This window comes from Triticum aestivum, chromosome 1B (genome assembly GCF_018294505.1).
Source record: "Triticum aestivum cultivar Chinese Spring chromosome 1B, IWGSC CS RefSeq v2.1, whole genome shotgun sequence".
Lineage (NCBI taxonomy): Eukaryota > Viridiplantae > Streptophyta > Magnoliopsida > Poales > Poaceae > Triticum > Triticum aestivum.
Genome location: NC_057795.1, coordinates 498957823 through 499029911, shown reverse-complemented (window position 1 = coordinate 499029911; position 72089 = coordinate 498957823). Strand labels below are relative to the sequence as shown.

The window sequence follows — 72089 nt, the reverse complement described above, 5'->3', positions numbered from 1 at the left end:
ACAAATATCATCCACAAAGCGTAGATGTTCGTCAGGATGCTTTGTTCCATCTCCTGCGAAAGTGTTAGCTAGCAGTTTTTCCATCATACCCGAAGGAATCTAAAAGGAGTTTCATCTTCAATAGATTCAGTAGGTTCAGTGGGTTGAGGAGCAACTCTTGGCTCAACCGGACGGGGTGAAGATACCCCGAACAAGCCCCTCAAACAATTACTTTCCATAGTAACAAGTGACCGAAAATTTCAGCACACTAAATAAATTTTTCCTTACCAAATTCCACCTACCAAAGGTGCTTCACTCCCCGGCAACGGCGCCAGAAAAGAGTCTTGATGACCCACAAGTATAGGGGATCTATCGTAGTCCTTTCGATAAGTAAGAGTGTCGAACCCAACGAGGAGCAGAAGGAAATGATAAGCGGTTTTCAGCAAGGTATTCTCTGCAAGTACTGAAATAAGTGGTAACAGATAGTTTTGTGATAAGATAAATTGTAACGAGCAACAAGTAACAAAAGTAAATAAAGTGCAGCAAGGTGGCCCAATCCTTTTTGTAGCAAAGGACAAGCCTGGACAAACTCTTATAATAGGAAAAGCGCTCCCGAGGACACATGGGAATATCGTCAAGCTAGTTTTCATCACGCTCATATGATTCGCGTTCGGTACTTTGATAATTTGATATGTGGGTGGACCGGTGCTTGGGTACTGCCCTTACTTGGACAAGCATCCCACTTATGATTAACCTCTATTGCAAGCATCCGCAACTACAACAAAAGTATTAAGGTAAACCTAACCATAGCATGAAACATGTGGATCCAAATCAGCCCCTTACGAAGCAACGCATAAACTAGGGTTTAAGCTTCTATCACTCTAGCAACCCATCATCTACTTATTACTTCCCAATGCCTTCCTCTAGGCCCAAATAATGGTGAAGTGTTATGTAGTCGACGTTCACATAACACCACTAGACGTTAGACAACATACATCTTATCAAAATATCGAACGAATACCAAATTCACATGACTACTAATAGCAAGACTTCTCCCTTGTCCTCAGGAACAAACGTAACTACTCACAAAGCATATTCATGTTCATAATCAGAGGGGTAATAGTGTGCATATAGGATCTGAACATATGATCTTCCACCAAATAAACCAACTAGCATCAACTACAAGGAGTAATCAACACTACTAGCAAACTACTAGCACCAATCCCGGACTTTGAGACAAGAATTGGATACAAGAGATGAACTAGGGTTTGGAAATGAGATGGTGCTGGTGAAGATGTTGATGGAGATTGCCCTCTCCCGATGAGAGGAGCGTTGGTGATGACGATGGTGATGATTTCCCCCTCCCGGAGGGAAGTGTCCCCGGCAGAAAAGCTCCACCAAAGCCCTAGATTGGCTCCGCCAAGGTTCCGCCTCGTGGCGGCGGAGTCTCGTCCCGAAAGGTTCTCTCTGATTTTTTTATCATCGAAAGACTTCATATAGGAGAAGATGGGCGTCGGAGAGCCACCAGGGGGCCCATGAGGTAGGGGGCGCGCCCCCCACCCTCGTGAGCAGGGTGTGGGCCCCCTGGCCTTCATCTTTGGCGATGATTTTTCTTTATTTATTTCAAGGTATTCCGTGGAGTTTCAGGATTTTTGGAGTTGCGCAGAATAGTCCTTCAATATTTGCTCCTTTTCCAGCCCATAATTCCAGCTGCCGGCATTCTCCCTCTTCATGTAAACCTTGTAAAATAAGAGAGAATAGCCATAAGTATCGTGACATAATGTGAAATAACAGCCCATAATGCAATAAATATTGACATAAAAGCATGATGCAAAATGGATGTATCAGATAACACGAGCGAGTTTACTCAAAAATTACATCCTTGGAACACTCATCCGCCACAAGGCAGGCATCCTTTAGGACGCCCTCATAATACAACTCGGGCTTGCGATGCTCCTTTCCCTCCGGTGGCCCATCTGTCACCAGCTTCTCGGCATCCATCTTGCTCTAGTGCACTTTAACACGGGCAAGGGCCCTACGGGCGCCTTCGATGCATACGGAGTGCTTGATGATTTCAAGCCATGGACAGGCATCCAACAGCCGCCTCACCACCCCAAAGTAGCTCCCAGGCATGGCCTCCCCAGGCCATAGTCGTCCTATAAGGCCCTTCATGGCCTGTTCGGCTGCCTTATGGAGCTCAACCAGCTGCTTCAGCTGGTCGCTCAAGGGCATCAGGTGTCCGGCCTCAACATACTGGGACCAGAACACCGTCTTCGTCGAGCTCCCTTCCTCGGCTCAGTAGAATGCGGCGGCGTCAGACACACTGCGGGGCAGATCTGCGAATGCTCCTGGAGAGCTCTGGACTTGGGTAAGTAACAAGTAATTCACTTTCACGTGCTTGCTTTGCATAAAGAATGCCTTACCCGCCGCTATCTTTTTCATCATCTCGATTTCCTGGATGGCTTTTTCGGCTTCGGCCTTGGCAGATTTGGCGCTCTCAAGGGCCGAGGCAAGCTCGGACTCTCGAGTCTTTGAGTCAAGCTCCAAACTCTCGTGTTTTTTCACAAGAGCGTGGAGCTCTTGCCGCACCTCCTCCGCCCGCGCCTCCTGATTTTCTCGCTCGGTGCGCTCCACGACCGCATTATCTTTAGCTTGGACAGCGCTTCCTTCAAGGTCGCCACCTCGCTTGTGGCCCCTGCAATACTTACGTTGGTCCTATCATTATTTGCAGCCAGATCTTTTTACATACTTACATAAGGTACTACTTACCTTCCTTGTCCTCGATCTGCTTCTTGGCAAGTCCAAGCTCGTTCTCGAACCGCTCGAGGCTCTGCTTCAATGCATCGACCTCCGCAGTTAGTGCGGCAGAGGTCAGCAGCGCAGCCTGCATTCCCATATTGACATATTTATGTTAGACTCCTGTGTATATCTTTTTAGATCCTCAGTCCGGCTTTTCTTTCCGAACACCAAACTGAGCATCAGGGGCTACTGTCTATGCGGTAATATTTTTACATGTCTTAGATACATACCTCAAAGCCTGTTAGAAGGCTGGCACAGGCTTCTGTCAGCCCGCTCTTGCCGGACTGAACCTTCTGGATCACCGCACTCATAATAGTGCGGTGTTCCTCATCGATGGAGGCGCCGTTAAGTACCTCCAGCAAATTATCTGGTGCCTCCGGTTGGACGGAGGTCACCGGCATCGTAGGCTTGCCCTTCTGACGAGGGGGCCGCTTGCCGTACTCCGGAACCACTGAAGGTTCTGGTGCAGTGTCCGGCCCAGGGCCGGACTTAGAGCCCTTTGGGGTTTTATCCCCTTTGCGCCTGGAGTCCGGAAGGTCGCCTTGCGGTGCCTCCGGGGCTACCTCCTCCTGGCTTGTCCCCTTTTGGGACTCCACCTCGGCATCGTCCATGGGGCGAGGGGAGGTAGCAGTCAGGAGTGAAAGACTATTCACATCCGACGAATCCAGGGATCCACTCGACAAAGCATCGAGGCGGGCCTTGGGCGGACTGCATGATTATGTTCGGTGTTAGAAGATACTGTGCACTAAAGGAACGCCATGAGTTATTCTGGTATCCGGATACTTACGATTTCGCCAGGGGCTTGGCCCTGGATGGCCACTCCTCTCCACCATCGTCGGCGTTGGTGGAGTAGTCCGGGAGAAGGGTCTTTCCCTTCTTGGACCCTCCGGCCCCCTAGTTAGGGTGGCCTTCCTCTTCTTTCCTCCCCCCGTTGGAGGGGGGAGGCCTCTTCTTCCTCCTCCTCGTCTTCGGGGGATGAGTGCGCTTCAGAGTCGTCGGGCGATGAATCCGACACCACCAGGCGCCGGGAACTCTTTCGAGTTCCCGTGGCCTTCTTCTTGGACTTCTTCTCCGGCACCACTTGAGGTGTCGGGACCAGCAGCTTCACCAAGCGGGCATCTGCTGGGCCTTCGGGCAAAGGAGCCGGATAGTCGATCTGTCCGGACATCTTCTTCCAGTCCTGTCAAAGGAGCGGGAGCTTAGATCCCGCATAGAGTCAAACTATGAAAAACAAGTATCTTGTAAAGGGTAAAACGAGCTTACTGCGCTGGCTTGGCGCTTCGCGCAGAATCCTCGATCCTCGGTAACGGGAGGGGGAACCTCGGTGCCCTTGAATAGCACCTTCCAGGCATCTTCGTGCGTTGTGTCAAAGAGCCTGGACAAAGTTTGGTGCTGGGCCGGGTCGAACAACCACAAGTTAAATGCCCATCGTTGACACGGGAGGATCTGGCGGAAGAGCATGACCTGGAGTACGTTGACAAGTTTAACCTTCTTGTCCACCAGGTTTTGAATGCAGGTTTGGAGTCCGGTCACCACTTCTGAATTACCCCACGACAGGCCCGTCTCTTTCCAAGAGGTGAGCCGTGTAGGGATGACAGATTGGAATTCGGGGGCCGCTGCCCATTCAGGGTCACGCGGCTCGGTGATGTAGAACCACCCTGATTGCCACCCTTTGATGGTTTCCACAAAGGAGCCCTCGAGCCATGTGACATTGGGCATCTTGCCCACCATGGTGCCTCCGCACTCTGCTTGCCGACCGCCCACTACCTTCGGCTTGACATTGAAGGTCTTCAGCCATAAGCCGAAGTGGGGCTTGATGCGGAGGAAGACCTCGCACACAATGATAAATGCCGAGATGTTGAGGATGAAGTTCAGGGCCAGATCATGGAAATCCAGGCCGTAGTAGAACATGAGCCCCCGGACAAATGGGTGGAGTGGGAAGCCCAGTCCGCGGTGGAAATGGGGGAGGAACACCACCCTCTCATGGGGCCTGGGGGTGGGGATGAGCTGCCCCTCGTCTGGGAGCCGGTGCGCAATGTCGTTGGACAAGTATCTGGCTTTCCTCAACTTTTTTATGTGCCCCTCCATGATGGAGGAGGCCATCCACCTGCCTCCCGCTCCGGACATGGCTGGAGAAGGTTGAGGTGGGAAGTGCGGACTTAGGCGCTGGAGCTCGAGTGCGCGGAGATGGATAAGCAAAGGAGGAAGAAGGCGTAGATGGAAAAGGTGGATCCTTATCCCCTTATATGGGCGGACAAAACTATGTACCCCCACCAGCCTGGTAAAACTCGCTTATCTCCCAAGTGTCGTGATTAATGGCACGGTTGGGTTACCCATGCCCATATTGATGAGAATCCCGAAATAAGGGGACACGATCTCTGCTTCGACAAGACATGCCAAGGAAACCACCTCGCAAAACGCGCTGAGGTGGGACAGTAAAACAATTCGAATAAAGGCTTGGCCGTGGCATGATGTCACGCTACGGAATACGTCAGCAGATTAGATTTGTACAAATATTATTCTCTCTATGGTGGTATGTGGAACTTATTTTGCAGAGCCGGACACTATCCTTGTGTTCAAAATCTTCTATGAAGTATTCGGAGGAGGAACCCGCCTTGCAATGCCGAAGACAATCTGCGCGCTGGACTCGTTGTCATTGAAGCCTGGTTCAGGGGCTACTGAGGGAGTCCTGGATTAGGGGGTGTCCGGATGACCGAACTATAACCTTTGGCTGGACTCCTGGATTATGAAGATACAAGATTAAAGACTTCGTCCCGTGTCCGGATAGGACTTTCCTTGGTGTGGAAGGCAAGCTTGGTGATACGGATATGTAGATCTCCTCCCTTTGTAACCGACTCTATGTAACCCTAGCCCTCTCCGGTGCCTATATAAACCGGAGGGTTTTAGTCCATAGGACGAACAACAATCATACCATAGGCTAGCTTCTAGGTTTTAGCCTCTCTGATCTCGTGGTAGATCTACTCTTGTACTACCCATATCATCAATATTAATCAAGAAGGAGTAGGGTTTTACCTCCATCGAGAGGGCCCGAACCTGGGTAAAAACATCGTGTCCCTTGTCTCCTGTTACCATCCGCCTAGACGGACAGTTCGAGACCCCCTACCCGAGATCCGCCGGTTTTGACACCGACAGTCCACGTCCCGTAGACCCTAGGGTTTGCAAGGTAATCAGCCACATAGCATTCTCCCTCCGAATCCTGGGATGACACATTGTTCAAGCCTGCGACAGAAATAGCTCAAGGAAAAAATAGAGGATAATTGCGTGATACGGTGGTCAAAACCTTCGGGAGATTATATAATGAATTTTTACCGACCAAAAGAAGTATCGTGCAAGAAAACAGAGTCCGGAGAGCACACGAGGTGCCCATGAGGCAGGGGGCGCACCCAGGGGGTAGGGCGTGCCCTCCACCCTCATGGATGCCTCGTGTCCTTCCCGGACTACTTCTTATTTTCCTATTTTCTTAAATATTCCAAAATGGAGAAAAATTGTTGTTAGAACTGTTTTGGAGTTGGTTTACTTACCGTACCATGTACCTATTCCTTTTCGGAGTCTGGAATGTTCTGGAAAGTGTCCCTTATGTATTCCTCCGGGGTTACGGTTTCAATAACATTAGTTTCAACATTTATTGGGCTACCTGAGATATAATGTGTGATTCTTTGATCGTTCACCACCTTCAGATTTGTGCCTTCGAAGTTGTTGATTTTTATGGCACCCGAACGATAGACTTCCTCGATAACGTAAGGGCCTTCCCATTTAGAGAGAAGGTTTCCTGCAAAAAATCTTAACCGAGAGTTGAAAAGCAACACATAATCACCTACATTAAATTCACGCTTTTGTATCCTTTTGTCATGCCATCTTTTAACTTTTTCCTTAAACAGTTTGGCATTTTCGTAGGCTTGATTCTCCATTCATCAAGTGAGGTAATGTCAAATAACCTCTTCTCACCGGCAAGTTTGAGATCATAATTGAGCTCTTTAATAGCCCAATATGCCTTATGTTCTAGTTGAAGAGGTAAGTGACATGCTTTTCCATAAACCATTTTATATGGAGACATACCCATAGGATTTTTATATGTAGTTCTATAAGCCCATAATGCATCATCAAGTTTCTTGGACCAATTCTTTCTTGATCTATTAACAGTCTTTTGCAAAATTAATTTAAGCTCTCTGTTACTCAGCTCTACTTGGCCACTAGACTGTGGATGATAAGGAGATGCAATTCTATGATTAACATCATACTTAGCAAGTATTTTACGAAAAGCACCATGAATAAAATGTGAACCACCATCAGTCATTAAGTATCTAGGGACTCCAAACCTCGGAGAAATAACTTCTTTAAGCATCTTAATAGAGGTGTTATGATCAGCACTACTAGTTGGAATAGCTTCTACCCACTTAGTAACGTAATCAACAGCAACTAAAATATGTGTATACCCATTAGAGGAAGGAAATGGTCCCATATAATCAAATCCCAAACATCAAATGGTTCAATAACAAGAGAATAGTTCATGGGCATTTCTTGACGTCTACTAATATTACCAATTCTTTAACATTCATCACAAGACAAGAAAAACTTACGGGCGTCTTTGAAGAGAGTAGGCCAATAAAATCCTGATTGCAATACCTTATGTGCAGTTCTATCTCCAGCATGGTGTCCTCCATATGCCTCGGAGTGACACTTGCGTAAGATATGTTCCTGTTCATGCTCAGGTACACAACATCTAATAACACCATCTACTCCTTCTTTATGAAGGTGTGGGTCATCCCAGAAGTAATGTCTTAAATCATAGAAAACCTTTTTCTTTTGCTGGTATGTAAAATTATGTGGTATGAATTTAGCAACAATGTAATTAGCATAATCAGCATACCATGGAGCAGTACGAGAAGCATTTATGACAGCTAATTGTTCATCAGGAAAGCTATCATCAATAGGTAGTGGGTCATCAGGAACATTCTCTAACCTAGACAAGTTGTCTGCAACGGGGTTCTCAGCTCCCTTTCTATCAATAATATGTAAATCAAATTCTTGTAGCAAGAGAACCCATCTAATAAGTCTATGTTTAGCATCTTTCTTTTCCATAAGATATTTAATAGCAGCATGATCAGTGTGAATAGTTACTTTAGAATCAACAAGATAAGGTCTGAACTTATCACAAGCAAATACAACTGCTAGAAATTCTTTTTTAGTAGTAGCATAATTTCTCTGGGCACTGTCTAGAGTTTTAGTAGCATATTTAATAACATTTAGTTTGTTATCAACTCTTTGTCCTAGAACAGCACCTACGGCATAATCGCTAGCATCACACATAATTTCAAAGGGTAAATTCCAATCAGGTGGCTGAACAATAGGTGCAGAAATCAAAGCTTTCTTAAGTATTTCAAATGCTTCTACACAATCATCATCAAAGACAAAAGGAATATCTTTTTGCAATAAATTAGTCAGAGGCCTAGAAATTTTAGAGAAGTCTTTAATGAACCTCCTATAAAAACCGGCATGACCAAGGAAACTTATTATACCTTTAATGTCCTTGGGACACGGCATCTTTTCAATGGCATCAACTTTAGCTTTATCAACTTCAATACCTCTTTCAGAAATTTTGTGCCCCAAGACAATGCCTTCATTAACCATAAAGTGGCACTTCTCCCAATTCAAAACAAAACTAGTGTCTTTGCATCTCTACAAAACTTGATCAAGGTTGCCCAAGCAATCATCAAAAGAAGATCCATAAACGGAGAAATCATCCATGAAAACTTCACAAATCTTTTCACAAAAGTCAGAGAATGTAGCCATCATGCATCTTTCAAAGGTAGCAGGTGCATTACATAAGCCAAAAGGCATACGTCTATAAGCAAAAGTATCGAAAGGACAAGTAAAAGTGGTCTTTTCTTAATCCTCCGCTAACACATGTATTTGAGAGAAACCAGAGTAACCATCTAGAAAGCAAAAATGTGTATGTTTGGATAATCTTTCTAGCATTTGATCAATAAAAGGTACAGGGTAATGATCCTTTTTAGTAGCTTTATTTAATTTGCGGAAATCAATTACCATCCTATAACCTATAACAATTCTTTGTGGGATCAATTCATCTTTATCATGAGGAATGACAGTAATACCTCCCTTCTTAGGGACATAATGGACAGGACTTACCCACTAGCTATCAGCAACGGGGTAAATTATACCTGCCTCTAGGAGCTTTAGTATTTCGTTTCTTACCACATCCTTCATCTTAGTATTTAACTGTCGTTGGTGATCAATAGCTGGTTTGGCGTCTTCCTCCAAATTTATTTTGTGTTGACATAGAGTGGGACTAATGCCCTTAAGATCATCAAGAGTATATCCAATAGCAGCACAGTGCTTCTTCAGAGTTTTCAGTAATCTCTCCTCTTCCTGCTCTGAAAGGTTAGCACTAATAATAACAGGATATGTTTTATTTTCATCAAGATAAGCATATTTAAGAGTATGAGGTAATGGTTTAAGCTCGAACACGGGATCACCCTTGGGTGGTGGAGGATCCCCTAGAATTTCAACCGGCAAGTTGTGTTTCAAAATGGGTCCCTGTTTAAAGAATACTTCATCTATTTGCCTTCTTTCATTCATGAACATATCATTTTCATGGTCTAGCAAATATTGTTCTAAAGGATCATTAGGAGGCACGGCAATAGAAGCAAGACCAATAATTTCATCCATACTAGGCAATTCTTTATCATGGGGTTGTCTACTAAATTTAGCAAAATTAAACTCATGAGTCATATCATCCAAACCAATCGTAACGATATCTTTTTCGCAATCCATCCTAGCATTAACAGTATGCAAGAAGGGTCTACCAAATATAATAGGACAAAAGCTATCTTATGGAGAACCAAGAACAAGAAAATCAGCAGGATATTTAACTTTCGCACACAAGACTTCAACATCTCTAACAATCCCAATTGGTGAAATAGTATCTCTATTGGCAAGCTTGATTCTGACATCTATTTCTTCTATCTCACCAGGTGCAATATCATGCATAATTTCTGTATACAATGAATAAGGTATTGCACTAGCACTAGCACCCATATCACATAAGCTATGATAACAATGATCTCCTATTTTAATAGAAATAATAGGCATGCCTACAACAGGTCTATGTTTGTTCTTAGAATCGGGTCTAGCAATTCTAGTGGCTTCATCACAGAAGTAAATAACATGCCCATCAATATTATCAGCCAAGAGATCTTTAACCACAGCAATACTGTGTTCAACTTTAATTTGCTCAGGTGGTGTAGGTGTTTTAGTATTACTCTTACGAACCATAGTTGATGCTTTAGCATGATCTTTTATCCTAATAGGAAAAGGGGGTTTCTCAATATAAGTAGTAGGGACAATAGGATCATTATAAGTGATAGTCTTTTCTTCAACTCTAATAGGTGCAACTACTTTTACTTCAGTGGGAGGATTATATTTAAACCACTTCTCCTTAGGGAGGTCAACATGAGTAGCAAATGATTCACAGAAAGAAGCTACTATCTCAGAGTCAAGTCCATATTTAGTCCTAAACTCACCGAAGACATTGGTATCCATAAAAGATTTAACACAATCAAACTTAGGTGTCATACCTAACTCCTTACCTTCGTTGAGATCCCAATCTTCAGAGTTGCGTTTAATTCTTTCCAATAAATCCCATTTGAATTCAATAGTCTTCATCATAAAAGACCCAACACAAGAAGTATCGAGCATGGAGCGATTGTTGAGATAAAGCCGAGCATAAAATTTTTGAATAATCATTTCTCTTGAGAGCTCATGATTAGGGCATGAATATAACATTGACTTAAGCCTCCCCCAAGCTTGAGCGATGCTTTCTCCTTCGCGAGGCCAGAAATTATATATGTAATTATGATCACGATGAACAAGATGCATAGGATAAAACTTCTGATAAAATTCCAATTTCAATCGGTTGTAGTTCCATGCTCCCATATCATCACATAGCCTAAACCATGTAAATGCCTCTCCCTTCAAACATAAAGGGAAGACCTTCTTCTTGATAACATCCTCGGGCATACCTGCAAGCTTAAATAATCCACAAAATTCATCCACATAGATTAGGTGCAAGTCGGGATGTAATGTTCCATCTCCTGTAAAAGGATTAGCTAGCAGCTTCTCTACCATACCCGAAGGAATTTCAAAGTAAACATTTTCAGTAGGTTCAGTAGGTTAAGGAGCAACTCTTTGCTCTACTGGTCGGGATGAAGATACCTCGAACAAGCCCCTCAAAGGATTATGTTCCATAGTAAAAGTGATAGTAAATTTCAGCACACTATATAAATTTTTCCTTACCAAGTTCCACTTACCAAAGGCGCTTCACTCCCCGGCAACGGCGCCAGAAAAGAGTCTTGATGACCCACAAGTGTAGGGGATCTATCGTAGTCCTTTTGATAAGTAAGAGTGTCTAACCCAACGAGGAGCAGAAGGAAATGACAAGCATTTTCAGTAAGGTATTCTCTGCAAGCACTGAAATTATCGGTAATAGATAGTTTTGTGATAAGATAATTTGTAACGGGTAACAAGAAATGAAAGTAAATAAGGTGCAGCAAGATGTCCCAATCCTTTTTGTAGCAAAGGACAAGCATGGACAAGTTCTTATATGGGAAAAACACTCCCGAGGACACATGGTAATTATCGTCAAGCTAGTTTTCATCACGCTAACATGATTCACGTTCGTTACTTTGATAATTTGGTATGTGGGTGGACCGGTGCTTGGGTGCTGCCCTTTCTTGGACAAGCATCCCAGTTATGATTAACCCCTATTGCAAGAATCCGCAACTACAGAAGAAGTATTAAGGTAAACCTAACCATAGCATGAAACATATGGATCCAAATCAGCCCCTTACGAAGCAACTCATAAACTAGGGTTTAAGCTTCTGTCACTCTAGCAACCCATCATCTACTTATTATTTCCCAATGCCTTCCTCTAGGCCCAAACAATGGTGAATTGTCATGTAGTCGACGTTCACATAACACCACTAGAGGAGAGACAGCATACATCTCATCAAAATATCAAACGAATACCAAATTCACATGACTACTTATAGCAAGACTTCTCCCATGTCCTCAGGAACAAATGTACTACTCACAAATCATATTCATGTTCATAATTAGAGGGGTATTAATATTCATTAAGGATGTGAACATATGATCTTCCACTAAATAAACCAACTAGCATCAACTACAAGGAGTAATCAACATTACTAGCAACCCACAGGTACCAATCTGAGGTTTTGGTACAAAGATTGGATACAAGAGATGAACTAGGGTTTGAGAGGAGATGGTGCTGGTGAAGATGTTGATGGAGATTGACCCCCTCCCGATGAGAGGATCATTGGTGATGATGATGGTGATGATTTCCCACTCCCGGAGGGAAGTTTCGCCAGCAGAACAGCTCCGCCGGAGCCCTAGATTGGTTCCGCCAAGGTTCCACCTCGTGGCGGCGGAGTTTCATCCCGTAAGGTTGCTTATGATTTTTTTCTAGGGTAAAAGACTTCATATAGCATAAGATGGCAACTGAAGGGCTGTCAGGGGGCCCACGAGGCAAGGGGCGCGCCCCCCACCCTCGTGGACAGGGTGTGGGCCCCCTGACGCTAATTCTTTCGCTAGTATTTTTTATTAATTCCAAAAATGACTTCCATGGAGTTTCAGGACTTCTGGAGCTGTGCATAATAGGTCTCTGTATTTGCTCCTTTTCCACCCCAAAATCCCAGCTGTCGGCTGCTACGTCTTGAGCTAGCGTTTGTTTTCCCCGAAGAGGAGAGGGTGATGCAGCAAGCGTAGCGTAAGTATTTCCCTCAGTTTTTGAGAACCAAGGTATCAATCCAGTAGGAGGCTCCTTAAAAGTCCCACGTGCCTATACAAACAAACTGAGAACTCGCAACCAACGCAATAAAGGGGTTGTCAATCCCTTCACGGCCACTTGCGAAAGTGAGATCTGATAGAGATAGTATGATAAGATAAATATATTTTTGGTATTTTATGATATAGATGCAAAAAAGTAAAGATGCAAATAAAAGTAGATTGAAAGAAAATATGATAAGAGATAGACCCGGGGGGGCATAGGTTTCACTAGAGGCTTCTCTCAAGAGCATAAGTCTTACGGTGGGTGAACAAATTACTGTCGAGCAATTGATAGAAAAGCGAATAATTATGACGTTATCTAGGCATGATCATGTATATAGGCATCACGTCCATAACAAGTAGACCGACTCCTGCCTGCATCTAATACTATTACTCCACACATCGACCGCTATCCAGCATGCATCTAGAGTATTAAGTTCATAAGAACAGAGTAACGCATTAAGCAAGATGACATGATGTAGAGGGATAAACCCATGCAATATGATATAAACCCCATCTTGTTATCCTCGATGGCAACAATACAATACGTGTCTTGCAACCCTTTCTGTCACTGGGTAAGAACACCGCAAGATTGAACCCAAAGCTAAGCACTTCTCCCATGGCAAGAAAGATCAATCTAGTACGCCAAACCAAACCGATAATTCGAAGAGACTTGAAAAGATAACTCAATCATACATAAAATAATTCAGAGAAGATTCAATTAATATCCATAGATAAATCTAATCATAAACCCATAATTCATTGGATCTCGACAAACACACCGCAAAAAGAGATTACATTGAATAGATCTCCACAAGATAGGGGGAGAACATTGTATTGAGATCCAAAAAGAGAGAAGAAGCCATCTAGCTAATAACTATGGACCCGTAGGTCTGTGGTAAACTACTCACAACTCATAGGAGGGGCAAGGATGTTGATGTAGAGGCCCTCCGTGGTCGAGTCCCCCTCCGGCAGAGTGCCGGCGAAGGCTCCAAGATGGGATCTCGCGGATACAGAAGGTTACGGTGGTGGAAATTGTGTTTCGTGGTGCCCCTGGATGTTTTCAGGGTCCGTAGGTATATATAGGAGGAAGAGGTACGTCGGTGGACGCCCGAGGGGCCTATGAGATAGGGGGCGCGCCCTCCTATCTTGTGGAGGCTCGGGTTGTTTCTTGACTTGCACTCCAAGCTCTCCGGATCTTGTTCGTTCCAAAAATCACGTTCCCGAAGGTTTCATTCCGTTTGGACTCCGTTTGATATTCCTTTTCTTCAAAATATTGAAATAGGCAAAAAAACAGCAATATGGGTTGGGCCTCCGGTTAGTAGGTTAGTCCCAAAAATGATAAAGATGTATAAAATAAAGCCCATAAACATCCACAACAGGTAATATAATAGCATGGAACAATCAAAAATTATAGATATGTTGAAGACGTATCAAGCATCCCCAAGCTTAATTCATGCTCGTCCTCGAGTAGGTAAATGATAAAAAGAGAATTTTTGATGTGGAATGCTACCTAGCATAAATCTTAATGTAATTTTCTTTAATGTGGCATGAATGTTCAGATCCAAATAATACAAAATAAAAGTTCACATTGACATAAGAAATAGTAATACTTCAAGCATACTAAGCAAAGTAATCATGTCTTCTCAAAATAACATGGCCAAAGAAAGTTATCCCTACAAAATCATATAGTCTGGTTGTTGCTCTATCTTCATCACACAAAGTATTTAATCATGCACAACCCCGATGATGAGTCAAGAATTGTTTCATACTTTAATAATCTCAAACTCTTTCAACTTTCACGCAATACATGAGCGTGAGCCATGGACATAGCACTATATGTGGAATAGAATGGTGGTTGTGGGGGAGACAAAAAAAGAGAAGATAGTCTCACATCAACTAGGCATATCAACGGGCTATGGAGATGCCCATTAATAGATATCAATGTGAGTGAGTAGGGATTGCCATGCAACGGATGCACTAGAGCTATAAATATATGAAAGCTCAACAAAAGAAAACTAGTGGGTGTGCATCCAACTTGCTTGCTCATGAAGACCTAGGGCATTTTGAGGAGGCCCATCATTGGAATATACAAGCCAAGTTCTATAATGAAGAATTCCCACTAGTATATGAAAATGACAACATATGAGACTCTCTATCATGAAGATCATGGTGCTATTTTGAAGCACAAGTGTGGAAAAAGAAATAGTAGCATTGTCCCTTCTCTCTTTTTCTCTCATTCTTTTTTTTCTTCTTTTTCTCTTTTTTTTCTTTGGCCTTCTTTTTTTATCTTTTTGGCCTTTCTCTTTTTTGTTTTTTGTAAAGTCCGAAGTCTCATCCCGACTTGTGGGGGAATCATAGTCTTCATCATCCCTTCCTCACTAGGACAATGCTCTAATAATGGAGATCATCACACTTTTATGGATTTACAACTCAAAACTAGAACAAGATATGACTCTATGTGAATGCCTCCGGCGGTATACCAGGATATGCAATGAATCAAGAGCGACATGTATGAAGATTATGATGGTGGCTTTGCCACAAATACGATGTCAACTACATGATCATGCAAAGAGCAATATGACAATGATGAAACGTGTCATAATAAACAGAACGGTGGAAAGTTGCATGGCAATATATCTCGGAATGGCTATGGAAATGCCATAATAGGTAGGTATGGTGGCTGTTTTGAGGAAAGTATATGGTGGGTGTATGGTACCGGCGAAAGTTACATGGTACAAGAGAGGCTAGCAATAATGGAAGGGTGAAAGGGTGCGTATAATCCATGGACTCAACATTAGTCAAAAGAACTCATATACTTGTTGTAAAAATTTAGAAGTTATCAAAAACCAAAGCACTACGCGCATGCTCCTAGGGGGATAGATTGGTAGGAAAAGACCATCGCTCGTCCCCGACTGCCACTCATAAGGAAGACATTCAATAAATAAAATTGTGCTCCAACTTCATCACAAAGCGGTTCACCATACGTGCATGCTACGGGAATCACAAACTTCAACACAAGCATTCTTTAAATTCATAATCACCCAACTAGCATGACTTTAATATCACTACCTCCATGTCTCAAAACAATTATCAAGCATCAAATTGATCATAGCATCCAATTCACTTTCTATGATAGTTTTTATTATACCCAACTTGGATACTTATCATTCTAGGACCAAATTTGTAACCATAGCAAATACCATGTTGTACTAAGAGACTCTCAAAATAATATAAGTGAAGCATGAGAGACTAGAAATTTCTATAAAATTAATCCACCACCATGCTCTAAAAGATATAAGTGAAGCACTAGAGCAAAAACTATCAAGCTCAAAAGATATAAGTGAAGCACATAGAGTATTCTAGCAAATTCTAATCAAATAGGCTTCTCCCAAAATGTGTGTTACAACAAGGATGATTGTGGTAAACTAACAAGCAAAGACCAATATAATACACGACGCTCCAAGCAAAACACATATCGTGTAGCGAATAAAAATATAGCTCCAAGTAAAGTTACCAATGAACGAAGACGAAAGAGGGGATGCCTTCCCGGGGCATCCCCAAGCTTAGGCTTTTTGCTATTCTTGAATATCTTGGGGTGCCTTGGGCATCCCCAAGCTTAGGCTCTTGCCACTCTTTATTCCATACTCCATAAGAGCTTTACCCAAAACTTGAAAACTTCACAACACAAAACTCAACATGAAATCTTATAAGCTCCGTTAGTGAAAGAAAACAAAACCACCACATAAGGTACTATAATGAACTCATTCTTTATTTATTTGGGTGTTAAACCTACTGTATTCCAACTTCCTTATGGTTTATAAACTAACTTATTAGCCATAGATGCATTGATATAAGCAAACAACACACGAAAAACAGAATCTGTCAAAAACAGAACAGTTTGTAGCAATCTGTAACTAATGCAAACTTCTGGAACTCTAAAAATCCTACCAAAATAGGACGTACTGTAAAATTTGTTTATTGATCAGCAGCAAAAAGAATCAATGCAAAATCTCGTTTATGTGACTTATTGAATTTTTTTCTCGTGAGCGCAAAATTTCTGTTTTTCAGCAGAATCAAATCAACCATCATCATAGTTTATCCTATAGGTTCTACTTGGCACAAACACTAAACAAAAGATAAAAACACATCTAAACAGAAAGTAGAAACAAAATTTAACACTAAACAGGAACAAAAACAAAGAACATAAAGAAAATTGGGTTGCCTCCCAACTAGCGCTATCGTTTCACGCCCCTAGCTAGGCATAAAAGCGAGGATAGATCTAACGAGTGCCATCTTTGGCACTTGACTCATAAGTAGCACGCATGACAGATTCATAAGGTAATTTAACTTTCTTTCTTGGAAAGTGCTCCATGCCTTTCTTTAAGGGAAATTGTAATCTAATGTTCCCTTCTTTCATATCGATAATCGCACCAATCGTTCTAAGGAAAGGTCTACCAAGAATAATAGGGCAAAAAAGATTGCAATCTATATCAAGAACGATAAAATCTACGGGCACCAAATTTCTTTTTGCAACAATAATAACATCATTGATCCTTCCCATAGGCTTTTTAATGGTAGAATCCGCAAGGTGCAAATTTAAAGAGCAATCTTCAAAATCATGGAAACCTAAATATCACATAAAGTTTTCGGAATCATGGAAATACTAGCACCCAAATCACACAAAGCAAAACACTCATAATCTTTAATTCTAATCTTTATAGTAGGTTCCCACTCATCATTAAGTTTTCTAGGTATAGAAACTTCCAAATTAAGTTTTTCATCATAAGATTGCATCAAGGCATCAACAATATGTTGGGTAAAAGCTTTGTTTTGACAATAAGCATGAGGAGAATTAACAACGGATTGCAACAAGGAAATACAACCTTTTAAAGAGCAATTATCATAGTCAAATTCCTTGAAATCCGAGATAGTAGGTTCAACATTATTAGAAGTTCAGGATTCTCCAATCTCTCTTTTACCAAATTTAGCATTAAGATCTAAAGACTCTGAATTCTTGGGACGCCTTCTAGGCAAAGTTGATTCATCATCAGTCCCATAATCATCAAAATTCATATTGCAAAACATAGATATAATAGGAGACGCATCAATAACTTTAAGATCCTCATCATTATTTTCACGGAAACTAGAAGAACACGCTTTTATAAAGCTATCTTTCTTAGCACGCAATCTAGCGATTCTTTCCTTGCACTCGTCAATGGAAATTCTCATTACTTTGAGAGACTCATTGATATCATGCTTAGGAGGAGAAGGTCTAAGTTTAGGAGAATCAACATCAACGTTCCAAGCCAAATCATCAACTTTGAGCAATTTTTCTTCAAGCAAAGCATTAAAATTCTTTTGAGAAATCATAAATTCTTTCACACTATTCTCAAAATAAGAGGGTATCTTATTAAAATTACCATAAGGATTATTGTAGGAATTTCCATAATTATTAGAGGAATTACTAGGGAACGGTCTAGCATTAAAATTTCCTCTATAAGCGTTGTTTCCAAAACTATTCCTACCAACAAAATTCACATCCATAGATTCATTATTATTCTCAATCAAGGAAGACAAAGGCATATCATTAGGATCAATAGGAGTATTTTTAGTAGCAAACATCTTCATAAGTTCATCCATCTTTCCACTCAAAACATTGATTTCTTCTATAGCATGCACTTTTTTACTAGAAGATCTTTCGGTATGCCATTGAGAATAATTAGGCATAATATTATCAAGAAGTTTTGTAGCATCTCCTACCGTGATTTCCATAAAGGTGCCTTCCGCGGCCGAATCTAAGAGATTTCTAGAAGCAAAGTTCAAACCGGCATAAAAATTTTGTATGATCATCCATAAATTCAAACCATGAGTAGGGCAATTGCGAAGCATCAATTTCATTCTTTCCCAAGATTGGGCAACATGCTCATGATCAAGTTGTTTAAAATTCATAATATCGTTCCTAAGAGTGATGATCTTAGCGGGAGGAAAATACTTAGAGATAAAAGCATCTTTGCACTTGTTCCAAGAATCAATACTATTTTTAGGCAAAGACGAAAACCAAACTTTAGCACGATATCTAAGTGAAAACGGAAATAACTTCAATTTGACAATATTGTTATCCATATCTTTCTTCTTTTGCATATCACACAAATCAACAAAATTGTTTAGATGGGTAGCAGCATCTTCACTACGAAGGCCGGCGAATTGATCTTTCATAACAAGATTCAGCAAAGCAGCATTGATTTCACAAGACTCAACATCATTAAGAGGAGCAATCGGAGTACTAAGGAAATCATTATTATTGGTGTTCGAGAAATCACACAATTTGGTATTATCTTGTGACATGGCAACAAGTAATCCAACACACAAGCAAGCAGAAAAAGGCAAGCGGAAAAGAGAGGAGGAGATTGGGAAAGAAAGGGCGAATAAAACGGCAAGGGTGAAGTGGGGGAGAGGAAAACGAGAGGCAAATGGCGAATAATGTAAATGCAAGGGAGATGGGTTTGTGATAGGTACTTTCTATGTCTTGACTTGAGCGAAGACCTCCCCGGCAACGGCGCCAGAAATCCTTCTTGCTATGTCTTGAGCTAGCATTGGTTTTCCCCGAAGAGGAGAGGGTGATGCAGCAAGTGTAGCGTAAGTATTTCCCTCAGTTTTTGAGAACCAAGGTATCAATCCAGTAGGAGGCTCCTCAAAAGTCCCACGCACCTACACAAACAAACTGAGAACTCGCAACTAACGCAATAAAGGGGTTGTCAATCCCTTCACGGCCACTTGCAAAAGTGAGATCTGGTAGATATAGTATGATAAGATAAATATATTTTTGGTATTTTATGATATAGATGCAAAAAAGTAAAGATGCAAATAAAAGTAGATTGAAAGAAAATATGATAAGAGATAGACACTGGGGCCATAGGTTTCACTAGAGGCTTCTCTCGAGAGCATAAGTATTACGGTGGGTGAACAAATTACTATCGAGCAATTGATAGAAAAGCGAATAATTATGACGATATCTAGGCATGATCATGTATATAGGCATCACGTCCATAACAAGTAGACCGACTACTGCATGCATCTACTACTATTACTCCACACATCGACCGCTATCCAGCATGCATCTAGAGTATCAAGTTCATAAGAATAGAGTAACACATTAAGCAAGATGACATGATGTAGAGGGATAAACTCATGCAATATGATATAAACCCCATCTTGTTATCCTCGATGGCAACAATACAATACATGTCTTACAACCCTTTCTGTCACTGGGTAAGAACACCGCAAGATTGAACCCAAAGCTAAGCACTTCTCCCATGGCAAGAAAGATCAATCTAGTAGGCCAAACCAAACCGATAATTCGAAGAGACTTGCAAAGATAACTCAATCATACATAAAATAATTCAGAGAAGATTCAATTAATATCCATAGATAAATCTGATCATAAACCCACAATTCATCGGATCTCAACAAACACACCGCAAAAAGAGATTACATCAAATAGATCTCCACAAGAGAGGGGGAGAACATTGTATTGAGATCCAAAAAGAGAGAAGAAGCTATCTAGCTAATAACTATGGATCCGTAGGTCTGTGGTAAACTACTCACAACTCATAGGAGGGGCAAGGATGTTGATGTAGAGGCCCTCCATGGTCGATTCCCCCTCCGGCAGAGTGCCGGCGAAGGCTCCAAGATGGGATCTCGCGGATACAGAAGGTTACGGTGGTGGAAATTGTGTTTCGTGGTGCCCCTGGATGTTTTAGGGGTCCATAGGTATATATAGGAGGAAGAGGTACGTCGGTGGACGCCCGAGGGGCCCACGAGACAGGGGGCGCGCCCTCCTATCTCGTGGAGGCTCCAGTTGTTTCTTGACTTGCACTCCAAGCTCTCCGGATCTTGTTCGTTCCAAAAATCACGTTCCCGAAGGTTTCATTCTGTTTGGACTCCGTTTGATATTCCTTTTCTTCGAAATACTGAAATAGGCAAAAAAACAGCAATATGGGTTGGGCCTCCGGTTAGTAGGTTAGTCCCAAAAATGATAAAGATGTATAAAATAAAGCCCATAAACATCCAAAACAGGTAATATAATAGCATGGAACAATCAAAAATTATAGATACGTTGAAGACGTATCACTGGCATTCTCCCTCTTCATGTAAACCTTGTAAAATAAGAGAGAATAGGCATAAGTATTGTGATATATCATGTAATAACAGCCCATAATGCAATAAATTTCAATATGAAAGCATTATGCAAAATGGACGTATCAGTCTTGAGCTTTTCCATTTCAGCCACGCTAAATTGGAATTTTGAGTTGGCCTTCCGGGTCTCAGATTCTTGCTGCTCCAAGCGAGTCTTCACATCAGTCAATTCTGATTGAAGTTGAGCAGTGGTGGCCTGTACATACACTGGTTCAAAGTCAATCTCAGATGTGGATTACAGAAATAATGTCCCAAGCCTTTTCCAAGCAACAACACTTGGCACTTGGGGGCTGACACGTCTCCAACGTATCTATAATTTATGAAGCATTCATGCTATTATATTATCTGTTTTGAATGATTATGGGCTTTATTTTACACTTTTATATTACTTGTGGGACTAACCTATTAACTAGAGGCCAAGCCCATATTGCTATTTTCTTGCCTATTTCAGTGTTTCGAAGAAAAGGAATATCAAATGGAGTCCAAACGGAATGAAACCTTCGGGAAACTTATTTTTGGAACGAACATGACCCAGGAGACTTGGAGTTCACGTCACGGAAGCTTCGAGGAGGCCAAGAGATAGGAGGGCCCCCCCCTACTGGGTGCGCCCCCTGTCTCCTAGGCCCCTCGAGCACCCCCCGACCGACTTCTGTCGCCTATATATTCCCATATACCTAAAAACATCGAGGGAGAAGATAGATCGGGAGTTTCGCCGCCGCAAGCCTTTGTAGCCACCAAAAGTCAATCGGGACCCTGTTCCGCCACCCTGCCGGAGGGGGGGATCCCTCACCGGTGGCCATCTTCATCATCCCGGTGCTCTCCATGACGAGGAGGGAGTAGTTCACCCTCGGGGCTGAGGGTATGTGCCATTAGCTATGTGTTTGATCTCTCTCTCTCTCTCTCTCTCTCTCGTGTTCTTGATTTGGCACGATCTTGATGTATCGCGAGCTTTGCTATTATAGTTGGATCTTATGATGTTTATCCCCCTCTACTCTCTTGTGATGAATTGAGTTTTCCCTTTGAAGTTATCTTATCAGATTGAGTCTTTAAGGATTTTAGAACAATTGATGTATGTCTTGCTGTGCTTATCTGTGGTGACAATGGGTTATTCACGTGATCCACTTGATGTATGTTTTGGTGATCAACTTGCGGGTTCCGCCCATGAACCTATGCATAGGGGTTGGCACACGTTTTTGTCTTGACTCTCCGGTAGAAACTTTGGGGCACTCTTTGAAGTACTTTGTGTTGGTTGAATAGATGAATCTGAGATTGTGTGATGCATATCGTATAATCATGCCCACGGATACTTGAGGTGACAATGGAATATCTAGGTGACATTAGGGTTTTGGTTGATTTGTGTCTTAAGGTGTTACTCTAGTATGAATACTATGATAGATTGAACGGAAAGAATATCTTCATGTTATTTTACTACGGACTCTTGAATAGATAGAACAGAAAGGATAACTTTGAGGTGGTTTCGTACCCTACCATAATCTCTTCGTTTGTTCTCCGCTATTAGTGTCTTTGGAGTGACTCTTTGTTGCATGTTGAGGGATAGTTATATGATCCAGTTATGTTATTATTGTTGACAGAACTTGCACTAGTGAAAGTATGAACCTTAGGCCTTGCTTCCTACCACTGAGGTGACAATGGACTACCTTGCTGTTTTTATAATTTCAGATTACAAATACCTTTATCTACTATCCATATTGCACTTGTATCACCATCTCTTCACCGAGCTAGTGCACCTATACAATTTACCATTGTATTGGGTGTGTTGGGGACACAAGAGACTCTTTGTTATGTGGTTGCAGGGTTGTTTGAAAGAGACCATCTTAATCCTACGCCTCCCATAGATTGATAAACCTTAGGTCATCCACTTGAGGGAAATTTGCCACTGTCCTACAAACCTCTGCACTTGGAGGCCCACCAAAGTCTACAAGAAGAAGGTTGTGTAGTAGACATCAAGCTCTTTTCTGGCGCCGTTGCCGGGGAGGTGAGTGCTTGAAGGTATATCTTTAGATCTTGCAATTGAATCTTTTTGTTTCTTGTTTTATCACTAGTTTAGTCTATAAAAGGAAACTACAAAAAAATGAAATTGAGTTTGTCTCATACGCTTCATCTTTTTAACATCTTTCGTGAGAATGATGGAAAGGAAAATTGTGCTCAAGTGCTAGAATAAGAAATCTATTAAATGTTCTGCACTAAATATGTGAATGATGAGCATGATTGTAATGTTGTTAGTATGAATTCTTTGAATAACCATGATGTTAATGATATGCAAAGCCACAAGCTTGGGGATGCTATGTTTGATGAAGATGATATGTTTAGTCCCCCAAGCTTTGATGAGAATATTTATTATGATGAAAGCATGCCTCCTATTTATGATGATTATTATGATGATACATACACTATAAAGAATAAACATAACCATGAAACTTGTCATCATGATTTTAATTTTCCATTGGATTATGCCTCACATGATAGTTATTTTGTTGAGTTTGCTCCCACTACTATTCATGAGAAGAATTTTGCTTATGTGGAGAGTAGTAAAAATTCTATGCTTGTAGATCATGAAAAGAATGGTTTAGGTGCTGGTTATATGGTTGAATTCATTCATGATGCTACTGAAAATTATTACAAGGGAGGAACATATGCTTGTAGGAACTGCAACAATATCAAGTTTCCTACCTATGTGCTTAAAATCTTGAAGTTATGCTTGTTTTGCCTTCCTATGCTAGTTGATTATTGTTCCCATAAGTTGTTTGCTCACAAAATCCCTATGCATAGGAAGTGGGTTAGACTTAAATGTGCTAGTCATATTCTTCATGATGCTCTCTTTATGTTTCAATTCTTATCTTTTATGTGAGCATCATTGAAATCTTCATGCCTAGTTAGGGGTGTTAAATGATAGCGCTTGTTGGGGGGCAACCCAACTTTATTTTTGTTATTTACTTTTTGATCCTGTTTAGTAATAAATAATTCATCTAGCCTCTGGTTAGATGTGGTTTTATGTTTTAAATAATGTTTGTGCCAAGTAGAACCTTTGGGAAGACTTGGGTGAAGTCTATGTGATCTTGCTGTAAAAACAGAAACTTTTGCGCTCACAAGATTAGATGCCATTTCTTACTGGAGAGTGATTTTAGGTAGATTCTTTTTGCAGATGATTAATAGACAAAGTCCTCAGGTACACCAATTTAATTCTGAATTTTTGGAGTTACAGAAGTATTCGAATGATACAGATTACTACAGACTGTTCTGTTTTTGACAGATTCTGTTTTCTATGTGTTGTTTGCTTATTTTGATGAATCCATGAGTAGTATCGGAGGGTATGAACCATAGAGAAGTTGTAATACAGTAAATATTACACCAATATGAATTTATAATGAGTTAATAACAGTACCTAAGTGGTGATTTATTTTCTTATACTAACGGAGCTTACGAGTTTTGTGTTGTGAAGTTTTCAAGTTTTGGGTAAAGATTCCATGGACTATGGAATAAGGAGTGGTAAGAGACTAAGCTTGGGGATGCCCAAGTCACCCCAAGGTAATATACAAGTACAACCAAGAGCCTAAGCTTGGGGATGCCCCGGAAGGCATCCCCTCTTTCGTGTTCGTTCATCGGTAACTTTACTTGGAGCTATATTTTTATTCACCACATGATATGTGTTTTGCTTGGAGCATCATTTTCTTTCAGTATTTGCTTGATGTTATTTATAATAATGTTTTGCATCTTTATTTTCAATAAAAATGTCAAGGATATCCTTTACCATGCTTATTTTGCAAGTATACATGTTGCTGTTTCAAAACAGAAAGTTTACCGCTGTTGCAAAAATTCCCTAGAAAATTCAGAGAGTGATATAATGTTGAATCTTTTTGCATAATGAGCTCTGATAAATCTTTTACAGCTTAGTATTTTTCTTATAATTTTTGGAGTTAGGGAAGTATGATTAATCTTGCATTCTTTACAGACAATACTGTTTTGGCAGATTGCTGTTATGTTTGCATTGTTTGCATATGTTTTCTTGTTTAATGATTCTATTTGATTATAGGAGTATTAAATATGCAGAGACATTTAGTATGCAATGTTGAATAATAATGTTAGTAATATGTTACAGTAGAAAATGATAAGGTTTTGCATTGTTTTATACTAACTTATCTCATGAGTTCTTGTTGAGTTTGTGTGGATGAAGTTTTTGAGATTTAGGAAAACCATGATATAAAAGGAATTAAGGAGACACAAAAGCTCAAGCTTGGGGATTCCCAAGGCACCCCAAGATAATATTTCAAGAAGTCTCAAGCAGCTAAGCTTCGGGATTCCCCGGTAGGCATCCCACCTTTCTTCTTCAACAATTACCGGTTAGTATCGGTTGAACCTAAGTTTTTGCTTCTTCACATGAGTTGTGCTATCCTTAAATGTCATTTTGTTTTGTTTTGATTGCTGCTTGAATAAAATACCAAGATCTGAAATTCTTAAATGAGAGAGAGTCTTCACATGGCTACATAATTATTTAACTACTCATTGATCTTCACTTATATCTTTTTGGAGTAGTTTGTCATTTACTCGTGTGCTTCACTTATATCCTATGAGTAAATGGTTAAATGAGTTGAATGTCATAGATCTGAAATTATATATGTCTCATTTGCTTATCCCATGGGGAGTAATGACTTCACATGTAAGAAGTAGAGGTGGTAAATTTATTATAGGTTAGCAAGCATTGTATTGGTCATTTGAACAATTCATGAAAGATTATTGAAGGAAGAGAGATTTCACATATAAATATATTATCATGGACATCTTTTATAATTGTGAGCACTCATTAAGTATGACATGCTAAAGAGTTGATGTTGGACAAGGAATACAACGTAATGGGTTATGTTTTCTCACATCTCAGTTAAAGTATATTGTCATGGATCATTCAAACATGTTGAGCTTGCCTTTCCTCCTCATGCTAGCCAAAATTTCTTGCACCAAGTAGAGATACTACTTGTGCTTCCAATATCCTTAAACCTAGTTTTTGCCATGAGTGTCCACCATACCTACCTATATGCGGTATTTACCTGCCGTTCCAAGTAAATTTGCATGTGCCAAACTCTAAACCTTCAAATAATAATCTGCTTTGTATGCCCGAACCGCTGATGTAGCGACTGGGGGCTATCAGTATCTTCCATGCTAGGTGGGTTATTCTCAAGATGAGTGGACTCCACTCATCATTCACGAGAAAAATGGCTGGTAACCGGGATGCCCAGTCCCATGATCAAAAAGATCAAAATCAACTCAAAAATAATTGCAAACAAAACTCCCCCAGGACTGTTGTTGGTACGGACGGTACCCCATTGTTTCGGATGGCCGTGGAGTGTGATTGTTGGTGGAGGGGGAAAAATCTTTACCATTTTGTTTGGGAACCGCCTATAATGTATGTAGTATGGAAGATATTGGGAACTCTTGGTTGTTATGTTGACAATGAGATCATACCTCTCAAAATTATTTATCTCTATTTCAAAATCAAGCTCTGGCACCTCTGCAAATCCCTGCTTCCCTCTGCGAAGGGCCTATCTTTTACTTTATGTCTTTTACTTTATGCAAGAGTCAAGGTGATCTTCACCTTTCCCTTTTTCATTTAATCCGTTGGCAAGCACTTTGTGTTGGGGTGATCCTGATATATATATATATCCAATTGGATGTAAGTTAGCATGAACTATTATTGTTGACATCACCCAAAGATGAATACGTTTGGAGGCAACACTATAAGCCCCTATCTTTCTCAGTGTCCGATTAAAACTCCATAACCACAAGTATTGCGTGAGTGTTAGCAATTGTAGAATACTATATGATAGTTGAGTATGTGGAGTTTGCTAAATTCAAAGCTCTGACATAGACCCTTCCTGAAAATAAGATGAATTGCAATTGTTTGATGACTAAGAATGAAGTTTGCTAGTTTTCAAGAAAGTCTATGGTCTATGCTTTAACATGTGAATAGCTTGTTACTTGATCATGAAGAGTTTTATGAGATGAACTACTGTTATGACATATAAACATGCTAGAAAAGGAGATTGAAATTATCATTGATCAAACTTGTGCACCTCTAGCATTCAAACTTCATAAACTCTTTCTTTTATCATTTATCTACTCGAGGACGAGCAGGAATTAAGCTTGGGGATGCTGATACGTCTCCAACGTATCTATAATTTATGAAGCATTCATTCTATTATATTATCTGTTTTGAATGATTATGGGCTTTATTATACACTTTTATATTACTTTTGGGACTAACCTATTAACCGGAGGCCCAGCCCATATTGTTGTTTTCTTGCCAATTTCAGTGTTTCGAAGAAAAGGAATATCAAACAGAGTCCAAACGGAATGAAACCTTCGGGAAACTTAATTTTGGAACGAACATGACCCAGGAGACTTGGAGTTCACGTCAGGGAAGCTTCGAGGAGGCCAGGAGATAGGAGGGCGCCCCCGCCCCTACTGGGCGCGCCCCCTGTCTCCTGGGCCCCTCGAGCACCCCCCCCCCCGACCGACTTCTTTCGCCTATATATTCCCATATACCCTAAAAACATCGGGGGAGAAGATAGATCAGGAGTTCCGTCGCTGCAAGCCTCTGTAGCCACCAAAAGTCAATCGGGACCCTATTCCGGCACCCTGCCGGAGGGGGGGATCCCTCACCGGTGGCCATCTTCATCATCCCGACGCTCTCCATGACAAGGAGGGAGTAGTTCACCCTCGGGGCTGAGGGTATGTACCAGTAGCTATGTGTTTGATCTCTCTCTCTCGTGTTCTTGATTAGGCACGATCTTGATGTATCGCGAGCTTTTCTATTATAGTTGGATCTTATGATGTTTCTCCCCCTCTACTCTCTTGTGATGAATTGAGTTTTCCCTTTGAAGTTATCTTATCGGATTGAGTCTTTAAGGATTTGAGAACACTTGATGTATGTCTTGCCGTGCTTACCTGTGGTGACAATGGGATATTCACGTGATCCACTTGATGTATGTTTTGGTGATCAACTTCCGGGTTCCCCCCATGAACCTATGCATAGGGGTTGGCACACATTTTCGTCTTGACTCTCCGATAGAAACTTTGGGGCTCTCTTTGAAGTACTTTATGTTGGTTGAATAGATGAATCTGAGATTGTGTGATGCATATCGTATAATCATGCCCACGGATACTTGAGGTGACAATGGAGTATCTAGGTGACATTAGGGTTTTGGTTGATTTGTGTCTTAAGGTGTTATTCTAGTATGAATTCTATGATACATTGAATGGAAAGAATAGCTTCATGTTATTTTACTATGACTCTTCAATAGATAGAACAGAAAGGATAACTTTGAGGTGGTTTCGTACCCTACCATAATCTCTTCGTTTGTTCTCTGCTATTAGTGTCTTTGGAGTGACTCTTTGTTGCATGTTGAGGGATAATTATATGATCCAGTTATGTTATTATTGTTGAGAGAACTTGCACTAGTGAAAGTATGAACCTTAGGCCTTGTTTCCTACCATTGCAATACCGTTTAGGCTCACTTTTACAACTTGCTACCTTGCTGTTTTTATAATTTCATATTACAAATACCTGTATCTACTATCCATATTGCACTTGTATCACCATCTCTTTGCCGAACTATTGCACCTATACAATTTACCATTGTATTGGGTGTGTTGGGGACACAAGAGACTCTTTGTTATTTGATTGCAGGGTTGTTTGAAAGAGACCATCTTCATCCTACGCCTCCCACGGATTGATAAACCTTATCATCCACTTGAGGTAAATTTGCTACTGTCCTACAAACCTCTGCACTTGGAGGCCCAACAAAGTCTACAAGAAGAAGGTTGTGTAGTAGACATCAGGGGCTAATGCGTGCCAAAAATATTCAAACAACAGCTCATGTGATTAAATCCCAAGCACTTTGCAAGCAAGAGTACTTGGCACTTGGGGACTAATGCATATTGCTTGTATCTTATTATGATGACCCGGATGGGCTGTAAACAAACACAGTCGGCTCATGAGGGCTACACAAGTATGTTCTGCGTTATGCACAAGGATACAAATGACCGGCTCATTCATGCTGATTAAACCGGCCCTTGGGGACTACAGATTCATTGTTAATCAGTATGGATCTACTTTAACCTGGATGGTGTAAGCCAGATTTTGAAGGGTTCTATCAAAGAGTATTATTTATACTCATGGCTATCTAAGTCTACAACATATTCAATTCCATCATAAACAGTAGACTTGAGGGGCTGGCAGGATATGCATAATTCAATAAAAAAGAAGTTCATACCTCAAATTTGTGATGCATCTGCTTCACCATGTCAACTTCAAGATCGTGGTTGGTGTGCACTTGATTGAGATAGCCAGAATATATTTCACCAATGCTTAGTTGAGAGTAATTGGCAACATCAAATCTCACTTTCCATCGTTCAATGTATTCTTCCTTGGCGGAGTGCTTGGCTAAAACAGTAGGCCTTCCCGGTTCTCTAAAACCGGTGTTAGTGATCACCACATCATCATCATGTGTCTCAGCCATTTTAATTGGGCTTGAGGATTCGGTGTTCAAAGGATCATTATTGTCCTGGTCAATAGAAGGGTCAGGAGTCACTGGTGGAATGTCAAGAACCCGTTCTTCTGGTTGAGGGATGGAAGTTTCAGGTGCTGGAAATTGTTGCCCCGGTTCACTGACTTTGGGGTCTTCCGCCGGCTTGGTCACCCGTGCCTTCTTGCTAGGCTTGGCCTTTCCACTACATGGGTCATGAGAGGTCAGTATAAACATAAAGGAGCATAAGAACCAAATAATAAGTATTCGCTATTACACGGGAGCAGTTTTGACAGCCGGCAGATGGGACTGTGATGAGTCACCGGAAGAGGAGCGAGACGTCTCATGGTAATTTGAATCAGGAGAATTAAGTGGCCGGCGGATGAGACCCGCCACAGGATAAGAAAAGTTTAAATCAGGATGACCTCGTTTCGGTGTTTCCGTGGAGTGTTCGGTAAGCTGGAAGATAATTCTCCATCACCACTGGTCCAAGTCTGTTGCCGGCTCTCGTGCTGCTGTTGCTTCAAAAGAAAGTGAGGATCCAGATGAGCTAAGGGGTGTGAAAAGCTTACTTTCCGGGTTACTCTTCAAATTTTCTGTCTCAGCTCGGAGTCGGAGTAAATGATAGTTACCTCTTCCTCGATCGCTTGGCTGGCCCCCGTGTCATCCTGATGATAATCAATGTCAATAAGGTAGTTGAAAAAGGAACCAAGAGAATCAAGAGCTACCTCCAACTCAGAGTTGTCGGCCAGTTCAAACAGGTCGGAAGTACTGGTCTTCCTCCTATTCTTCTTGGTGGCTTTCTTGGCAGCCCTGGCCCTTTTTGCAGCTTCATGCTCGTACTTCTTTTTCCAAAAGTCATCATCAGCCTGTGAAAGTCATAAAAGTTGAGTTAATAAGAAGATTTGAATGATGAAGGTGAAGTAAGTAATTTAAAGACTCACCTTTGGTGTTGGGTTAAGTGAGCAGAAAGGGTTTAGACCCACTTTGCTGCAGTCAGCCGGGTCTTCATTCAGAAGGGACTTTGTCATTTCATTGATGGCAGCATCAGTTAAGCGCACAGAGTTGTGGCATAGTGGATCCTTCTTACCACCCGTGTAAGTATACATTAAGCCGGTTCGGCGACTCAAGGGTATGATCCGCCAAGCAACCCAGCATTGAACGAAATCAATGCCAGTTAAACCGTTTCCCAGCAGAGCCTTGACCCTTGCAATGGTGGGGGCGAGCTTCTTACGTTTAGCAGCAGTCGGCTTATCAGAAAGTTGATGTTTTGAGTCAAGACGCTGGGCACGGTAACCTGGCACTGGATTCTCGTCAGCCGAAGAAGTATCTTGGCAATAAAACCATGCCTGGTTCCAATCTTTAGGGTGACTCGGCAAGCAAGCATAAGGGAAGATGGCATCTCTTCTCCATTGAATCGAAATTCCACCAAGTTCCAAGTTCGGTCCGTTCGTGTACTCATTTTGGCGGTTCAAATAAAAATATTCCCTGAACAGCTTGACACTAGGCTCCTCTTGAAGGTATACTTCACAGAAAACTTGGAAGTTACAGATGTTTGACATGGAATTGGGTCCAATGTCTTGAGGGTGAAATTCAAAGAAGTGCAGAACATCTCAGAAAAATTTAGAACCGGGCGGTGAGAAGCCCCGATTCATGTGATCAGTAAAAACGATGACTTCACCATCCTTTGGCTGAGGTTTTTCTTCTTCTGGATCGGGGGCGCGATAGTGCATGACAGTCTTCTCTGGCAAATAGCCGGTTTCCGCAAAGTCCTTGAGCGTGTCCTCAGTGACAATGGAGGGAATCCAATTACATGAAGTGACTGTCTTCGGCGGCATTGTGAAATGAGAAACCTAAAAGAAAGAACATTTTTTGTCGGTTTAAATTGATTTATTAAGCCGGAGGATAAACACTATAGTACATATTCAGAGTGCCGGCTTCAAAGGGACCTAATGACATATGACTAGTTATAGCTGGTGAAGTAAGCCGCCATGCAATATTGACAGTCAAGATCTATCAAGAAGGAAAAAAATTGCTAAGTGAGGGACAAACAGATTTCACAGACTGAAGCTACAATTTTGGATCTGGCGCAGCGTGAAAAAGGAAAATAAATCGAAACCTAAATATTGTGGCAACAGAGGAACTAGCACAAGGGCAAGATCTTTGCATCTGTGAAGCAAGTTTTGAGACAACAGAAGGAACGGAAACAGGTTCTGCGTGTCCTAAGGATATAGTTGGATCTAAAACAAGAGCTAACTAGAGGTACAGAGAACAACGTTGAAGAACGACGAAGAACTACAGGAACCCTAATGGGGATCTGAAGTGGACAGGAGAAGGAACTTACTAGATCCGAGGAGCAGTGAGGAAGCGCTGCGGTTTCTCTGGTCCCGTTCAGGTTGATGCAGCGGCCAAGGACGAGGAAGACAGTGAGCTCGCGGCGCCGGCGGAGCTCGTAGTGGCAGATGAGTCACAAGAGGAGGAAGATAAGAAGGAGAAGGGGAAGAATGAAAGAAGGGATGTTTGGCCCTATTTATAAGGAAAAAGTTAATAGGTGGGCGCGAAAAACAAGGAGGCCAAAGAATGATTATCCAGCGGTTCAGACGCCTCGATTTTCGGGATGGTCACTAAAAATAAGGATCCGTTAAGATATGTTGGGTATTGTGTAAAATTAAAATTGAAATGAAGTCATGGCGGGTTACCAGAATCGCACGAGATGACACCATGGCGGGTTATGAGATCTCGCACAAATGAAGATGGAAGGGTTTTTTCAAAGTGTTGAAGATTGACATGAACAAATTCAAATCATTCTGGGGCCTAATGTTGGGGATATAACTATTAGGTATGACCCGCCCAGGAGGGGCCGGGCTATACCTATGGTTGTTAATTAATATGAAGCCCACAAAGATTTTGAAGTTGGCGGTTCATGGGGCGAAGGCCCAAGAGCCACTTAAGCCCCATAGGGTAAACCGCCATATGTGTATGACTTGTATTGTAAGGCAACGTATAGTTAGTCACCGAGCCAGACACGTTGTCTATGAGCCGGCCGAGACTCTATGATCCTCTAGGTGTCAACATGTGTATATAAAGGGATGACCCAGCGACGGTTCAGGGCAAGAGATAAGAGATAGAAAGCTAGGTCAAGTGTATTCGCTCCCTGGAAATCGAGACATAAGCAATACCACCTCAAACTGGACTAGGCCTTTACCTTCTCCGCAAGGGGCAGAACCAGTATAAACTCCTGTGTCATTTGTCCCGTTTAAGCCCTTTAAGCTAACCTAGTTGTGATGGCTCCATGTAACAGCCTGATTTTTGGCCCCTTCTTTTTCTTTTTATTTTCTGAGGTTTTTGCCTGAGTTTTCTTTTTCCATGGCTTTGTGGTCTGGAAACTGAAGAAAATGCCCTCTTCTTTGCTTCCAGAGTAGCTTGTCATAACCAAATCCTTCCCTGGACCCTTCCATTTCCATCCTATCCCAAATCCCAATATTCTTTTATTGGGAATAGTCCTTTTCTATTAAAGGAATAATCCTTTTTGCCCTAGGTTGTGAAGCAACCTATATTTCCTTCACTCCTAAAATTCCCAAATAATTCTCATAAATTTTTGGGTCATATCTTCTTCAAATATGGCAAAATATTTCACTTGTCATGTTTACCATCATCCTCAAATAATTCCTTTTCTATTATGTCCTCTATGGCAGTTTGTGAAGGAAGTGTTATTTTCCTTTGCCCAATTGACCTCCAACTTTTTGGACATCTTTTCATGTCCAAATAATTGCCATGTGCCAAAGTTCAACTTTATTTGCCTAGCCAATCTTCCTCAGTGATTTTTCAAAGTTCTTGTTTGAGGGAATGCATTGTGAAGGAAGTACTATCTAGGAGTATCCAAATGAGTTAAACTTTTGCACACTCCTTCATGTGCTCATATTAACCCCCTCCACCTATTTGCAGCTCTATCCAATCATCTATGTGAGCACAGAACCAAATCTTTGATTCTGGCAATTTTTTCAGGTTGTGAAGCAAGTGTATTTTATATTGCTTCAAAAAAAATCTGAGAAATTATCAGATCATGCTTCTACCCATAAAACATCTCTCCAGCCAATTTGGGATCATTCCCTTGAGTCATTTGCCCTCCAAATTCTTTGCAAGTTTCTGGTCAGTGGAAATGTTTGTGAAGGAAGTACCATTTTGGCTTATCCAAATGGTATAGAACCTTTTTCAGCATCTTCATATGATCAAATAACTCAGCCTTGCCCAAGTTGATCTTAAGTTGATACTCCATGCGAGTGCATCATCCAAATCTCCATTTCTGGCCATTGTGGCATTTTCTACAGCAACCACCCTCTAAACTCCTCCTCTTAAGCTGATTGCTGGTGATCATAGTAACCTTACTGTGTGATAAACACCAGACAAATCACTTCCTTCTTTTCCAAGTATGTGTCCCCTCTGGACAGTACAAACACCTTGCTGCCAAAATCTTTTGGCTCCTCCTACAAATCTCTTCTTTGCCCCTGAACCGACTTGTTGCTTCGTTTAGACTCAAGGCACTTAGGTAAATGCACTAGACACGGTCGGCCTGGCCAAAACTCTCATTTTGCACTAGTGCGCGTGGTGATCACGCTTGCATCATTCTATACTCGTGCTCTGGCGTGTTCTTCCCCCTGTTCCCGTCGCCTTCCTCCGTGTCCCGACATCCCACCTTGTCCAGGAGCTATCCCATGCTCGACTCAGTCACCCTGCATCACTATCCCGCCCTGAATCACTGCTGTGTGGTCGCCGTCGTCGCCCCCGTGCCATGCCCAGCCTCTGACCTCCATTAAAGCTCGGTCGGGAGCTCTCTCGTGAGCTCGAGAGGCTTCCCCCGCGTCTATATAAGGACCCCCGACCTCTCCTGCTCCTTCCCTGACCCCACCTGTAAGCGACCGACCCCGCGCCCAATTGTTTTTAAGTGGAAACGTTTTCTTGAAATACGTTTTTGCTAAAGGAAAGCATATTCTGTGGAGCTCTAGGACGAAATACGCTTTCACTTCTATGAAAGCGTACTCCAGTTCTACTGCAGCCCAAAATACATTTCCTCGTTTCTGAAAATGTATTTCACCTTATGCGCTTCTGCTTTATCCACTTAGGGACCTTTTTGTGGTGATATTTTTACAGAAAAGTCCATGAACTTCAACCCCTCACAACTTTTTGCTCGAGACTCCGATTGAGGTGAAACCAATGCCCACGTCTTCGTCTCGTCGAGCCCGTTCTGTTCCCATCATTTTCACTATGGTTTGACATAATGGAAATGACCATTTTTCCCTTGCCCCTAATCAGCCTCCTCCGAGAGAGAACCCTTTCCGGTGATTCTTTCCGCGGCTTCACCGCACTTCTCCCCGGTGTTTTCTTCATCCCCAGGCAAGCCACAACACCCATTTGCATGATGATCATGCAATAGCCATGGTTTTCAACTTGAACATTTAATAATTGTCTGTTTGTTTACCTGCAACTGTTATTGTTGTTTTGGTACTGCTTATGGTTTCATGTTCACCTTGGTGCTATGTTTCGATGCATCTGGTTATCATTTGTCTTGCTAGTATTACCTTCCTACTTGGTAGTAGTCCATGTTGATTGGTGATGGTCCTCAGTGCATGACTGTCGTCTGTTCCGAGTGCCGTTGCGATGACTGTTCCTTTGCATCCCGTTGGTTAAATGCTTGCATCTAGTGTTGTCGTTATGTTCTTGCATGATAGTTGTTGTTGATGCTAATAGTTATGCTATGGGTAGTGTTATGCTCGTGATGCTCGTCAGTATGCCATGCTCATCTGGATAAATGATTCACTATCATTATGCTTAAGGCTTATGTTGCATCCATGTTTATGCCGGTATCATGCATTATTGTTGCATCATGTTATTTTCATACGACTCAGCTTATTGCATTCAAGTTTAACCGGACTTAATTGAACTTGAACAACTGTTGGCTGAGCCATGGTGCCTCTGAATCAAGTTGACGAGTGCAACCACATTTACCTTATGGGAGGTCTTGATTCGGTCCTTTGTCGTGCCTCTTGTCGGTGCCTCCAACGAGGGAAGGTTATGGGCATGCAGTACCCTGGCCTGGTAAGCAGACATAACCTTCTCTGCCCGTTGTTGTATGGATCCATGTCCCCGTTTGGGACCGTTTATTTTGCCACGACGGTGGCCGAAGATGCCTTTGGTAGGCATGGGGCCACCCATGACTTAGCCCTGAGAGGGAGTTGGTCGGAGTGGCCAGGAGAGTGTCATGGCAAGGGAAGGGTTTCGTCGGAACGTCGTTGGTCCACCCGAATGGGAGTGCGAGGCCATGGGTTCTGTGATGTGGGTAAAGTGCGCTAACCTTTGCAGAGTGTGTGTTAAATCTATTGATAGCCGTGCCCGCGGATAAGGGCCCAGTTCGTAGGTCACACTATGGGTCAACAGTAATAATAATGATGTGCTTAATAACAACCCTGGTTCGATGATGAAAGAAGTTCGTTGATCTTTATGAGGATCACCGTGGTATCGAGGATACCGAGCTGTTGAATATTTGTGGTGTTATGCGAGAATCACGGGTAAAGGTCAAGCTCCTTGTGGTCATACATTGATTACTATGGTATTGTTTATACCAAGCTTGATTGGATCCTAAGATGATCGTGTGATGTCCGATGATGGTAGATGATGCATATGATGGTTACGAGGTAACCCGAGTAGAGTAAGTTGGTGCATGATAGTGTTATAATGTTGCATGTTAATATCATCATGTTTATATGTTCATGCCATGCTCACATTGTGCTAGCGGTATCATGTTGTTCATGCCATGTCATTCTGATGATATCATGTTAATTCTTGTTAACCTGTAATTGCCATGCTGTTGTTTGTCTTCAATGCTTCTGGTCATTGTGAGCTTGCAAGTACATTCAATGTACTGACATGGCGTGTCATGCCAGCTTGCAGGTCATGCCGGATTTGATTGCTTGTTTGCCATGGATTCTTTGTTTGCGAGCTAGGATAAGCGTTCCAGCCAGAGTCCCTGCAGAGTGGAGTCCACCACCGGCGCCGTTATTCCGCTGCTAGAAGTTATTCCGCTGCTTCGTGTTGTTCTGCTGCTTGCATAGAGCAACCGTGGCAGGCGTGGTGTCGCCTTGCTGATGTAATTCCCTGTTATATCGGAATCCCCTTGTACCCATATAGATTGTAATAAAGAGCTGATTTGTTCTATGCTAAGCAGTGCCATATTCCAGAAGACTTCTCCTCAATCTCTGGGCTAGAATACGGGGCGTTCTAGTTTCTCTGAGCCGGGGTGCCACACTCCACGACTAAGTCCTTACACTAAGACATCTGCCGTGACTATTCCATGGCATTGCCTATCTGCATTCATGCTCATGAGCTCTTCCAATTGTGTTCGTGACTTCGCCAACTCCCTTGAAATATTACCAAACTTCTTGTTACTCCATGCACTAAGTGTAGCAAACGCCTTGCTAAGGGCGACTTGGAGTTTATCCAAATTATACATGTTGCCTACAGAATCCCAAGCCTCCTTTATGTCATGAGACAATGTCATGTCCCTCTCCCAAAACACGTCATATCGCCTACGTTTAGGACCCGACTGACCCAAATCAGGAGCGCCCATCAACACCAGTGTGACATGGTCCGAGCAAGGTGATACAACATGTTGAACTTGGTGAAAACAGAAAAAGATTACTCCATTCATTCGTTGTCGTTGCCATGTCTAGACGAACCTTGACGTTGTTGGCCCCGGCACGCGAACTATCATAAGTAAACAGGATACCAGAAAAGCAAATATCAACCAAACCGCAAATTTCCAAAACATTTCTCAATGCTATCATCTGTTGTTCTAGCCTCAGGGTAGCAGAGAGGTGTTCAAAGTTCCAAAAGGATTCATTGAAGTCTCCAATTACAAGAAACGGCCAGTCGCTGATATTTTTTAAACCTAGAACTTTTGCCCACATAAGATGACGGTTTGCGATACGTGGTTCTCCATAAACAGAAGTAACCCGCCATTGCTCCGCATCAGCCTGCAACCTGACCAAGGCATCGATGTAACGAGCATCCTTATCCAAAACCTCAACACCACATGATTCATGCCAAAAGAGCGCTAGTCCGCTAGTCAAACCATTACTATCAACACCATCAAATCCTTTCAAGCCGAGACGTGCACGAAACCTTATCATTTTTTCATCCTTCTGCCTAGTCTCACACAGAAAAACGAACATGATGGAATGTGACTAAGAGATTGTCGCAATTTCACGAACTGTCCGGGAGTTCCCCCCATCCCGACAGTTCCAACTGATGAGATTCATTGTTCCCGGTGCAGCCCCTTTAGGGAGCCCACCGATCATCAAATCTGTTGTCTGATTCTGTCCACTTTGAACTATGTTTGTCATTGTTCTGATTCTCTTAGGATCCTAATTGCCTGAAGGACTTTGAGAAATCACAGCCCCGACCAAATTAGCTTTAGTATTTGTTGTAGCCGGAAGAATAGGATGTGTATCATTGATGTCCCTCTTTCTACTCATATCTGCCTCATCAGCAACAATAGATGCAATATTCTTATCATCTACGTCCATAGCAACTTGCGTTACAGCAGCCCCTCCAGCCGGAACAACCAGACCCGTACCAACCAGAACTTGAGTATTGAGATGACAACTAAGAGCAACTCTAGCAGACCCCGCATCCTGCCGGCCCGCAAAACGCGTTTGTGGTTCGCGCAAAACCGCTTTTGCGGGCTGGCTCGGGCTGGCACAGATGCAGACCCCCCAAACGGATCCGTAAAAAAGTATATTCGCGGAATATACCTTTTTACGGGTCGGCTTTGCGGGGTCTGCTCTTTGCGCCGCTGCATCCCGCATATCATCGGCCCGCAAATATCAAATCCAACACAATTCAACAATCAAAAACAAACCGAATTATTCAAATCAAACATAATACAATAATCATTCGCATTACAAATAATTATTCAAATCACCGTAGCAAACTTAAATAATGCAATACAAAACTTGTCATGAATACAGATACAAATGAATACAAAAATTAGTCACTGTCCAGCCATTTGCCAATGGTGCTCAATGAGATTCTTCTGAAGTTGAAAGTGTGTGTCTGCATTTTCAATCTCCTTGTATGTCTGAAGAAAAGCTCTAATGCGGTTTGGGTCTCTAACTGGTTTGACACGGCAACCCACATTGTCGTAAAAGAATTCTAAGTTCATTCCTCTCTCATCTTCAAGAATCATATTGTGCAGGATAACACAACATTTCATGATGTTCTTCAAGGTTTTCTTATCCCAAAAATGAGCAGGACCATGGACAATGGCAAACCTAGATTGCAAAACACCGAATGCTCTTTCAATGTCTTTTCGGGCTGCCTCTTGCACCCTTGCAAATTCACATTGTTTTTTTTTGTTTTGGGTTCTTTGATGCTCTTGACACATGTGCACCAAGGAGGGTATATACCATCTGCAAGATAGTATCCTTTTGTGTATTCATGCCCATTGATAGTGTAGTTGCAAGCAGGAGCATCACCACTATATCATTGAGAGTGCCTGGCATACCAAAAAAGCAATGCCAAATCCATAAATCCTCGGATGCTACGGCCTCTAGCACAATTGTTGCATCACGAGACTTGCCATAATACATTCCTTGCCAAGCCTTGGGGCAATTTTTCCAATTCCAATGCATACAATCAATGCTACCTAGCATGCCAGGACAACCTCTCCTCTCATTAGATGCCATCAATTTCTTTGTGTCATCTTCATTGGGTGCCCGAAGATACTCAGGACCAAAGACACGAACGATCACTTTTGCAAATCTACGCACAAACTCAATTGTGCTATCTTCACCAATGCGAAGATACTCATCAGCATAGTCAGCCGGAATGCCATATGCAATCATCCGCATAGCTGCGGAGATTTTTTTGATACGCACTAAATCCATTTAAGCTCGCAGCATTCCTTCTTTGAGTAAAATACCGGCAGTTTGCCTCGCAAGCTTGAATAAGTTTCACAAAGAGGGATCGGCGCATTCGGTACCTTCTTCGGAAGAGGTGCGGAGGATATGTAGGATTCTCCGCGAAATAGACTTGCATCAACATCTCGTTCCCAAGGTAGCAATTCCGAGGAATGCATAGACGCCCGACAGTTGATCCTCACCTCCTCTTCTGGTGCTCGTCTTCATGCTCCTTCACGGCAAGCGCCGTGACTAATGTTTGCTGCCGGAAGGTCGCAAGCATGGTCTCAACATCCGAGTCATCCGAATCGGACGAATTGGAGAGCAAGAACTTCTCGCATGGGCTCAACTCCATCTACACGCATACCGGCGCGTCAATCAACTACACAGCTCGCAAAATTCACAAAAGAAGGACTAAACGGTGGCGGGTGATCCCAGGCGGCGACGAGGGGGCGCGCTCGACGGTGGTCAATCCCCGGCGGCGGCGGCGACGAGGGGCGGCTCTTCTCGCCGGATCCGGGGGGTCGGTGCAGCGGCTCCCGCAGATATGGCCGGAATCGCCGGCGGCGAGCGGGCGGAAGCAAGGGCGGGCGGCGGCGGAAGGAGGGGGGAAAGCGCGCGGGGCTGAAATGTCCATCCCGCCAACTGCTTTTCTCCGATGCAGGCCACCGCAGCCACGAGGGGAAACCCGCGTTTTCCTGGGTTGGGGTCGGGATTTTGCCGCGCCCCCTAAAATTTTTTGCGGGCCGGGACGGGATGCGGGGTCTGGTCGGGCAGGTTTTCCTGCCCATACCCGTATTTTGACGGTTATTTTGCGGGTCGGGGGCGGATGCGGGGTCTGATAGAGTTGCTCTAAACATGCCCTAGAAAGCTCTTTGCCCTCTTCAACCCGTAAATAAAATCTGCTCCCTGGAAAAAAATATGCTCCCCGCAAGGCCCATGGTATGGTAAGCCGTCGAGGTGAGAACTGCGTGGTTGCTGAGCAGGGAGGAGGCACCCCTCAAAAAAAAAGCAGGGAGGAGGCCGGATGTCCAGGTAAAGACACATCGGACGCTGATGTGGACTCACGTGGTCTGGAGGACCATTTACGAGTTGACAAGTCAGCGCCAATCTGGCCGGTCCCCGGCTACATGCGGTGCTCTGGTGCGCCTACGAGTCGTAGTTAGTGGAGGCTCCCGTGATCCCCAATTTGCTCGCTCCTGATGGGTCCTTTTGGTTGCAAATGATGGGAAGAACTGGTTAAGTGCGGCTTGCGACACAGATTCACCTTTGCGACTAGAGTTGGTGCTGGTGCCATTCAATAATCGATAGTTTTCACACTTCTTGCCAATGTAAAGGCGCATCACCAGTATTTTTCGTGTAGACCAGAGACCATGTGGAAAAAAAAAATCAACATCCACTGTGCGAATTACGAGTTTCCAGGCCAGTACCATGTGTTCTCCACACATAACCACAAGTTATGTTTGCGTTGTGGCTTGCGAGTTGATCCAAGAGGCGTCTCCTGGATCCTCGCACGTTGGCATACCTCTCTCTCTCTCTCTCTCTCTCTCAGCATGGTGCATCTTATCTTGGCTTCTCTCTCTCTCTCTCTCAGCATGGTGCATCTTATCTTGGCTGCATTTGTCGTGCATCCACGCCATCTTTATTTTGCCACGCTTCGACAGATTGCGACTCCAAATATCTCCGATTAGTATATCCCAGCTGCTGTCATATCGCAGATCGTCTACTCGTGTTCCTGTCACGCAGTCGGCTTCTATATATGCTCATCTCCGCTACCGGCTGCCTGCACACTCCCACTCACGCGGTCACACACGCCCGCTCTCCTCCTGCGCATGCAGAACACCTCTCAGCGTCCCGCTCTACCAGTCATGGCAGCGCGGCCGCACTACGCCAGGAAACTCCTGCTCGTGGCGCCAGCGGCGAGCCCGTCACCTGCACCCTCGGCGCCCGGCATTACTACTCCCATGGCCGAGGCTTGGCCGGCGGCCTCTGCCGACGCCGAGGGCGCGTTCACCTGGCTCAACGACAACGCCGTCCTCGTACTCGCGCTCCTCATCTGCGGCCTGTTCGCCGCGATGGCGCTTCATATCCTCCTCCAGTGCGCGTTCCGCGTTACGGGACGCGCGTGGTACGGTGCCAACGCCAGCGCCAGCGCGGCCCCTCGGGACTCGTCGGAGTCGATGCCGCGCGCGGAAGGGGGCGGCGGGGGCAGGACGCTGGCGCTGGCCCAGGCGCTCCCGTGCCTGGCGTACTCGGCGGGGCTCGAGCTGGCCGGGTCATCGCTGTCGGAGTGTGCCATCTGCCTCGCCGAGTTCATCCGCGGGGAGAAGGTGCGCGTGCTGCCGCGCTGCAACCACGGGTTCCACGCCGCCTGCATCGACCGGTGGCTGGCGGCGCGGCCGACGTGCCCCACGTGCAGGCAGGCGCCGTTCGCCGAGCCCGATGAAAGCGTCCTGGCTGCGGACTGTGCACGACCGGCGCCCGCTATCGCGGTGGTGCGGGTGATTGTAGACGCTGGCGGGAGGCGGCGTGTGGAGATTTAGCTCGCATGACGAAACTAGCGAGCTTGTTAGCGATGTAGTAATGCGTTTCAAATTTGGGGCAGTACGCGCCTGTGATTGAACCGTGAGTAAGACAGTGGTATATCCAGTCCAGCAAGGTTTAAGTTCTGCTGCTCGCATTATTTCTGAATTTAATTCAGTATTCTTGGTGATGCGTTGTTTTCAGTGGGAGAAGATGTTTCCGTCAACTACGAAGCGCCTAGGATGACTTTGTAAATCTCAAAAAGATATGCCGACTCAGTCTCTTGAAAATGCTTACATGAGTAGGATGAAGCGCCTAGGATGAGTTTGTAAATCTAGTCTCTTGAAAATGCTTACATGAGTAGGATGAAGCGCCTAGGATGAGTTTGTAAATCTCAAACGTGCGTTCATAAGATGAGCGTATGTGTATATGTATGAACGCTTCCGTTGGTACCGTGTTCTAGAAAAAATGGGGCAGTATATGGGTGCATTTGGTTGTTCGGCATCTCGGCATCGTTTATACTTGTCTCACTTAGTGCTGGTTACACTAGAGTGCCGCAGCGACAATGATGAACGATGGTCACGGCGTTGTGTCTGACACGGCGAGTACAGAGTCGCGGGCGAGCGATCCCGCGTGCCGAACTTGAGCGACCCGCTCACGCTCTCTGCCACTCACCCGTCAGCCAGCCTGAAAATGCAGTGGACCATGGTGGCTCAAGTATAAATTTAGGGACTATCTATTTGACATTTGACTGTTTTTCAATCCGAAAACAGTCAAATTTCCTGACCAATCAACACAGTACACATTTATTAGCAGTAAAATCACTAAATAGGTCGGATAAACATCCCACCCGGTTCGTCCTGGACAAACAAACCCCCTCCTGATTTAGGGACCACACAGCAAAAACAGTCAAACACCAACTCCCTCATCCATCATCTCTCTTCACCTCTTGCAAGAACAAAAAACTGAAGGAGTTTCCTGCATGTACAAAACAGATAGATCAACATCAGAAAACATCCCAGAAAATCAATAGTGTAAAAAACCAAAAAATTGCAGTGTAAACCCCCATGTAACTAGTCTTTCCTAACAGTTTACACTCTAAATTCCCCATAAATTCCAGTGTAAGCATGTAGACAAATGATGCAATTACATTGTAAGTACACAAATAATTACAGTGTAAATCATAGACATCAGAAAAGATGAACATCAGAAATTACAGTGTCAATTTCCAGTGTAAGTCCTAGAAATTACAGTGTAAATCCCCATGTAAACTAGTCAATTTCCAGTGTAAATCCTAGAATTTTACGGTGTAAATCCCCATGTAAACCCAGTCAATTTCTAGTGTAAAACCCAGAAAATTACAGTGTAAAATTTCCAGTGTAATCCCCATGTGAACTAGTCAAAAATTCCAGTGTAAAATCCCAGAAAATTACAGTGTAAATCCCCATGTGAACTAGTCAAAAATTCCAGTGTAAAATCCCAGAAAATTACAGTGTAAATACCCATGTAAACTAGTCAAAATTCCAATGTAAATCCCAGAAAATTAGCGTGTAAATCCCCATGTAAACTAGTCTTGCACCTAGAAAATTCCAGTGTAAAATTCCCATAAATTCCAAAGTAAAGAAATGATGGAATTACATTGAAAAGTACACTGTAAAATCCCCATAAATTCCAGTGTAAGCATGTAGACAAATGATGTAGTTACAGTGTACATCATAGACATCATAAAAAATCCCCATGTAAATCCAGTGTAAATCTAGTGTAAAATCCTAGAAAATTACAGTGTAAATCCCCGTGTAACTAGTCTTGTACCTAGAAATTTCAAGTGTAGATTTCCCGTAAATTCCAGAGTAAAGAAAATGGTGTAATTACATTGAAAGAACACTTTACAGAGTAAAAAAATGCAGCAAAGACAAATGATGTACTTACAGTGTAAATCACATAGTAAATTAAACTGTAAATGCAGACTTACATTGTAAAAAAAATGAAAATCACATTGTACCTACCTGGAAATTTTCCACTGTAAAACCCCTAGAAATTCCACTGTGAAATTAAACATGTAAAAATCCAGTGCAAAACTAAAGGGTTTTTACACTGTAGTTACCTAGTAAATTGCAGTGCAAAACCCCTAAAAAAATACAGGGACTATCTCCTGCCCCTCTCCCAATAGAAAGAAGTATTTCAAAAAAAAAACTTTCATCTATTACTAAACGTTTTGCTGCTCATGATTATGTTAACACTGACATTCTACTTTCCAAATGTCATAGGAGAGGAGCGTGATGAGCGTAGTAACTGAAAAGGATCTACTAAGATTATCACAGGAAGAACTCATACTAAATGTGCGATGCAATTGCTAGAACTTTGGGAATATATTTAAAATACATAAAAGGGTAAAAAGCTAACAATATTATGATGCAGGAAACATTTTCTTTCACTGTGCTCCTTCACTCCAACTACACAAGGTAAAAATCCCAAAAATCAAAAAAATATCAGGTGTCTAAAAAAAGAACTTATGATGAACCTTGCAGGTATATTCAGGATTCAGGAGAGGTATCTACGAACATTACCGAAACTATCTACGAAAACTCCAGGAGCAAATCAGATGACAGTTTCATCACAACAAGAGATGACAATGTAAGCAAAACAGCAGCTGAATAACTATTACAAGAAAATGCCGAAGGAAAACACACTAACAATCAATAAACTTACTTAGTAGACACTGGAGGCAGAATTGCATCAGGAAATACCAGCAAGCGAAGATGGGGGAGGAGAATCCAATCCCTGGGACACAAACCTGTTCTATAACATGAATCTGCAATAGGTTCACACCACAAAAATTCAGAAAATACAAAACAATGAACATAAATGAAGGGCAGAACATTTTCAGAAGAAAGTAACTGAAAACAAATCCCTAAAAGTTGCAGGACCCTCAAGATGTTGACCCCAGTAAAGCGGCAGCTAAAACAAACTCAAGCGCGGGTCATAGCAATGAAGGAGAAAGAAAAGAACAAGAAGACTCACTTGGACAAGATGGAGACGATGAATTCCTTGATGAACAAATTACACCAACAAATTACACTGTAAATTTGGGACAAATTACACAGTAAACATTGGGTACATTGCAACTGTAAATGCAGGACAAAATACACTGTAAACTTGGTACAAATTACGCTAGGATTACACTGTAAAAATTGGCTAGAATACACTGAAAAGTGCTATACATGAAGGGGGGGGGGGGGGGGCATGTACATAAATCCCCCAACTTCCTTCAGAAAATTACACTGAATGTGTTGGCACAAATTACACTGAAATTAAACTAAAAAAATACATGCTTGCTTGAACTCAAAACATCATACAAAACATCTGAGGTCAATTACACATCAGCATGAGAAAAACCTAACTCTGTATAGGCACAAAAGCAAGCTACACAGCTGCATACAGCAGCAATCATCGGGACATAATAGACCAGAACACAAAAATCCGTGGAATCACGCGCCTACAGGGGGGTCACATCTACACAATCCCCCAAACTACAACAACCCGAGGACAGGAGACATGAAAACAACCACCGCATCTACAACTATATTAGCGGCGCGGGGAGGCGCACAAATCACACACCTCCACCTTTAGCAGGGGGTCAACTATAAAATCATGCATCTATTATGCATCTCCAACTACAAAACAGGTACTCGGGAAGACATACAAATCACGCATCTCCAGCTTCGGCAAGGAGTCAACAAAAATCATGCATCTACAACTACAAGCACGGCACAGACAAATCAGGCATCTCGACCTCCAGCAGGGAGTCAACAACATCATGCGTCTACAACTACAACAGTGCGCGAGACGATAGGGGCACGACGACAGGGACGACATGAACTCACCTAGATTTGGAACCAGACGCAAGCAAAAAGCACACGGGCAGAGAGCGGAAGAGAGCGGGAGAGAGGAGCAACCAACCGCGACACTGGAGATCAAAGAGAAAGGGAAAAGAAATCAAAATCGAGCGGCGAGAATCGCCATGGACGGGGAGAATAGCCTGCTATGCTGCGCCGCTCGAGCTCGCCCTCGAGCTTATCGAAATAGAGCGTCCAGAGTGGGGAAACGGGAAAAGATAGTCTCCCAAATTCAAGCGAGACAAAAACCGAACAGAGACGGGCCAGCGATAACGGGCAGACAGAAAACCGCGCCCGGTAAAAAAAAACGGACCTGGAAACAAACCCGAACAGAAAACAAAACCAGCGCGAATCTCCGTGCAAAAACGGACGGACAACAATTCGAATGATGATGGATTGCAAAACACTCGGCTGTAAGATAGCAAATCCGTAAATTTATATTAGAGCTAGTACAAAGTTGAGACATTTATTTTGGGACTGAGGGAGTACCAAAGAAAAAACCAAGTAGTGACATTTATTTTCGCTTGCGAGTGAAGCACGAAGCGTGAAACGCCTCCCGGGTCGCAGGCGCGTGCGGCTCCGGAGGCCCCCCAAACCCTAAACAAAAGAGGCCCAGATCCACCACCCCGGCCGCTACCGCCGCCGGCGCCGGCGGTGGCGGCCGCGCCCGGCCGTCGAAGGCGGCGGGTGCTGGAGGCACACCCCCCGACGGGCCCCTTCGCGCGGAGTGGACGTCTTCGGGGCTTCCTGGTGGTGTCATGGCCGGCGGCGGGGGCGGCGGGATCCGCGGCAGGGGCAGCTGGATCCGCGGCGGCTGTCGCTGGCGCACGGCGGAGGCACGGCAGAGAGGTGGACTCGGGCCATGAACGTAGCAGAGTGGTGGCAGAGGCTAGGGCGCCGGCTCAGATGGGGGCGATGGCGCGAGCTCCGGGCTTTGGCGGCGGCGGCGCTGCGAGGCCCTGCCAGGAGGGAGTCCATGGCGGGCAGCGGGCGGCTGGCCGCCTCAGGGTGCTGGGCGCGCTAGGTTGCTCCCGGATGCGATGGCGCCGGAGTTGGGGAGGGAGGTGCTGGCCAGATCGGATTTCCCCCAGATTCAATCTGGCCTTGGGGTTGAGTTCGTTGCGCCGCAATCACCTGGAGCAGGTGATGGCCGTCGTGCTGGATTCAGCCCTTGCACGGCATGGTTAGCTGTTGCGGCTCCTCGTCTGGGTGGTTTGTGGCTGTTGGTCGCGTTCTCTCGGCAGTGCGGTCGTGGGAGGACCTTGGCTGCACGGCTTCGATGGCAAGTTGCTGCGTTGACGGTGGTGCGAGACTTCTTGGAGGCGTCGCCGAGTATGTCGCCATCTCCCTCACTCGCTTGGTGTTGGCAATTGTCTCCGGGCGAAAGCCTTGATCCGGTGCTGGGTCGGCACGATGGCGGCGTCTTCAACATCGTCCCTCTGTTGGGTGCATCGTGCTAGGAGACATGGTCTGGTTGTCCCTTGTTGCGCTCCCCCTGTGTTCACCGCTACCCATAATCGCTCACTTCGGCGCTATGCACGATCCTCGCGGTGATTTGAAGATGGCGTCTTCCTCGGGTCAGATCGGGTCCTGCCATCCTCTTGCCATCTCCTAGGCATCAAGGGAGGATGGTGCGTCGACAAGAGATGCTTGATGGAAGTTGCTGCTCTTCGATGGTGACCGTTGTCGGTCGAGACGCGGCAATGTTTTCGATGTTGGGCAGGCTCTTTTGCTTTGTAGTTGTGTGGTCGTTGGTGGCTGTTTTTGACTAGCCGGATGTGGAATTGGTGCTACGCTTGTTGTTCGCAGCAAGTGTTAGTTGTCCTGTAATTGTTTTCTCTTCTTTTATAAAGTTATGGTACCCATTTTGTGTACTCTCAAAAAAAACTAAATAAAAAACCATCACGTGTCAGCTTGAAATGCACTCACACAAGTACCTCAAACGCATGAAAAAACTGCTGGCTAGCAGGTAATACGTATCAATTAGGTAATATAGAAACATGGCAATCGGCTGAAAGCTCATGCCCACAAGGCCACAAAGGCAAATGCACGAGAGGCGCTGTGGCTTAGCCACTTTAATTTCTGTATATATGACTTTTTTGCATACTAAAAAAGCTTAAGCAACATGAGTCTGAAACCAGGTGGCTTGCGATCGAGGGACTCGATATCATCGCCCTTTTAAGTTGGCGACGAAATTTGAAATGCTCAAATTTGCATGAAGCTTAACCAAACCTAAGTTCAGGTGAACAAGGAGCACCTTTCTGCTAAAAAGCACGGACACGCTAGGAATCGTCGAACTTCCCTCCTGATACGCTGGGATACGGGAATACGGCGGGATACGCGAATTTTGAAGTATCCCCGAAATTCGAATTAAAAAAAAGAAAAAACGATTGGGATATGCTGGGATACGTGGGGACACGTTAGGGATACAGCCTGACCCAAAAACACCCCGGCCCAGCCACGGCCCAATATGTAACCCTATTTTGCACGGTCTCCAGCGTGCCATACGAGCTGCTCCCTGCCTCCCAGATCGAACAGAAGGAGCCGCCACCTTCTGGATCGAAGTTGCCACCACCTAGACTCGCCGCCGCCGGTGCCGGCGACTCCTGGATTCGACGGCGACTCCTCCATCTAGCACCAGCAGTAGCAGTCTCTCCTCGCCTCATCGGCTCCTCGCAGCTGTATGTAACCCAGCAGCTTCTCCATTCTTCAACCTCTTCCTCTTTTATTCTTCATATTCAGATTTTGTTCCATTATTAAGGGATTAAGCTACTGGGTCTGGATGCTTGCTAGCTTGTTGTTGTTGCTACCTCTCTGCTTGTGCTGCTGCTGTTTGTTATGCTGTTGCTGCTCGCTTGTGCTGCTTGGGCTGATGCTGCTGCTGCTAGCCTGCTAGTGCTACTGCCTATTTCTGAATTTAACAACTTGTGTTGTTGCACACTTGTTGATAGGTAGCAACTAGCAAGTGGCGTGGCATCTGGGAGTGCCACAGCTGGTAGCCAATCGTCCGTGGGTGAGAGTGAAGGGCGTCTTGGTCCTGGTGCTGTAGATCCAAGGTATCCTCTGTGGGCTTATGTGCAGAAGCTTGTACCAGAAGAAGCAAATGGTGATGGTGCAGTTGTTGCCTCTGGTAGCCGTGGAGGAAACGCCAAGTTCCGCTGCAATTTCTGCAAGAAAGTTTACCCAGGCAGTTATTCAAGAGTGAAGCCTCATCTTCTTCAGATAACAAAGAAAGATGTAGCTACATGTGACAAAATATCACATGCTGCCTTTGAGCAACTTTGCAAGGAAGATAGAGCAGCTGCTCAAGTCCTTCAAAATGGTCTAACCAGGCATACAATTCCTTTACCCCCCTATGATGCATCTGCTCCAACAAGAAAACAAAAGCAAACAGCTATTGCAGAGAGTTTTAATGCTAAAGTCCGGCAGCATGCTGATGCTCATATTGCTAGGATGTTTTACACTGCAGGTGTGCATTCTTTTCTTGTCAAACATGGATAGATTTATCATTTATGTGTTGCTAATTTGTTGAATGTTGAGTTGCTACCTTGGTGGTTTCTGGTTTGTGTTTGTGTATATTGTAGGGCTTCCATTCAATCTTGCAAGGAACCCTGACTTTAGGGCAGCCATGACCTTCATTGCAAACAGCAGCTTGGGTGGGTATGTGCCTCCAGGATATAATTCATTGAGGACAACTCTTCTTGATCAAGAGAAGAAGCATATTCAGAGGAGCCTAGAGCCTATTAAATCAACATGGCCTTACACAAGAGTGACCATTGCGACGAGTGGGTGGTCTGATCCTCAAAGGCGGCCCATTCTAAACTTCATGGCTATGACAGAAGGTGGTCCAATGTTCCTAAAAGCAATTGACACCGAGGGAGAGGTAAAATCTTTGTACCTACATAATTTACTTTGTCTTTTGTTCCTTTTAGTTGCATATATTGCTTGCTGGCTTGTCTTCATTGCTAGATTAAAACCAAGGAATACATCTTTGAGAAGCTAAAGGAAGTGATTGAGGAAGTTGGAGTTGAGTGTGTGGTTCAAGTGGTGACCGACAATGCTGCAAACTGCAAAGCTGCTGGGTTGATGATTGAAGCATAGTACAAGAACATATTCTGGACTCCTTGAATAGTGCACACTCTCAATCTTGCATTGAATAACATATGTGATCCGAAGAACAATGAGGGAGACAATTTCCATCTTTGGTTCATCAAAGAGGTGGCTGAGGAAGTTTCTTTTATCAAGAACTTTGTCCTGACTCATAGCATGAGGTTGTCTATGTTCAACGAGTTCAGCAAGCTCAAATTTCTTCAAATTGCAGAAACTAGATTCGCAATTGTCGTGATCATGCTCAAGAGGCTTCTATTGATAAAGGATGCACTTCTTCAAATGGTTGTTCATCCTAGTTGGGCTGCTTATAGGGAGGATGATACAGCTAAAGCTCAAAGGGTTAAGGAGCTTGTTCTCAATGATATTTGATGGGACAGAATTGAATACGTCGTTTCTTTCACCGGGCCTATTTATGCAATGATAAGGTTGGCTGACACGGACAAGCCATGTCTCCATTTGATCTATGAAATGTGGGATTCCATGATAGAGAAGGTAAATGATTAGTTGCTTCAAGCCTTCAAGCATCTTTCAACTCATTACTCATTAGCATGCCGTTTTCATTTGTGGAGCATGCTGATTTTATTTGTTGCTTCTTTCATAGGTCAAAATGCCCATCTATAGGTTTGAAGGAAAGGAGGAAGGTGACGAGTGTATCTTGTATGACATTATTAAAGAGATCCTTATTTCCCGATGGACCAAGAGCAATACCCCTTTACATTGTCTTGCCCACTCACTAAACCTAAGGTATAATCTTAATCTTCATTGTTTTTCATTCAATTTTTTAACTTGAGCATGCTTGCTGATTTTATTTACTTCATATTATAGGTACTATAGTCCAGCTTGGATTAATGAAGTCCCTGGCCGTATCAGCCCCAATGATGACCATGAAGTTACAGAAATGAGAAACAAGTGCTTTCAGAAGTTCTATCCAGATCAATAGGATTTCAAAACCATCAAGAAGGAACTTGCTGATTTTTCCCTTTTCTTGAATGCCTTTGAAAATCCAGATTCTATTGAAGATAGAGCTGATTTTGAACCTAAACAATGGTGGGGCACTCATGGAGTCAGCACAAGGCTACTAAAAAATTGTCATTGAAGGTACTTGGGCAGCCTGCATCTTCCTCTTGCTGTGAAAGGAATTGGAGCACATATGGTTTCATCCGTAGTTCTGGAAGAAACAAGCTAACACCTCCTAGAGCTTCCGATTTGGTGCACACACACAACAACCATCGCCTTCTTTCAAGGAATTCTCAAGCATATAAAACTGGGCCAAGCCGAATGTGGGATGTTGGGGGTGATGGAGTTGAGTCTTTTTCTAGTGTTGGCATCCTTGAAGTTGTAGATCTTTCACTTGATGAACCAGAATTGGAGGAGGAAATCATTGGTTCTCTCACTTGAGTCTACTGCCATTCGCTCCTTCAGCCATGAGAGAATGAGACTATCAGTCATTCTCTCCATTTATGTTTGTAGTTTTTATGCAACCGACTTAAGAACTACCTATTTGCCATTTGAACTTTATGTGTATGAGACTATGTGGCCATCTGAGCCTTGCTATTTGTCATGTTCTTAAAATATGGTGTTGAGACTGCCAAACCATTCTGCAATTGGGAGCCGAATGGCATTGCAAATTGGGTAAGCAAAGCAAACATCTTTTTTACTGTTTTCCATGTGTTCTTATTGTGGGACAGAATACATCTTCTACTCTTCTAATCTTCTTTACAATTTGTGTTTGATGTGCTTTGCAAGATGCAACTTGCAATGAGATGGGGGGACGAGGATCGATCAAGCACTTGATAAAAGAGACACCAAATGGGGCGGTACTCTAGTCTATTCTTTATTTTGATCTATTTCTCTTTAATTTTCTGTCTTAACTCTATATTACATGGCATATTTTTATTTTATTTTATATATACTCGCTGTATCCCAGAACGGTTGTTTTTGGAAAATGTCGTATCCCGTATCCCCGTATCCGTATCCCCGTCTTTCCGTCCCCATGTCCGTGCTTTTTAGCCTTTCTGTTTTTCAGATGTTCTGTTTAGGAGATTGGAAAAAAGTAGTTCAGGATGGCCCATTAGCGACGCCAACGAAGCAAGCGGGAGCATTGTAGCGGGCTGAAGTACTTAGAAAACTATCACTGTGGGACGGTTGTAGTACCGGCCGCTTAAAAATTGAGAACAAAAATTGATATTAGTGGAAAACAATTAAATTTCCAAACTTTCTTTTGAAATTGTTAAAACAAAGTATGACCTAGATCATTTTTTCAAAATTCTGGAAAAATAAGGCATTTTTAACTTGTAAATAAACTTTTTAAGTGGAATATCTTTTGAAATTAAAAATAATATTTGCAAACACAAACATTTTTTTAAAACCCAAACATTCTTTTTAGCAAGGGAACTTTTCTGAAAAATTAAAAAGAAACAAAAGAAAACCATTCATAAGAAACATAAAAAACCAAAGAAAAAAACGAGCTGGAACCTATCGGAAGGTTCCCAAAAACAGGAAAGCCGGAAAAGTAAAGGCTCTCGCCCACTCGCTCTATGCAATACGGCAGTCAAAATCACCAATTAAGGGTTTCCCCAAGAAAACTAATTAAGGGGTATCCTTGCAAAGTTTAATCCCATCTTCCCACAAGTGGCCCCACTTGTCGCAACCTCAGAGTTTTCCTATTTTCCGAAGATTTGTTTAATCAAAATGTTTTATCTCTTAAATCGTACGTTCAAATCCACAAATGTTTTCACCGTTGGATTCTCGCGTCGAGATCTTTGAAACTTTCATGTTAATAGATTTCGACGAAGAAAATCATGAAAACCCCGAAAAAATAGGAAAAAACCCGAGCTAGAAGCACGTTCTTTTACTTGTTTCCATTTTCAGAGGACGATTATGCATCTCATAGAATCAAATCCATGCCTCCATGAGAAGAAAATCTATGCCTCTCATGAAAGAAACAAAACGATATTTTCCCATTCCAAGAGGTGTAGTGCCTCTTGTGGAAGCAAACTTATTGTTGGGAACTACGATAGGGTGCGTCGACTACAAATTAAAAAAATTCTATGCGCAAATCAACCAGGGACATGCTACGGAGGATGGATCATGGATCGTTGCCACTAGACGTGTAGTGCTGTGCAGCTGAAGAAGAGTTGGGGCAGCTCCCGCGGGGTTCGTCTCCTCCTCGTCCGATCGCCCTCGAACAACCGTTCGTCGGATCCCACATACATGTTCGTCGGAGAGGCGCAAGTGCACCGCCTCTAACGGTATCCACGCATGCAGGAGGAACATCGTGAGGCGAGCTGCTAGGTCCTATCACACCGTCGAAGGCGAGTGGAGGTGGCTAGTTGCAACACATGCAAAGCCCTAGTGACGGCGCTGAAGCATTAATTGAATGAGTTTGCCACACCTCCACTATATGTAAGAATCCGTCGTGGGCTCAACACTTGGGCCTCTCACGGGTCCTAAAGGCCACATTCTGTTTGGCCTGGATCTGAGTGTTAGTAGGATCATATCTGACTCGTGGAGTCGGATCTAGCCTCACATATTCCTTCCCTTAAGCACGCGACCCCTCGGGTTCAAGTCAGCTTGGTCTCATGGATCACCTTCGACCTGCTCGGTCGGTAGCAGCCTCTACTGAGGCGTGCCAACCACCAAGTAGTCAATGAAGCCGGCTGGCGAACCTGTACAATATGTCACACTTCACAAACCGGATTATCTCATAATCCTTGTCGCTTAGCCATGCTTATCTTGGTAGGATCACACGAGGGTCCCAAAGTATATCTCTCCTGATCAGAGATGCAAATCTCATCTTGCTCGTCCATTTCTCGTGACATGGGTCTGGACAAGTCCGAAACCTACCTTTATAAGTACCCAGTTACGGAGTAGCGTTTGGTCGGCCGAAAGTAGGTCTATCACCATTCCGAGTATATTCGCGAGCTCAGGTCTTAGGACATATAATGTATGTTGTACTAGAGACTCACGGATGACCTATCGGTGTGTCTCATAGTCGGGTCTGTCAGACTCGAACCTTATCTCGAATTGGATCCAACTATATCGAATCCGACTAGATCCTTCTGAGTCCATATTATACGGTTAGCATCCAATGCTCCATGGCCAGTGAGACCGAGCCATCCATCTTGTCATATGCTAGTCTAGTCAGTTGTGTGTCCATAGAGCCCTTTCAACTAAGGACTTTTAGGACAATCATCATACAATGTCGAGTCCCACAAACAAGGCATGTACTTGCTGATGCACATCATTGATAATGTCCAAGGACTATCTTTATTCATAAAACACATAGGAAATATCATCACACATGATTGCCTCTATGGCATCTCTCGAACACTTGTGTCTCCACGAGAAACAATTTTGTCTCTCTAACGGAAGAAAAAAAACTATTTTTTTCCTTTTCGAGTGTCACACTCGCAGAATCAAATATGTGTCTCTATAAGAAGCAAATTTGTGCTTCTCACAAAAAAATGTTTTTTTCTTTCTAAGAAGCACAATTATGCCTCTCGCAGAAGCAAACATGTGCATCTATGAGAAGCAAATCTAAGCCTCTCGCGGAAGCAAAAAAACACATTTCTCATGCATTTCTTTTTAAATTCCTCCTAAACTTAGGGAAAATCAGGCAAACCTTGAAAAGCCGAAAGAACATGGAAAACTGATTTAAAACCCGAAAAATCGTACAAAAATAATAATAAACAAATCCCAAGGGAGTGCCTAATGCACGACACGCGACGGCGGCTGAGAGCGCGCCAAGAAAGTGACCCTTGCGGAGCTCCCGCACGGGATACCCCTAGATTAGTTGCTCCCTACGGCGGTAGTTTGACGCAATAAGTGACAAATATAAAAATGTGCGAGATGGAAAGTGTAAGGGCATATTTCTCCCTATGTGGTTTTGGTGATTGATGATAATGCATTTGCGGACTAATCGTGTGCATTGAGTATTTCAGATATCTCGTGTCTAGGCACAAGATGATTCGGTGCCCCTCGGAGCCTAGTGAAGATGGCGTTTCTCTACATTTCTTTTTGGTGGATTTGAGTCGTAGGAAAGTCGTACTATTAAGAGGGGGCCGCCTTGGAAAGGTTAGGGTGGAATCGACACGTACACGTCCGTTCCTTTGCACCACCTTTCCTTTGCTTCTTTGGAGCACCGACCGTTTATCTGTGTCTTTACAAAATGAAGGACTCAAAGTGCTATTATGTTGTGGCATGTGGTAGTACTGCTCAAGGGAGCAGTAGTACCGCGGTGGCCCACGGTAGTACCGGCCAGGGAAGCGTTAGTACCGTGGCCTCAGCCCAGCACACTAACATGCGCGGAAGTAGGCGCGGAAGTAATTTTTCACATCCGCGCCATACACGGTAGTACTTCTCCCAACATGCGGTAGTACCGTGCCAGAATTTTGCACAGACAAAACTCAGCGGAAGTAGCCACAGATGTAATTTTATTAGTCTGTGCCTTCCCAGCCTGGTCGAACGCTGCCTTATGGTAGTACCGCAAGGACGCATGGTAGTACCGCTCCAGCGATTCTATCGCCCGTTGCTTTAACGCAACATGGCCTCGTCTGATCTCTGTAGCGGGAGTGGTAGAACCGCACCATCGAGCGGTAGTACCGCAAGTCGGTGCAGTAGTACTGTAGGTCGTGGGCTGATGAAGTGGGTAAGGTTGGATCTTTTCCCCCACTATATAAAGGTAGTCTTCTTCCCCAAGTTGACCACATCTTCCGTCCCAAGCTCCATTGTTGCTCAAAGCTCCATTTTTGCCCGATCTCTCTCCCTAGCCAATCAAACTTGTTGATTTTCTAGGGATTGGTTGAGAAGGCCCCGGTCTACACTTCCACCAAGAGAAATTTGATTCCCCCCGGCAATCCCTTGTGGATATTGTTACTCTTGGGTGTTTGAGAACCCTAGATGGTTGAGGTCACAACGGAGCCATATTCCATTGTGGTGAAGCTTCGTGGTGTCATTGGGAGCCTCCAATTAAGTTGTGGAGATTGCCTCAACCTTGTTTGTAAAGGTTCGGTCATTGTCTCCAAGGGCACCAATAGTAGAATCACGGCATCTCGCATTGTGTGAGGGCGTGAGGATAATACGGTGGCCCTAGTGGCTTCTTGGGGAGCATTGTGCCTCCACACAGCTCCAACGGACACGTACTTCCTCTCAAAGGGAAGGAACTTCGGTAACACACCCTCGTCTCCATCGGCTCCACTCTTGGTTATCTCTCACCTTTACTTGTGCAAGATTTTTGTGTTGTATCCCTTGCTTGCTTGTGTGCTTGTTGTTGTTGCATCATATAGGTTGCTCACCTAGTTGCCTATCTAGACAACCTACTTTGATGCAAAGTTTAATTTGGTAAAGAAAAGCTAAAAATTGTTAGTTGCCTATTCACCCCCCCCCCCTCTAGTCAACTATATCGATCTTTCAATTGGTAGCAGAGCATGTCTCTTTATTAAGGACTTTACCGTCCGAAGAGTATGGTTGACACTGTAGACGGTGGGGAGGAGCACCCCGGTGTGACTCCCTCCTCGTCTACGGATGATGGGGGACCCTCAGTCTCTCGTGAGGAATTCAATGCGGCTTTGGACACATTGAAAACCTCCATGACGACCGAGGTCAAAGGCATGTTTAAGGAGCTTCTTGATGGTCTTAAATTATCCACCGCACCATCGGAAGTGGTTGATACGTCTCCAATGTATCTATAATTTTTTATTGTTCCATGCTATTATAGTATCTGTTTTGAATGATTATGGGCTTTATTATACACTTTTATATTATTTTTGGGACTAATCTACTAACCGGAGGCCCAGCCCATATTGTTGTTTTATTGCATGTTTCAGTATTTCGAAGAAAAGGAATATCAAACGGAGTCCAAACGGAATGAAACCTTCGGCAACGTGATTTTTTGGAAGATTATCATCCTGGAGACTTGGAGTTCACGTCAGAAGATACTCGAGGAGCCCAGGAGATAGGGGGCGCGCCCCCCTACTGGGTGCGCCCCATGTCTCTTGGGCCCCTCGAGCACCTCCCGACCGACTTCTTTCGCCTATATAAGCCTACGTACCCTAAAAACATCAAAAATCAAGATAGATCGGGAGTTCAGCCGCCGCAAGCCTCTGTAGCCACTAGAAACCTCTCGTGAGCCCTTCCCGGCACACTGCCGGAGGGGGATCCTTCACCGGTGGCCATCTTCATCATCTCGGTGCTCTCCATGACGAGGAGGGAGTAGTTCACCCTCGAGGCTGAGGGTATGTACCAGTAGCGATGTGTTTGATCTCTCTCTCTCTTGTGTTCTCTCTCGTGTTCCCTCTATGGCATGATCTTGATGTATCCCGAGCTTTGCTAATGTAGTTGGATCTTATGATGTTTCTCCCCCTCTACTCTCTTGTAATTGATTAAGTTTCCCCTTTGAAGTTATCTTATCGGATTGAGTCTTTTATGAGAAAACTTGATGTATGTCTTGCCGTGCTTATCTGAGGTGACAATGGGATATCATGTGCCACTTTATGTATGTTTTGATGACCAACTTGCGGGTTCTTCCCATGAACCTATGCATAGGGGTTGGCACACGTTCTTGACTCTCCGGTAGAAACTTTGGGACACTCTTTAAAGTACTTTGTGTTGGTTGAATAGATGAATCTGAAATTTGTGTGATGCATATCGTATAATCATGCCCACAGATACTTGAGGTGACAATGGAGTATCTAGGTGACATTAGGGTTTTGGTTGATTTGTATCTTAAGGTGTTATTCTAGTACGAACTCTTGAATAGATTGATCTGAAAGAATAACTTTGAGGTGGTTTCGTACCCTACCATAATCTATTCGTTTGTTCTCTGCTATTAGTTGCTTTGGAGTGACTCTTTGTTGCATGTTGAGGGATTGTTATATGATTTATCTATGTTATTATTGTTGAGAGAACTTGCACTAGTGAAAGTATGAACCCTAGGCCTTGTTTCCTATCATTGCAATACCGTTTACGCTCACTTTTATCGCTTGCTACCTTGCTGTTTTTATAATTTCAGATTACAAAAACCTTTATCTACTATCTATTTTGCACTTGTATCACCATCTCTTCGCCGAACTAGTGCACATATACAATTTACCATTGTATTGGGTGTGTTGGGGACACAAGAGACTCTTTGTTATTTGGTTGCAGGGTTGTTTGAGAGAGACCATCTTCATCCTACGCCTCCTACAGATTGATAAACCTTATGTCATCCACTTGAGGGAAATTTGCTACTGTCCTACAAACCTATGCACTTGCAGGCCCAACAACGTGTACAAGAAGAAGGTTGTGTAGTAGACATCAAGCTAATTTCTGGCACCGTTGCCGGGGAGGTGAGTGCTTGAAGGTATATCTTTAGATATTGCAATCAAGTCTTTTTAGTTTCTTGTTTTATCACTAGTTTAGTTTATAAAAGAAAACTACAAAAAAATGGATTTGAGTTTGTCTCATACGCTTCATCTTTTTAATATCTTTCATGAGTATGATGGAAAGGAAGATTGTGCTCAAGTGCTAAGAAGAATTACATAGAATGCTTGGCATGAAATATGTGAATGATGAGCATGGTTGCAATGTTGTTAGTATGAATTCTTTGAATATCCATGATGCTAATGATATGCAAAGCCTCAAGCTTGGGGAAGCTATGTTTGATGAATATGATATTTTTTTTGTCCCCCAAGTTTTGATGAGAATATTTATTATGATGAAAACATGCCTCCTATTTATGATGATTATATTGATGAAAGTGGGTTTGGAAGAGTGTCAACTTTAGGAAGTAGTGATCCCACTATTTTGGAGGATGTTGAATCTTATTGTGATGAATATGAAAGTGGATTTGGAAGAGTGTCAACTTTATTTAGTGATGATTCCACTATTTCGGAAGAGGTTCCAATTGATTATGAGAACAAAGTTGCTCTATATGATGATTATTGTGATGACTTGTATGCTATTAAGAATAATAATAACCATGAAACTTGTCATCATGATTTTAGTTTTTAATTGGATTATGCTTCATATGATAGTTATTTTGTTGAGTTTGCTCCCACTATTATTGATGAGAATAAATTTGCTTATGTGGAGAGTAGTAAATTTTCTATGCAAGTAGTTCATGAAAAGAATGCTTTAGGTGCTGGTTATATTGTTGAATTCATTCATGATGCTACTGAAAATTATTATGAGGGAGGAACATATGCTTGTAGGAATTGCAATAATGTCAAGTTTCCTCCCTATGTGCTGAAATTTTTGAAGTTGTGCTTGTTTTTCCTTCCTATGCTAGTTGATTATTGTTCCCATAAGTTGTTTGCTCACAAAATACCTATGCATAGGAAGTGGGTTAGGCATAAATGTGCTAGTCATATTCTTCATGATGCACCCGTTATGTTTCAATTCTTATCTTTTATGTGAGCATCATTGCCATCATCATGCCTAGCTAAAAAGGCATTAAAGAAAAGCGCTTGTTGGGGGACAACCCAATATTTACTCTTACTGTTTTTGTGTGTCCACATGATTATGCTACTGTAGTAATCATGTTTTATAGCTTTTATTTCAATAAAGTGCCAAGTAGGACCTTTGGGAAGACCTGGGTGAAGTCTTTGTGATCTTGCTGTAAAAAACAGAAACTTTAGCGCGCACGAGAATGGCTGCCATTTTTTACTGGAGAGTGATTTTAGGTTGATTTTTTTTGCAGATGATTAATAGACAAATTCCTCAGTTCCACCAGTTTATTTAATAATTGTTTGAGTTCCAGAAGTATACGTTTGATACAGATTACTACAGACTGTTCTGTTTTTGACAGATTCTGTTTTCATTGTGTTGTTTGCTTATTTTGATGCATCTATGGCTAGTATTAAGTGGTATGAACCATAGAGAAGTTGGAATACAGTAGGTTTAACACAAGTATAAATAAATAATGAGTTCATTACAGTACCTTAAAGTGGTGATTTATTTTCTTACACTAACGGAGCTTACGAGTTTTGTTTTGAGTTTTGTGTGGTTAAAGTTTTCAAGTTTTGGGTAAAAGATTCGATGGACTATGGAATAAGGAGTGGAAATAGCCTAAGCTTGGGGATGCCCAAGGCAACCCAAGGTAATATTCAAGGACAACCAAGATCCTAAGCTTGGGGATGCCCCATATGGCATCCACTCTTTCGTCTTCATTCGTCGGTAACTTTACTTGGAGCTATATTTTTATTCGCCACATAATATGTGTTTTGCTTGGAGCGTCATTTTATTTTGTTAGTTTTTGCTTTCTGTTATTTAGATTTATGTTTTGCATCTTTATTTTCAATAAAAATTTCAAGGATAGCCTCTACCATGCTTATTTTGCTAGTATACATGTTGCTGTTTGAAAACAGAAAGTTTACCGCTGTTGCAAAAATTCCCTAGAAAAGTAAGAGAGTGATATAATGTTGAATATTTTTGTATATTAATCTCTGATAAATTTATCACAGTGGTAATGTTCTCTCATATTTTTTGGAGTCAGGGAAGTATTGATACTCTTGCATTCTTTACAGACTGTACTGTTTTGGCACATTGCTGTTATGTTTGCATTGTTTGCATATGTTTGCTTGTTTAATGATTCAATTTGAGGATAGGAGTATTAAATATGCAGAGACATTTATTATTCAATGTTGAATAATAATTTTAGTGATTTGTTACAGTAGAAAATGATAAGGTTTTTGCATTGGTTTATACTAACCTATCTCACGAGTTCTTGTTGAGTTTGTTGTGAATGAAGCTTTTGATAAAAAAAGATAAACCATGATATGAGAGGAATTAAGGAGACACAAAAGTTAATCTTGGGGATGCGCAAGGCACCCCAAGATAATATTTCAAGAAGTCTCAAGCATCTAAGCTTGGGGAAGCCCCGGTAGGCATCCCACCTTTCTTCTTCAACAATTATCGGTTAGTATCGGTTGAGCCTAAGTTTTTTATTCTTCACTTGAGTTGTGCTATCCTTGCAATGTCATTTTGTTTTGCTTTGATTACTGCTTGAATACATTACCAAGATTTGAAATTCTTAAATGAGAGAGAGTCTTCACATAGTTGCACAATTATTTGACTACTCATTGAACTTCACTTATATCTTTCGGAGTAGTTTGTCGTTTGCTCTAGTGCTTCACTTATATCTTTTAGATCACGGCGGTGGTTATATTTTGAAGAAATTGCTAGACTCTCATGCTTCACTTATATTATTTTGAGAGTCTTAAACATCATGGTAATTTGAATGAAAACTATCATAGGAAGTGAATTGGATGCTATGATCAATATGTTGCTTGATAATTGTTTTGAGATATAAAGGTAGTAATGTTAGAGTTATGCTAGTGGGTAATTATGAAATTGAGAAATACTTTTGTTGAAGTTGGCAAGTCCCGTAGCATGCACGTATGGTAAAAGTTGTGTGACAAATTTGTTGCATGAGGTACTCTTTTGATTGTCTTCCTTATGAGTGGCAGTCGGGGACGAGCGATGGTCTTTTCCTACCAATCTATCCCTCTTGGGGCATGCGTAGTAGTACTTTGTGTCGGAGATATGCCCTAGAGGCAATCATGTATGATGATATTTCCTATGTGTTTATGAATAAAGATAGTCCTTGGACATTATCAATGATGTGTATCAGCATGTACGTGACTTGTTTGTGGGACTATGCATTGTATGATGACTATCCTAAAAGGTCCCTAGTCGAAAGGGCTGTGTGGACGCGCAGCCAACTAGATTGGCATATGACACGGTCGATGGCTTGGTCTCACTAGCCATGGAGCATTGGATGCTAACCGGATAATATGGACTTGGAAAGGTCTGGTCGGATTCGACGTAGTCGGATCAGAGTCGAGATAAGGTCCGAGTCGGACAGACCCAACTATGAGACACAGTGATATGTCATCTGTGAGTCTCTAGTACAACATACGTTCTATGTCCTAAGACCTGAGCTGACGCATGTACTTGAGATGGTGACAGACTTGCTTTGGGCCGACCAAACGCTACTCTGTGACTGGGTAGTTACAAAGGTAGGTTTTGGGTTTGTCCAGTCCCATGCTGCGAGAGATGGTCAAGCAAGATGGGATTTGCCCCTCCGATCAGGAGAGATATACTCTGGGCCCCTCGTGTGATCCGACCTGGATAAGCATGGCCATGTGACAGGGATTATGAGATAATCCGGTTTGTGATCGGTATCACTGGAATGAGAAAGAGGTCGGGCTAGCACAAGGATGACAGTCTCGCCTTGAGCCCGACAACATATATCATGAGGCAAAGGGAACAAAAGTGTGACACGTTGTACAAGTTCGCCTAACCAGCTTCATAGTCTGCTTGGTGGTCGGCATGCCTTGCTAGAGGCCGCTACCGACCGTGCAGGTCGGAGGTGATCCGAACTGCGACCAAGCCGACTTGAACCTAAGGGGTCGCACGCTTAAGGGAAGGAACCTATGAGGTCGGTTCGTAGGACACTGGTCGGATGTGATCCCAACTGGACTAGGAACGTGACCGAGTAGACTTTGGGTTTTAGGGTCCGTGCGAGGCCCAAGTGTTGAGCCTGCGACGGACACCTATATAAAGTGGGGGTGCGGCACACTCATGTGGTTGATCGCTTCAGCGTTGCGACTAGGGTTTGCATGTGTTGCGAATAGCCACCTCCACTCGCCGCCGACTGTGTAATCGGACCTAGCAGTCCGCCGAACGGTGTTCCTCCTGCACGCACAGATACCGTTAGAGGTGGTGCACTTGCGCCGCTCCGGCGAACTTGTACGTGGGATCGGACGACCGGTTGTTTGAGGGTGATCGGACGAGGAGGAGACGATCCACGCGGACGCGCTGCCCCAACTCTTCTTCCGCTGCATGGCACTGCGTGTCTAGTGGTAACGATCCATGATCCATCTCCCATAGCATGTTATTGGTTGTTCTGCGCATAGGAAATTTTAATTTGCAGTTGGCGCACCCTACCGTAGATCCCAACAGTGGTGTCAGAGCCTCTGCTATAGGATTTGAATTTAGATTGTATGCATATTAGATATGTGGAGGCGGCAGATGAGATCTGCTGTTGTTTATCAGATCGGCTATGTGCACGGTTGATGTGATCAACTGCACATGGGGATCGTTGAGGCTATGTTTTCTGTCAATCGGGATCGATGAGGTCGTGACACGATCTACCCCTACCGGTCGGTCATCCGCCATCGGGGTTAACAGTGTAACGTAAATCCGAATCCGATCGGGACCGCCGTGTGCGTAGCGCCGTGTATTTCGTACCTGACACACAAACCGGTTGAATGCGATTCTATGCATAACTTTGTTTTGCAGGTTTGATGTGAATAGTATGGCTCATGTGTATGTGATGCATGTGTGTAATTTATACATGGCATGCGTGTCATGTTTGTCGGCCGGCAGGAGCCAAAGTGTTGTCATTATATTGTATAACGACCTGCGTGTCGACTTGTGACTCTATGTAAAATTCATTACTAGTTGTAGTAGTTGGATAATAGAGACCAGGTTGGTGGCTTGGCGTCCCGGCGTGACAAACAAGATGGAGTTCGTAGATGGTCATTGGAGTCGGAGCCGACCTGGAAGAACGTCCATGAAGGAGCCATACTATTTCACAATATATGTCTATATGTGATTGTTATGCTTCTTTGTTTCTATGCATGTTACAATGGTAGAATGATCCCTCATGAATATCAAGCGAATTGCCATCCCCGATGTTGCACCTTCGCACGTCAAGTATGTCTAGTAGTGGGCTCATAAAATTGGGGTGCTGCTAGGTGTCCTTGAACTGAAGGGTTCATGTCGGACATGGACATGCACTGCGTCAGGTTAACTTGACAAGGCTATCAAAACAGTTTTGGGCCTTGTGGCAAAGAAGGTTGGGAGCCGGGGTATGAGATACCTTCCCGACCGACAGGAGTCATATAGAGATACGATTAGCAAGGAGTTGCTTACCGGATAGGTATGTTGGCTAGCAGTGATGCTAAAGCTCACTAGTCGCATGCGCTAGTCGGATCCTGAATCACTGAGAGTTTGCGGGGGGATGCTGACTTCAGTGGGAGTATTTCTGTTTAGGCTAGAATTACTCTACATAAATGCGTCGGGGCCAATCACACTCTTCTGTGACAACACTGGAGCTATTGCACTTGCCAAGGAGCCCAGGTTTCACAAGAAGACCAGGCACATCAAGCGTCGCTTCAACTCCATTCGTGAAAATGTTCAAGATGGAGACATAGATATTTGTAAAGTACATACGGACCTGAATGTAGCAGATCCGTTGACTAAACCTCTCCCTAGAGCAAAACATGATCAACACCAGAACTCTATGGGTGTTCGATTCATCACAATGTAACTAGACTATTGACTCTAGTGCAAGTGGGAGACTGTTGGAAATATGCCCTAGAGGCAATAATAAAATGGTTATTGTTATATTTCTTTGTTCATGATAATTGTCTGTTATTCATGCTATAATTGTGTTATCCGGAAATCGTAATACACGTGTGAATACATAGACCACAACATGTCCCTAGTGAGCCTCTAGTTGACTAGCTCGTTGATCAACAGATAGTCATGGTTTCCTCACTATGGACATTGGATGTCATTGATAACGGGATCACATCATTAGGAGAATGATGTGATGGACAAGACCCAATCCTAAGCGTAGCACAAAGATCGTGTAGTTCATTTTGCTAGAGCTTTTCCAAATGTCAAGTATCATTTCCTTATACCATGAGATTGTGCAACTCCCGGATACCGTAGGAGTGCTTTGGGTGTGCCAAACATCACAACGTAACTGGGTGACTATAAAGGTGCACTAGGGGTATCTCCGAAAGTGTCTATTGGGTTGGCACGAATCGAGACTGGGATTTGTCACTCCGTATGACGGAGAGGTATCTCTGGGCCCACTCGGTAATGCATCATCATAATGAGCTCAATGTGACCAAGTGTCTGGTCACGGGATCATGCATTACGGTACGAGTAAAGTGACTTGACGATAACGAGAATAAACGAGGTATTGGAATACCGATGATCAAATCTCGGGCAAGTAACATACCGATTGACAAAGTGAATTGTATACGGGATTGATTGAATCCTCGACATCGTGGTTCATCCGATGAGATCATCAAGGAGCATGTGGGAGCCAACATAGGTATCCAGATCCCGCTATTGGTTATTGACCGGAGAGGCGTCTCGGTCATGTCTGCATGTCTCCCGAACCCGTAGGGTCTACACACTTAAGGTTCGGTGACGCTAGGGTTGTAAAGATATGAGTATGCAGTAACCCGAAAGTTGTTCGGAGTCCCGGATGAGATCCCGTACATAACGAGGAGTTCCGAAATGGTCCGGAGGTAAAGAATTATATATAGGAAGTCAAGTTTCGGCCATCGGGAAAGTTTCGGGGGTCACCGGTATTGTACCGGGACCACCGGAAGGGTCCCGGGGGTCCACCGGGTGGGGCCACCTATCCCGGAGGGCCCCATGGGCTGAAGTGGGAGGGGAACCAGCCCTTGGTGGGCTGGTGCGCCCCCCCCCCCTTGGGCCCCCCTGCACCTAGGGTTGGAAACCCTAGGGGTGGGGGTGCCTCCACTTGGCTTGGGGGGCAAGCCACCCCCTTGGCCGCCGCCCCCCTGGAGATTGGATCTCCTAGGGCCGGCGCCCCCCTAGGGGCCCTATATAAAGAGGGGGGAGGGAGGGCAGCCGCACCCATGCTCTTAGCGCCTCCCTCTCCACACGCACCACCTCTCCCTCTCGTTGAAGCTTGGCGAAGCCTTGCCGAGATCGCTGCTGCATCCACCACCACGCCGTCGTGCTGCTAGATCTCCATCAACCTCTCCTTCCCCCTTGCTGGATCAAGAAGGAGGAGACGTCTTCCCCAACCGTATGTGTGTTGAACGCAGAGGTGTTGTCCGTTCAGCACTAGGATCATCGGTGATTTGGATCACGACGAGTACGACTCCCTCAACCCCATTCTCTTGAACACTTCCGCTCGCGATCTACAAGGGTATGTAGATGCACTCCTCTCTATCGTTGCTAGATGAACTCATAGATTGATCTTGGTGAAGCGTAGAAAAAATTTATTTTCTGCAACGTTCCTCAACAGTGGCATCATGAGCTAGGTCTATGCGTAGTTCTCTTTGCACGAGTAGAACACAATTTGTTGTGGGCGTAGATGTTGTCAACTTTCTTGCCACTACTAGTCTTATTTTGCTTTAGTTGTATCGTGGGATGAAGCGGCCCGGACCGACCTTACACATACGCTTACGTGAGACAGGTTCCACCGACTGACATGCACTAGTTGCATAAGGTGGCTAGTGGGTGTCTGTCTCTCCCACTTTAGTTGGAGCGGATTCGATGAAAAGGGTCCTTGTCGGCGTTCTGGGAATGGGGGTCCCCAGACTTGCCTGCCTGTGGCCTGCGGCGTGGCTCAAGGGGCGGCCCAGCACGGCCCATCTTCATCAGCACGAGCTCAAGACCCTCGCGAGGGGCCAAGCCTCGCGGGGTGGACGTCAGGAAGCTTCCTCAGGCACGGCCTCGTCAGGCTGGCTCGCGAGGAGGCGGAGAGATCAAGGCGGGGTACCTCACGAGGTGCCCATGACGCAAGCCATGACGACCAAGGGCACCAGGCAGGCGCCAGCCCGTGCAGTGTCCTCCTTTCCTCTTTGGTGCAAAGGGAGCAAGCGCAGGCGAGAGCATCAAGCAAAGGCATCTGTTTCGGTGCAACAAGACCAAGACCGTCACAACGGCAGGAAGGATGTCATTGTGGAGCCCAAGCCGGCGTCACCACCAGAGCCTTTGACAGGCGAGGACCAAGTTTAGTCAGGATAAGTGTACTGGATGCTCCCCTTCAAAATGGCCAATTGTTGGCGCCCTTCCCGCTCAATATTTGGGAAGAGGCCCAGGGCCTTTGCCTATAAATAGGACTAGCCACCCACAAGGTAGAGGCAGGAGGATCGTCATTAGGAAACCAGTAGAAAGCGCGACTGAACTCCCCCTAGCAGTTCATCGCACCAGCCAAGAACAAACCCTCGCGAGGCTATTCTTCCTTGTATTGTTCATCATCAGCCCAAGAGGCAATCCGCCACACCATAAACTAGAGTAGGGTATTACACCACAATGGTGGCCTGAACTAGTATAAACCCTGTGTCTCTTGTGTTGTTCCTTTCATAGCTTAGATCTTAGCGGGGCGGCGAGGTGCAGGTAGGTAGAGGGCAAGATCTCCGTGCGCACCCCAGTGTTCGAACCTAGAGGGTCTGCCGGAACCCAAAGTCCAACATTTGGCGCGCCAGGTAGGGGTGTGCCGGAGCTTTCCCTTCCGCCGACCCGCTCTCCGCCGACACCGTGACTCGCCCTGCGATGAGCAGCACGCCGCCTGCTCCGGTCGCTAGCGCTAGCGCGGGGGCCAGGGGGCTCCGAGCCTTGGCCCCAGCCTTGCGACAGGTGCGGTGGCCGCAAGTTCAAGCCGATGGTGCCACCGCGCTACAACGGCACAACTGATCCGCTGGCTTTCCTGCTGGCGTACGAGGAGGCCATCCTCGAAGCAGGAGGCGACGACGGGGCCATGGCTAACTGGCTTCCCATGGCCCTCACCGACGCCCCGCGCATGTGGCTGCTCCACCTGCCGGCAGCTTCCGTGGCCTGTTGGGAAGAGCTGTGCAACCTCTTCCTCGCCCAGCACGCTACGCCGGCGCCCCCAGTCGTCACGGCCCTCCTGGGCGGCTCGCAGCGCCACCTTCAGGCTGCCGCATCAAGCCATTCGCCCACCAGGTCGGCGCTACCTCCACGCGGCAGGGGGCTTCCTCAGGTCGGTCGGTGCCCAAGGCCGATCTAGCCTTCAGCTCAGAGGACCACCCCTCCAACTCAGCCTGCTCGGGCGCGCTCCCGATGCTGTGCACCCCCACCATCTGCCAGGTGTCCGTCACCAGTACTCTCATCGACGGTGGCGTGGGCCTCAGCGTGCTCTCAATTGAAGCCTTCAGCCTCCTTCACATACCACCGGAGCGACTTTCGACCCTTCTTGGGCGTCGAGGGCGGGTCATCCAGCTCCCTGGGGCAGATCCGTCTCCCTGTAACCTTCGGCACCTACGATAACTTCCGCACAGAGCTAATCGACTTCGACATCGCCCCCATCGGCCTCCCATACAACGCCATCCTCGGCTACCCAGCACTGGCCCGGTTCATGGCCGTGACTCACCCAGCGTACAACCTCATGAAAATGCCTGGGACCAGCGGCGGCCTCACCGTGTCCGGAGACACCGGGGATGCGTTGCAAGTGCTCAAGCTCGCCTTCAAGGCGGCGGCGGCGGCACAGCCTGCCGACTCGGACGCCCCTGAGCCCAAGGGGGCTGCGCCAGCCAAGAAGAAGTAGTTGTTCACCCAAGACAAGGCAGAAACTAAGAAGATACTGGTCGACGAAGACGGATCCACTGACGCCACATTCACCATAGGCGCCAACCTCGAGCCTGAGCAGGGGGAGGCCCTGGTCAAGTTCCTGCGCGCGAACAAGAAGGTGTTCACATGGGAGCCCGATCAGCTGGCAGGGATCCCTAGAGGCGTAATTGAGCACCACCTCAACGTGTGCCTTAATGTCCGCCCCGTGAAGCAGAAGGTAAGGCGGCAGTCCACAGAAAAGTAGGCTTTCATCATCCAAGAAACCCGCAAGTTGGAAGCTGCAGGGGTCATTCGCGAGGTCCGATACCCGGATTGGTTGGCCAACCCAGTCGTCGTGCCAAAGAAAGGGGGGAAGGAACGTATGTGTGTCGACTTCACCAACCTCAACAAAGCCTGCCCGCAAGATCCGTTTCCGCTCCCCCGCATCGATCAGATCGTCGATTCCACCGCCGAGTGCGACCTGTTATGTTTCTTGGATGCCTTCTCTAGGTATCACCAGATCAAGATGGTGGTACAAGATGTGGAAAAAACGGCTTTCCTAACCTCGTGTGGGTGTACTGCTACATATGCATGCCGTTCGGGCTGCGTAATGCAGGGGCGACCTTTCAGCGGCTGATGCACATCACCTTGGGCCCGCAGCTCGGGAAGAATGTTGAGGCTTACGTCGATGATATTGTGGTGAAGTCTCGCGAGGCCAACACCCTGATACAAGACCTGGAGGAAACCTTCCCAAGCCTCAACGCTGTGAGCCTGCGGCTCAACCCAGAGAAGTGTGTGTTTGGGGTCCCCTCAGGAAAGCTCTTGGGCTTCCTCGTGTCCCACCGAGGCATCGAAGCTAACCCAGAAAAGGTCAAGGCGGTCGAGGACATGAGCCTGCCAAAGACCCTTAGAGAAATGCGGAAGCTCACTGGGCGCATGACGGCACTAGGATGCTTCATCTCCAAGTTGGGAGAGCGAGCGCTGCCTTTCTTCCAACTGATGAAGAAAAAGGGACCCTTTGAATGGACTGAAGAGGCCGACAAGGCGTTCCAAGATCTCAAGAGGTACCTAACCAGCCCTCCGGTAATGGTGGCCCCGCGCCCTCAGGAACCCATGGTGCTCTACCTCGCAGCCACTCCCTACTCCGCCAGCGCAGCCCTGGTGGCGGTTAGGGAGGAGTGTCGGACCAAAGCCACCACATCTGCCCGGGTCGAGGCGAAGCATGAAGAAGGAAGACCCACAGAGACTGCTACCACAGCCAAGAAGGATCAGCCGCTGCAAGGAAACGCACTCGGGACAGCGGAAACCCCTCCCCCTAGCGACCGGCCGCTGGAGGCTCCCCTGTCTCAGGAGGCGCCACGGCCTCCGGAGGGCGCCATCGACACCAGCATTCCCAACCTCGTTGAACACCCTGTGTACTTCGTCAGCACAGTGTTGCGGGACGCAAGGGCGCGGTACCCCATGCCTCAGAAATTCCTCCTCGTGCTATTGGTGGCCTCGCGCAAGCTGCGGCATTATTTTCGGGGCCACCCCATCAAGGTTGTCTCAGAGTACCCTTTGGAAAGGGTGCTCAGGAGCCCCAACTCAGCCGGAAGAGTCGCTGAATGGAACATTGAACTGCAAGCGTTTCAGCTCGAATTCAGCACGACCAGAGTCATCAAGGGGGCCGCCTTGGCAGATTTCGTGGCAGAGTGGACGGAGGCGCCGGGCCTCAAGGCTGATGAAGATCGATCCCTCTCCCCGGGAAGCGAGGCGCCGGACGGTTGGGTCATGTACTTCGACGGGGCGTTCTCTAGGCATGGCGCGGGGGCTGGTGCGGTGCTTATATCTCCTACTCAAGACAAGCTCTACTACGTCGTGCAACTCTGTTTCCAGCACGGAGAAAAGGTCTCTAACAACATAGCAGAATATGAAGGCCTAATAGCAGGCCTGAAGGCCGCGGCTGCCCTAGGAGTGAAGCGCCTTACCATCAAGGGTGATTCACAACTCCTCGTCAACTTCTCCAATAAAGTATACAAGCCGAGGGATGAGCACATGGAAGCCTACCTTGCGGGGGTCTGCATGATGGAGAAGCAGTTCTGGGGGATAGAGTTGCAGCATGTGCCCCGTGGCACCAATCAGGAGGCCGACGACATCGCAAACAAGCATCCAGGCGGCTACCTCAGGAGCCTGGCGTCTTCGAGGAGCGGCTGTTCAAGCCCTCGGCCACGCCATCACTGTCGAGCGCGGTGCAGCCTCGGGAGGAGCTCCCCAGCCGCCAGCCTCGGGAGCCCCGGTCTGTGGCCCAGCCTCAGGGGCGCGTCTGCTCTTGACGATGGAGCCTCAGGAGGTGTCCCTGTGCTGCATCTCCAGGGAGCAAGGGAAGGAATTGCTGGCGGATATACACGGTGGGGACTGTGGGCATCATTCATCATCGCGGATCCTCATTGGCAAGGCGTTTCACAGCGGATTCTATTGGCCCACTGCGCTCAATGATGCCGTCGAACTGGTCAAGGCTTGCGAGGCCTGCCAATTCCATGCCAAGCAGATCCATCAGCCGGCGGGAGGTCTGCAAACTATACCCCTCTCGTGGCCATTCGCAGTCTGGGGGCTGGATATCCTGGGCCCATTTCCTCGGGCGCCAGGGGGCTATCGCTACCTCTACGTCGCCATGGACAAGTTCACCAAGTGGGCTGAAGTGGAAGCCGTCTGCACCATCCCCACAGGTTCCGCGGTCAAGTTCATCAAGGGCATATTGAGCCGGTTCGGGGTGCCGAACCGCATCATCACCGACAACGGTTCGCAGTTCACCAGTAACCTCTTCAAAACATATTGTGCTAACCTTGGGACGCAGATATACTACGCTTCAGGGGCGCACCCCCGGAGCAACGGACAGGCCGAGCGGGCCAACGCGGAGGTCCTGAGAGGCCTCAATACTAGGACATTCAAGAAGAAGCTGGAGGCCTGTGGCCGAGGTTGGTACGACGAGCTTCAGTCCGTGTTGTGGTCCATCCGCACAACCGCGACCAAGCCAACTGGTGAGACCCCATTCTTCCTGGTCTACAGAGCTGAAGCGGTCCTCCCACACGAGGTCAGGCATCGTTCCGCACGGGTCCTGGCGTTCGACGAGGCACAGCAGGACGCCATGCGGGGGATGGACCTCGTGCTGGGGGAGGAGCGTCGTCGGGAAGCTGCGCTCCGAGCGGCAAGATACCAACAAGTGTTGCGGCGATACCACTGCTGCAACATCCGCCCCAGGACTCTCGAGGTAGGGACCTTGTGCTCAGGCGGGTTCTCTCCAGGGAGGGACTGCATAAGCTCTCTCCCATGTGGGAGGGCCCGTTCAAGGTTGTTCATGTTTCCAGGCCCGGCTCCGCGCGCTTGGAGACTCAGGAGGGGGTACCCGTCCAGAACGCGTGGAACATTCAGCACCTCCGAATGTTTTACCCCTAAAAAGGCCCAGAGCCTATGAAGAAGGCGAACGCCTGTGAAGCTGTTGCGTTTTGGAAAAGGCCCAGAGCTTGCGAAGAAGGCGAACGCATGTGAAGCTGTCGCGTTTTGGAAAAGGCCCAGAGCCCGTGAAGAAGGAGAACACCTGTGAAGCTATTGCGTTTTGGAAAAGGCCCAGAGCTTGCGAAGAAGGTGAACACCTGTGAAGCTGTCGCATTTTGGAAAAGGCCCAGAGCCTGTGAAGAAGGCCAACGCCTGTGAAGCTGTTGCGTTTTGGAAAAGGCCCAGAGCCTGCGAAGAAGGCGAACGCCTGTGAAGCTGTTACGTTTTGGAAAAGGCCCAAAGCCTATGAAGAACGCAAAAGCCTGTGAAGTTTATCTTTTCGAGAAAGGCCCAGAGCCTCTGAAGAAGGCCAATGCATGTGAAGCTCGCCGCCCGTGACACTC

General features: G+C 44.8%; 1 long non-coding RNA gene across 2 annotated transcripts; it reads right to left on the bottom strand.

Annotated features, from left to right (window-relative positions):
* Positions 1-42588: 42588 nt before the first annotated feature.
* Positions 42589-46029, bottom strand: LOC123134902 (uncharacterized). Of its 2 annotated transcripts, none has more exons than XR_006465763.1 (4): positions 45836-46029; positions 44897-44953; positions 44585-44687; positions 42589-42853 (listed from the first exon to the last, which is right to left on the bottom strand). It is a non-coding gene; the product is annotated as an uncharacterized lncRNA (long non-coding RNA). The 2 variants fall into 2 exon arrangements; XR_006465765.1 differs by having other exon boundaries at positions 45760-46015.
* Between the last annotated feature and the right edge of the window lie 26060 nt (positions 46030-72089).